Consider the following 72089-nt stretch of genomic DNA (forward strand, 5'->3'; position numbering starts at 1 on the left):
AAAGTCATCTTTTTGGTAGGATCTCCTCTTGCCTTCCTATAGGTATATTTGTCTTCCAGAAGTTTTTGAACTATTACTTCGTAATCTATTTTGTCAAATAATACAATTTCCCCCCCCCCCTTATCCGCTGGCTTTATTATTAAATCATTTTTTGTCTTTAAATTTTTCAATGCTTTTTGCTCTTTATAGGTGAGGTTGCTCTTAATATTCTCTTTTTCTAATTTTTGTAAGTCCTCTAGAACCAAAGCTCCAAAGGATTCTAAAAAACATCCTTTCAAATGTGATGGAAAAAATGTGGATTTAGGTCTAAACGGGGTTATATCCATCTGTCCTTGGATTGTTTCCTCATTCGCCTTCAAGCTGAAAAACTTTTTCAGGGTAAGTTTCCTAAGGAATTTCTGAACATCCACAAAGATTCCAAATTGGTCTATCTTTGTGGAGGGACAGAACTTCAATCCTTTTTCTAATAAGGACCGTTCTTCCTCTAATAGTACATGTGTGCTAAGATTAAAAATTTTTGTTCCTCTTTTCTCATTTTCAGATTCCAAAATAGGTTGTTTTTTACTCTTTCTAATTTTCCTTTTTCTGACTTGTTTATGTTTATGTTTATAACCACCCCTTTTCCCTCTTTTGGAATACCTTATCTCCACTTTAGGTTCCTCCCTCCCTTTTCTAAAAAAGGGGTATATATTGATTCCCTTTCTAATTCTGCATACCTATTTGTAGTTCTAATTGGTGTTCTTTGTCTATCTCTCATATGGTCAATCCTTCCTCTATATGTCCTTTGATTATATTGATTCCAGTCATTAGTGTGGTACCTATCATCTCTAGAATAACCATGATTCCATGAATCTTTTTTGTGATTCATTCTGGATTCAAAGTCATTCTTATAGGTTCGTCTTTTAACAGTATTCCAAGTTTCTGATCTTACGTTTCCCCTATTTTTATTATCCTTCTCACTCAGGGGTTCAGGTCGTTTCAAAGGTGTTTGTCTTGACCCTCCCTCTTTTTCAATCATTAATTTATCTCTTTGAAATTTTTTTACTTTTCTTTCCACTATTATTCTTTCTGCTCTGTCAATCCTATTGACAATAATTTCTTCACGCTCCTTATAATCTGATAACTCACTGAATGGTAGTAGTGAAGTTTTAGATTCATTAATCTCCATATCTAGAACAGATAACTCTTTCCGTCTTTCCTCAACAATGAGAGTCATCAGTTCGAATGAACAATTTGCTAATATGGCTTCCCATCTTTTATCAAAAGACTCAGTGGTGGTTAAAAAACTTACTTTTTTATTAATTTGCAAGCCCTTTGGGATGAGTTTGGAGGCCAAATACCTTTCTAAAGTGGCCACCTCCCACCAAATGCGATTCTCTTTTAACAGGTTCTTTTCTAATTTAGTCATGGATTCCTCTAAAATGATGTCCTGTGTGTGTGTATCTTCACAAGATTTATTAAAGAGGGAATCCAGTTTTTTTATCCTATCTTCCCTTGATTTGAACATATTCCTCTCTGCTGCAACCAATAAATCTCCAAACAGTGAAAAACAAACGACTACTATCAAAAATATGAAGATTTTATGGTGCGCTATAGCTGCCTAATGACTTTTCAGTGAAACCAGGTGTCACCGCACACCCCAATACAAAACGTAAAAAAGAAATATCACCAAAATATCTTCAGGCGCTGATGTAAATCATGTGGGGTACTTCTCAATGATCTATCTGACCATCAGTAAATTGACCCTCAAACAGAAAGAATAAAAAATACAATAGTGTAATACTGATATTAATATATGAATTGTCCTTCTCTATGTAGGTAGAATCCGTACCGTAGGGAAATGTCTAACTGGTAGACAATTTGCATGTGTGGGAGAGAGGATACGATCCTATTGAGATTCCAAGTATATCATCTGTCCGTCACTCCAGTTCCAGTGTATCTCACAAATAGATAAAAGCAAACATAGTGTAATACGGATACCAATAAATAGTATTTCTCTATGTAGGTAGAATCCGTACCTTAAGCTAGTGTCTAACTAATAGACAATATGCGTGTGTGGGGGAGAGGATACAATCCTGATGGAATTCCAAATGTATCGTCAGTCCGTCATTCCATATCCAATATATATCACAAAAAGATAAAAGCAAACATAGTGCAGTAATGCTTTTATTATTAGAACAAAAAGTTTAAAAAAGCCAATCAGAATGACTGGACTCTCACCATATGGAAGAAAATACAAGGCAGATGTAATTATGACCAGGCGTCCCCAGCTCCTCGCCCTTCTTCCCACGGGTAGATTCCAGATTCCAACAGACCACTGGCCAACGCGTTTCAATACTCTTCAGTATCTTTTTCAAGGCATATGTCCTCTGTTCCTCAGGATGTTAAATTTATACCCCTCTTACTGATGACCTCATATCCTATGTGTAATACCTATTCCCAGACATGGATCAGCTAACTTCTATGTTCTATGTGTAACATTCATCATAAAAACCCGTCCGTTTGTCCAGTTCTATTATTCCATGAAACCCCACAGGTGTCGCTTATTCTCTTTAAGACACCTGGAGTTCCGCAGTCACAGTCACGATCACCTTCATTTGCCGGAAGTGACGTTTCTCCATCCGCATCACTTCCGGTTGTGGCGGAACGCACATGCGCTCCACTAGTACTCGCCGGAAGTGACATCGCTCTATCCGCATCACTTCCGGTCGCGACGGTGTTTTGCGTTCCACGTGTTTATCCCAAGGTGTAACATAACTTTGTCCTTTAGAAGTTCTTTATTTTCTCCATATAATCCTCCTTTTTTATAAATTCGTTGTTCAAGGAGATATTTAAGGAGATATTTGAACGGAGTCCGTAATAAGAAACATAAACGTCACTTCCGGTCATGGCAGTATTTTGCGTTCCATATGTTTTTTTCAGGATATATTATGACTGTAGTCCTACACCGATTCTCTATTCTCACCATATTCATTCGTTTGGAGTTTTATATTCATAAAGTCCTCCTTTCTCTTAAATGTTCCTCAAGCAGATATTTTTGTAAGATCCATAACATGAAAAATAAATATATAAGTTATAACCAGTGATAAAAACATATTCACCAAATACCTTAAAAACATTATGAAGAACCTTATAAAAACCATTTCAGTTCAAAATCTTTATTGATGCCGTTTGGGGTTAATGTGTTATAATTATAAATAATGCTCATTTCACATTTAGCTAATTTAGCCGCAATATCGCCCCCTCTGGCATCTGAACAGATCTTTTTAAGAACATAAAAATTTTTCAAATATTTAATGTCAGAATTGTGGGTTTCTTTGAAATGTTTGGAAAGTGCATGTGTGTCTAAACCCTTCCGGATATTCCTAATGTGTTCCCCCATTCTAACCTTAAAAGCCCTACTCGTCCTACCTATATAAAATTTTCCGCATAAGCATTCAATGGCATAAATAACATTAAAAGAATGACATGTTAAAAATTCATTAATTTTAAAATTCTTCTTATTTATCTCTAAACTTGTTAATTTACTAATTTTATGATGAATGTTACACATAGAACATAGAAGTTAGCTGATCCATGTCTGGGAATAGGTATTACACATAGGATATGAGGTCATCAGTAAGAGGGGTATAAATTTAACATCCTGAGGAACAGAGGACATATGCCTTGAAAAAGATACTGAAGAGTATTGAAACGCGTTGGCCAGTGGTCTGTTGGAATCTGGAATCTACCCGTGGGAAGAAGGGCGAGGAGCTGGGGACGCCTGGTCATAATTACATCTGCCTTGTATTTTCTTCCATATGGTGAGAGTCCAGTCATTCTGATTGGCTTTTTTAAACTTTTTGTTCTAATAATAAAAGCATTACTGCACTATGTTTGCTTTTATCTTTTTGTGATATATATTGGATATGGAATGACGGACTGACGATACATTTGGAATCCCATCAGGATTGTATCCTCTCCCCCACACACGCATATTGTCTATTAGTTAGACACTAGCTTAAGGTACGGATTCTACCTACATAGAGAAATACTATTTATTGGTATCAGTATTACACTATGTTTGCTTTTATCTATTTGTGAGATACACTGGAACTGGAGTGACGGACAGATGATATACTTGGAATCTCAATAGGATCGTATCCTCTCTCCCACACATGCAAATTGTCTACCAGTTAGACATTTCCCTACGGTACGGATTCTACCTACATAGAGAAGGACAATTCATATATTAATATCAGTATTACACTATTGTATTTTTTATTCTTTCTGTTTGAGGGTCAATTTACTGATGGTCAGATAGATCATTGAGAAGTACCCCACATGATTTACATCAGCGCCTGAAGATATTTTGGTGATATTTCTTTTTTAAGTAGTAAAAGAGGACTATGAGTCTAATTGTGTTTATAGATGGCTGATGGGGGAGTACCCCCCTGGGGATCATAAACCCTATAACTCCAGAGCCAAGCACAGCTGGCGCAGGAGAGAATACTAACGTAAGACCTCTGCGACGTCGAATAGTGACTGTGAAGGCATACCAGCAGACTCAGACGGTTCATCATCTTCTACAGCAAGTGTCCCTTTAGGGACCCCTACAGCCACCCTGGTGGAGCAAGTAAAAGAAAGAAAATCGACGAGGGCGCCCACCCGCAGGAGCCGGCAGAACTCAAGGATCCAGAGGGACATCCACAAAAAGGAGTCGCTAATCTATAATCTTTCAAGAAGAATATTGACGACTAGTGAAGAAAAGGTTTTGAAAAGGGATTGTTGTTTGTTCCCACAAACAATTTTGATGAGTTTACGTGGAGAGTGGATCTACATAGATTTGCGCATAAATTAAGGTTACAGGAGCATTTCCAGGAACATCCTATTGAACCACCAGCTCCTCACCTAGACACTGTTCACCTGAATTTTTTTTAAAACAGATTAAAGTCCTCTTTTGATCAAGTTTCTACCAACCTGTCTATCAAAGAGTTTGTACAGCTATTAGATGAGTCTATAATCAAATACAGTGAAGCTGACCCAAGAACAAATGCAAATATGTCCTGGGCTGAGAGGTCCGTCCTAAGGGACTTAAGCAAATATGAGGACATAGTCATCCGCCCTGCCGATAAGGGGGCGGGATATTGATCCTGAATTTGGAAGACAATAAGAAAGACATTTACCGTCAACTATCAGATGGTGATATACAGTATATGAGACTTTACATCATGATCCAACAGAGATATATAAAAAAGAGTTGAACGACCTGTTGGAAGATGCGTACCATGCAGGACTTGTTTCATCCAAATTATGCAGGGCTTTGAAACAAGAACATCCTATTGTCCCCGTACTTTTCACAGTTCCTATGATTCATAAAGACCTACAATTTTATCATCATAAAAGTGGGTGTGCAATGGGGAGCAACATCTCCCCATCATTTGCAAACGTTTTTATGTTTAAGGAGCAAAAACAAAGTCTTTTTTAAGGATCAAGCTGTAGCCAAACGCATCCTTTTGTTTTCCAGGTACATACAGATGTAGCCACCTTTATCTTGACTGGCTGAGGTGTTTGTCCCGATCGAGCATACGCAGCGTACCGTGGCGTAGGGAGGCGCGCCTAGTCACAGAAAGGCGTACCTAATCGCACGGAGGCAGACAGAGCGTTTGGCGTTACCTTTACGTGTAATACCTGCTATCATCCACCAGATGTCGCTTTTTACAATCGCCACTATACATGCGTGTGGTCTCCCGTAAAATACAATACTGAAATATATAATAAGGACTACTTTACTAAGGCATCTCATTACGCTGCATACAGTAAATACTCATTACGCTGCATTATTTAATACAGTAAATACTCATTACACTGCATTATTTAATAATATATACGGTACAGATGCAAATAGTACAGCATACAGTATATGATCTATCTACAGTACTTTATGAATATGTGAGCGTCCAAGTCCCGCAGACAAAACAACATAAACCAGTAGTGTACACTGTCGCAAATGGACGTGTTAGAAGTTCACTATTGCCTCTTGAGATTAGGAATTTTGTACAGTATGTTAGCGTCCTAATCCCATAGCCATTACAGCATAATCAAAACCAATGGATTTATTCATTTGTCTGTGGTGAAGTGGTGAAGTATTCCGCTTCCTATACGCAGAGTCCCAGGTTCGATTCCTAAAGTATGAATGCATGTTAGTTTTTTCCAGACACTTTTTTATTTTTTTTATTCACATAAACCAGGGCAAAGCTGCAGGAGCGGTTCTACTGTTAAGGTTCTATGCACCGTACAGTACACATACAATTCTGTAGCAGGGCAGACTCAATAGAAATGGCTACCACCTATGACTCCTTGCCCCACGGAGGCCCTAGGCTACGGAGCAAGTAACAGTCCAGATTTTGCAGGCTATGGGGCAATGCTGACGGAGCATCACAATCCCCTAGCTAAAATACACAGGGGTGATAGGAATAAGCGAGGTCTATGCACATTATGGTACACCGGACTCGATCGCATAGCACACTGTCAAAATGGCCGCCGCCCCTGAACCCCCACCACGTGGCAGGCAGCGCTCGGATATGGAGTTAGAGATGGCATAAGTTTTGCAGGCTACGGGGCAATGCTGAAGGAGCTTCACAATCCCCTAGCCAAAATACACCGGGGCAATAGAGATAAGCGAGATCTATGCACATTACGTTACACTGAGCTCGATCGCATAGCAAACTGACAAAACACAAGTTTTACATAAAGCAGGGCAAAGCTGCAGGAGAGTTTCTACTGTCAAGGTTCTATGCACCGTACGGTACACATACAATTCTATAGCAGGGCAGACTCAATTGAAATGGCTACCACCTGTGACTCCTAGCTCCATGGAGGCACTCGGCTATGGAGCAAGTAACAGCACAGATTTTGCAGGCTACGGGGCAATGCTGAAGGAGCGTCAGAAACCCCTAGCTAAAATACACAGGGGTGATAGGGATAAGCGAGTTCTATGCACATAACGATACACTGGACCCCATCGCATTGCAAAGTGACAAAATGTCCGAGGCACGTGAACCCCTGCCTTGTGGCAGCACTCAGCTATGGAGCGAGCAACGGCATGGGTTTTGCAGGCTACAGGGTAATGCTGAAGGAGCATCAAAATCCCCTAGCTAAAATACACAGGGGTGATAGGGATAAGCGAGGTCTATGCACATAACGATACGCCGCAAAGTTCCCCATGGTTTTGATTATGCCTTTTCTTTGAACACGGTATTTTCCACTGCCTCACCCTACCCCCATCCCACTTTCCCCTTCCCCCCTGGGAGCCTGCAAAGTACATGCAGTAGACAGGGAGGGAGTTCTGATCAGGTTACAAGACATGTGCAACAGTATACTACTGTATGTAGGAAGATCAAACCAGCCACTGTACGTTACAAGCTGCTCGTGCTAATTAGTACACTAGTAGAACATACTGTACAGAGATACTACGGATAGTGATATGGCATACAGGAACTTAGGGTGGAGCTTTTATCTCTCACCATTATACTTAGAAAGATTACAATGGAGAGAAATAAAAGCTCCTCCCTAAGTTCCTGGATGCCAAATCACTGTACTTAGTATCTCTGTACAGTATGTTCTACTAGTGTACTAATTAGCACGAGCAGCTTGTAACGTACAGTGGCAAGTTTACTCTTTCTATGTATAATATAGAGAGATAAAAGCTCCTCCCTAAGTTCCTGGTTGCCAAATCACTGTCCTTAGTATCTCTATATAGTATTTTCTATTAGGGTACTAATTAGCATGAACAGCTAATTAGTACCCTAATAGAACATACTGTACAGAGATACTAAGTATGGTGATTTGGCATCCAGGAACTTACTGAGGAGCTTTTATCTCTCTCCATTATACATAGAAAGATTAAACTTGCTGCTGTACGTTACAAGCTGTTCATGCTAATTAGTACCCTAATAGAACATACTGTACAGAGATACTAAGTACGGTGATTTGGCATCCAGTTAAAAGCTGTTCATGCTAATTAGTACACTAGTAGAACATACTGTACAGAGATACTAAGGATGGTGATTTGGCATCTAGGAACTTAGGGAGGAGCTTTTATCTCTCCATTATACATAGAAAGATTAAACTTGCCACTGTACGTTACAAGCTGTTCGTGCTAATTAGTACACTAGAAGAACATACTGGGGACTCGGACTCATACAGTACTTGCATTTCAAAAGCACGGTATTTTCCACCGCCTCCCGCTAGCCCATCGCCCTTTTCCCCTGGGAGCCTGCACAGGTCATGCAGTAGACAGGGAGGGAGTTATTCACATAAACCAGGGCAAAGCTGCAGGAGCGGTTGTACTGTTAAGGTTCTATGCACCATACTGTACACATACAATTCTGTAGCAGGGCAGAATCAATTGAAATGGCTACTGCCTGTGACTCCTTGCCCCATGGAGGCCCTCGGCTATGGAGCAAGTAACAGCACAGATTTTGTAGGTCACGGGGCAATGCTGAAGGAGCGTAACAGTCCCTTAGCTAAAATGCACAGGTTTGATAGGGATAAGCGAGGTCTATGCACTTAACGATACCCCAGACCCCATCGCATCACAAAGTGACAAAATGTCCAAGGCACATGAACATCCGCCTTGTGTCAGCACTCAGCTATGGAGCGAGTGACTGCATAGGTTTTGCAGGCTACGGTGCAGTGCTGAAGGAGCTTCGGAATCCCATAGCTAAAATACACAGGGGCGATAGTGTTAAGCGAGGTCCATGCACATAATGCTACAAGGCTGGTGTTCATGTGCCTCGGACATTTTGTCACTTTGTGATGCGATGGGGTCTGGTGTATCGTTATGTGCATAGACCTCGCTTATCCCAATCGACCCTGTGTATTTTAGCTATTGGATTCTGACGCTCCTTCAGCATTGGCCCGTTCTTTGAACACGGTATTTTCCACTGCCTCGCCCTACCCCCATCCCACTTTCCCCTTCCCCCCTGGGAGCCTGCACAGTTCATGCAGTAGACAGGTAGGGAGTTCCTATCAGGTTACAAGACAAGATTTATGTGAAACCTGCGTGTACCCTTCCACTGAATGTATAACAAAGAAAAAATTATAATAAAGTGAATGGCACGGGAACTCGGACGCTCATACTGTACATGTATTTCAAAAGCACGGTGTTTATGCATTGTACATACTTCCTTTTACACAATTAGTTGCGTCTCCATACACAATCTTGCGTCTGCATACACAAGTGTTTTAACATGTTCGTTTATGTCTGTATAAACTATTTATTTATATTGAGAACTCTCACCATCTGAACATTGGTCACCATCTATTAACATTACAGTCGTCACTGACCATTTGCCAGAGCTGTAGATCAATCCGCCACTAAACGATCGAAAGTACTGGATTAGTGGAGCCTTAGCCACCCAGTGGTGGAGATGTGTAATGCATGCTGAGCATCTAGAATCGCCTCAACGCGCCTGCCTGTGATTAAACTCAGCAAGCTAAACTATCGCCTTAGCGTGACTAAACGTCCGTCTAGGCGGAGAATCGGTCAAGATAAAGGTGGCTACATCTGTAGATGATCTTTTCATCCTGTGGACGGCACGGAGGACCAGTTTGTTCAGTTAATGCAGGATTCTATCTCTAGGACATCTACCATCAAGTACACTTACCAAGTTAGTTCAGTCTATGTGAATTACTTGGATATAAAAGTTTCAATTGAGGTTGAAGTTATCAGGATAGGTCTATCCTCCAAAACCATTGACAAAAACACATTCTTGAGAGCCAATAGTCAGGTCCTAAAGCCCTCAGTAGAAGTCTTCCCAGATCACAAATGATCAGAGCTAGTAGAGTCATCAGCGATCGGAGCACATTGGAATCTGAGTTGGACAAGATGGTGTCAAAATTTGTGGCGAGGGGATATGATCGTAAGACCTTACTGATTCAGAAAAAAAGAAGTCTTAACAAACCCCAGAGAAAATCTGATGACTCCGAAAGCAAAATTACAGGATTTGATATTCCCATTTGTTAACAAATACAACACCTCTAGCATGGTGTTGCTGTGGGCAACTAGGGCCTTATGGCCAATTATAGCCATGGATAAACAATTACCCAATCTGAAAAATAGACCGATTATGTGTTTCACCCGTGGTAAGAGCATCAGAGATTGAGTAGTCCACTCGGATATCACAGTTTTCCAGCCAAATCAAGATAGACCTAATTGCTTCCTGGGTAGGCCTCCCGGGTACTACAAGTGCCCCAAGTGCACCACCTGCTCCCATAGGATCACTGGAACTCAGCTTAAAGATCCTCACAGTGACCATACATATAAGATTAATTACATATTAATTTGTACTTTGACTTATATAGTATATGTGATAATTTGTCTTTGTAACCTGTATAATGTGGGCAAATCAATTAGGTTCGTGAGGGAGCAAATGGCCCTTCACAGGTCAGCAGTCAAGCAAGCCATCTCAGGTAAAGGCTCTGATCAACCAGCAGCTATGCATTGGGAGAGGACATACTATGGGAGACCTTAAACAACTGGTCATTGATCATATCCCTAAAGATCTAAGAGGGGAAGACAGAGAGAGCAAGTTGAAGCTAAATGGATATATTTGTACTGGATACCATTAACCTTAAGGGGCTAAATGAGATCATGCCATGGAATATTTTCATGTAGTCCAGAACTGACGGGTCGTATCTTGGTGGTGTAGTATTTAATAGTATTATTGCTACCTTTTATTAGTCGAGGAAACACAGGATTAGTGCTGTATAATACACGATATATAGCTACAGCAAAATAAAAGTGATCCTTATTACACACCTATCGAGGGCAGTGTTAACAAATGTAGTAACAGCCATAAACCATTATTTGGCGGACACTATTAAGTCATTTTTTACTATTAGACACAGGCACTGAGGTGGACATTATGTGTTGTTTTTTTAATCAAATATTAGCCAGTTTTTTAATCTAATATTAGTCACCTTTTTCTAAACACTAAATCATCATTAGGAGCGATTGGATATATAATTAAGTTGTTCCTCTTTGAGCAGTCATTTTCCCAGTTGCATAGGGCAATAACAAGGGGTTATTTGTAGGTTGGGACATATTATGTAGGTAGGGGAAATTTTAAGTGTATTAACACTGATTAGGATTAAGGGAATAATCACTGCAATTTACTATTCACAATTTATAATATACTATGTTCCTCCTTGAATGAGTGGTACAGGCTACTAGTTACTGCTATGTACAGTATAACAGCATTTATATTTCAATATTTTAATACATATAGAGAATGAAGTACTGCAGGATCTACTATGGCGTTATTTATTTGTAATGAAATTAAGTTATGTTGACTAATGCTGCCTCCGATGTGGTGATTGTAAACCTTATTAAGTTAATATATGGTCTATTATTTAGTGATTACATGCTGGACCTGAATGGGATAGTGGTTTCTGTAAACAGCCACTCCGTTTCTCATTCCAGCTCGGTTGTAGCCGCACCGGGCATCCTGGTTTCTATGAAGACCCGTCGCTGCATAGTCAGTGACGCGCTTGGAAGGCGCTGGAGTCCAGAACTGAAAGTTCGGATAGAGAGAGACAGCCGGATTGGCACTCTAACAGGATTAGAATAATAGTACCTGCGTGCCTTTGTAGGAATCTGTAGATAACAAGGTAATCTCCCCAGGCGGAGACAGTAACACACAGCACTGCAGGATTTGTGAATAGCAAAAGTTTTGGGATGCTGAGTCCAGTCGTCAGGAAAAGCATACATGATTCATGTATGCTTTTCCTGATGACGGGTCTCAGCATTCCGAAACGTTGAAGTAAAAACTTTTGCTAGTCACAAATCCTGCAGTGCCATGTGTTACTCTCTCCACCTGGGGAGATTACCTTGCTATATTATAATATATATATTGTGACAAGAACACTGGGATAGTGTTTGAGGGCAGGTATGTTTGTCCCAGGTTCTTGTCTTACATGTATTAGAAAAATGAAAACTGCTAGGAATATGTTTTGTTTTGTTAGAACCTTTTCAGTTTGTTGGAAAAGCTGGATAAGGGCCCTGAAAGAGAGATGGGGCAAGTTCCAGACATTGGGCCCAGTTCGGGTCTTTGGCCTCACAGAAGGCTAATCAGGCTTTCAGCTGTGTAAGAGTGTTATAGAGCTGCTGGCCTGATTAGGGTGTGCAGACTGCCTGGGAAGACTGCAGGATCTCTGTGAGAGAAACACACTTCCTGATACAAGTGAGCTATACAGTGTTTACTGGAGAACTCTGTTTTTGTTTAGTGATAGTTAGGAACATCTTGTGTTTAGTTAGTGCCGGACAGGCAAGGTATTTTCTTTTGCTGTTTGTTTTATTTTCTGTATAATAAAACCTGCTGGGGCCAGTTGTACCGGAAACTGGACTTGTGTGGTTCCTCAGCTGCTACAGGCTGCCATTTATCCCAGGAAACGGCACCTTGTACCCTTACAGTGTTTCAACATATATATATATATATATATATATATATATAGTTAAAAAATGTGAAAATGTGTAGACCAGCGTGCTAATCCTAATTTAATAATCCCGTACCACAATTTATGGTCCACAGGGTATCTAAGATAAGATAAAGGGGCCCAAGTGAGTTGTATGTCTTACTACCTGTACCCCACTGTAAAGTCCACAGGATATCACAAGTGCAGGAACGGGCTTTATTGCCCTGTGTTATCACCTTCCGCTTCTTTGGGCGGCTGCTCAGTCCTTCAGGATGCCACCAGGTATACGTAGCCAAAGAAATCTGTAAATGGAGAAGAACAAGCGCCTGTGGTGTAGTATGTCTTTCCAGTATTCGTCAATCACATGCAAATAACAGAATTGCGTACCAGATTGTGACTTGTATCAAAGCATATCACTCCTCTGTTTCATAGGCCCAATACTATCTCAGAATATACAAGTCATGGAGACAAAAACAAACGCCATATGGTGTAGTAGTTTGGTCTGCAAGGTTAGGACCGTTCACACATAAATGGAATGCGTACCAGATATATGATCAAAGTGATCAGATATATGATCATCAAATAAAACCTTTTTCTTTTGCTGTGTCAAAGTGTTTCTTGGAGAAACTGAAGTAATTCTACGGCTAAACAAATATAGCCATACTCCTCAAGGTTTAGCAGCGATAAAGTACATTTATTCACAAAGTAATTTAAAGAAATAAAAAAATGGTAAGCTTAGCTTAATGATATCAGGTATCAAGGCTGGTTGAATAGTAGATCCAGTCAGTCTCAACGCGTTTCACCCTATCAGGGCTTCCTCAGGAGAATACATAGTATTGTGCTTGTGTGTCTCTAATACCCTTAACAATTGTCAATTCATTATGCAAATAACTTCCTGTCCGCGTCAGCGGTGGAACCGGAAGTAGGCTATGTTCATATAATAAAGTCCCTCTGGCTGTCAAAGCCCTCAAGCAGGACTGCGTCACCGGAAGTGACGCTGGGAGTAAGGTGCCCACACTGCATCCGACGGGATCTTTCGGCGTAAGCGTGTCAAAACCGAAAGTGGCGGCCTGGAAGTGACGTCAATACTGAAAGTGACGTCTCCTCCGGAATCACCGATTTGTAGAGTACAAAGTGGCTGTGAAAGCCCTCAAGTGGGACTGTGTCACCTGAAGTGACGCTAGGAGTAAGGTGCCCACACTGCATCCTCCACCGGGAACGTCCGGCGGAAGAGTGTCAAAACCAAAAGTGGCAGCCGGAAGTGACGTGAATACCGGAAGTGACATCTCTTCCAGAACCGCCGTTTTGTTGATTACAAAGTGTCAAGTGCTTAGGGGCAGGACTAACATATTAGTAATAACAATAGCATACAGTGACCCAAATCATAAAGCACGCATCAACAGCACATCATCATAAAATAAATCATTACACAATTACATAAACACACACATAAACAATAGATCAAATATAAAAACAGCAAATATATATAACTTCAGTGATAGCAGCTATTCTTTATCAAACAAATTATCCTGTCCAATAATAAGGTCCATCATAGCAGAATTCTATTTAAGGAACTATTTTAAAAAGCTATTTTTAAAAAATCAGGGGAGAAATTACCAAGGTAATAAGCCCGGCACTTCAAAATGTGATGTTTAACCCAAGCAGCTGTTGACAGAGATAGTTAGTCCCTGAGAATAAATACTATATCTTTTTCCAAGTACTGTATTTTTAAAAAATCAAAGTGATTTTCTGTTAGGAAAATATACCACAGTATGAATATATAAAAACATCCTTCTAAAAGGGAAAAAATTAAATTGCTAATGTAGGTCATAAATTGGGAGGAGGGCAGGGGGAGGGGGGGAAGGGGAATAATAGAATTATAAAAAAGGGTCTATTTTATACCCCTCATTATGACCAAGTGGAAACATAGTGTTCAATGTAATAATTCAGCACATTTCACGTAGTGACAATTTCCTCAGCAGGTCCCCACCCCTTGGGAGATTGGGATAAGATTCTCCATGATTGCTCTATTAACCTAATGAAATTGATTATTAAAGAAAAGAAAACAGAATTATCATCCATAGAAGCAAATTTGCAAAGTAAAGATATTATTTTAAGCAAATATAAAGATAGCAAGGAATATACAATGAATGAAAAGGTCCTAAACAAAAAATTAGAAAGAGTAGAGGAAGAAGTTAATAAAAATAACAAACACAAGTTTCTGAGAGATAAGAAAGATGACAAAAATAATAAGGTGAAAAAATGGTCCAGATCTATAGCACAGGCCAAAGCAAGCGGTAGAGCCCAAAATAGATCTAACAATCAATCCTGGAACCAGATTAAACAAAGAGATAGATCTTCATCATACCATAAGCAAAGATTTCATTCAAGACCAGAACCGCTCAAGAGGGAAAATCGCTATACAGCCCTAGATCATCCTACAACCAGTTCACCACAGAATAATGAAAATGGGGATGTTACTTTTTCAGATCGCAGACTAACAAGACCCTACAGCGACAGGGACCAACAGGGAAGAATAAAGGAAAGCACCAATACTGCATCACCTTTAAAACAAAAAGCTACAAGAAGGGGATAACGCGGAGGAAGAAGGAAACCCCAGAAAAAGAAATTACAGATAGGAAACCCCAAGGACAAAAGGATTTTTAATCTGTCAGCGGTTCTGGGGGGCGGTATAGCGGGCGGTCGTCCACAGGATAGCTCTGTGTGTATAGCCACCCGGTATGTCAGCCCTTGGAAAAACACATCGCATCGGTGGGCGCACATCGTGCAGTGTGTACCCACCATAAGATTTCATTTTAACAAAAATATAGCCACAGGCGCTACAATGACAGTGCGGGCCGCTCCTGAGTATCACCCTCAGAATGGGTGTCACCAAATTGCCAGCTTCTCCACAGTGACAGGAGCAAGGTGCTGCAGTGTGACATTATCCTGCAGCAACCTGCTCCTGTCACTGAGAAGCAGTGCAGGCACAAGCCTTTAGGAGAAGCCCAACCCCCTCCGTAATGCCCCTTTATCAGAAACCACATAACTTTTTGCTGTGAGTGCCTTTAGCGCACAAGGGGGTATTATTGGCTGCATCAGCTGTCACCAGCCCCAGTGCCGCCACTGAATATAGCAGTTACATCAAAATCTAACATGATCACCTTACAAACACTACAATCCCTAGGTATTCAGGACACAGCCCTTTCTTGGTTCTCATCCTACCTATCTAATCGCTCCTTCCAGAGGCGGAACTCCCAGAGACAAAGGAGTCGACTGCCGCCGGGCTACTGTCCTGCAGGGGGCACCTCTCCTCTGTTGTCTCCCTCTCCTGTCATTTATGAGATTTTTTTTTCATTTTATTTTTTTCTTTCTGTAGCAGCACACGCCCATCCATCTGCCCGCCCCCCATCCCAGGAATGGCTGCTGGCCGCTGTCAGTCAGCTTGCCTGTCCTCCTCTGCGATGCTATACATGCAGCCAAGCTCCGCCCCCTCTACTCTCCTGAGCATCATTGGCTTCCTGCTGTACGTACGTGACGCTGTGCGGTGCAGAGGAGCCCAGCAGCAGCCGCCAAGCGGACGCCGAGAACCCCCTTCTTCCTCACACTCACCAGTGCCAGACCGGGAGGCAGACACCCTGCGCTGATGAGGTACCACACAGAGCAGAGTGACGCAGAGCCCAGCAGCCGCCGGTCAGAGGTAACTGCAGTCTCTGGACTCCCCTTGCCAGGCCATCCACCACCATGAGGACACCAGTGTCGCAGCGACCCAAATGCCCAGTAGGCCACGCCACCGGGAGGATGCTGCACCCGTAAGGTGAGTATTCACTGTGAGTCCGAGTTTAGCAGTAGCTGCATTCAGAGGGCACCTCCACAGACTCCCCTCCGCGTAAAAATTGCCTGTTACATTGCTGAGAGGGACAGGACTGGTGAGGGGAGTGGGGTGGGTGATTGGCTGCTTCTGCTGAGGGGATGGAAGAGGGTGACTGGTCTGCTGGCTTGCAGCTGAGGGTGGCAGTGGCTGAATGACTGGACTGAAAGGAGGACAGGAGGAAAACTTTGTCATGAGGGGGAAGAGGGGGAGGATGCTGGCTTAAGCATAGAGGGTGAGACTGATATGAGGGGTGCATGAAAGGAGGAAGCAGGCTGGCATGAAGGGAGAGGATGCTGATGGCATGAGGGAAATATGAGGGGAGACTGAATGCTGAGAAATGAGGGGAGTGGGTGAGGTGGCTCAGGCTGGCTTAAGAGGAGTGGGTGAGGAGGCTGATAAGGGGTGCATGAAGGGAAAGTAGGCTGACGGGAGTATGCTGAATGCTGCTGGCATCAAGAGTATGAAAGGAGGCTGGCATGAGGGCAGAGTAGGCGGTGTGCTGTTAGAATTGGGGAGTGGGTGAAGAGAAGAGATGATGGTATGGCTGAGAGATGCAGGACGGAGATGATGGTGTGGCTGAAATATGTGGGGGGGGGGGGAGATGGTGGTGTGGCTGAAAGACGTGGAGGGGAGATGATGGTGTTGCTGACAGATGTTGGTGGGAGATTATGGTGTGGCTTAGAGACACAGGACCGGAGGTGACACAAGTCTGGTTGAAGCTCTTGTATGATAATAACGTTGGTTATATTCCTACACTAACAGGCATCTTCCGGATCATGTGATCTTCTACATGAATAATGACTACTGACTGAAGACGCTGTCTGTCCAGGGAGAATACATTTCTTCAGAGGTTCCCCATTGTGAGGAACCACCATATAGGTAAGGTACATATGGAATGCCAATATGTGGTGCTAGATGCCAAATAGGTGATACACCCCTTTGACAGTGCAGTGCACCCTCTAATAAAATGTGTTGCACACACCTATGGTGATGCATTGTCCATCCGCGACCATGAAGAGCCGAATCACAGTGCGGGCAGGTTTGGGGTTGCTTGCTTTTTTGAGACGGAGGAGCTGTGTCAGTGGCACGACAGCTACCTCTCGGTATCCACAGAGACAGCTTGCAAGAAGCTGAATCTAGGGGAAGCTGCAGCGCGCAGGCTCTTCCCAGGCTTTTTTGAGAGCTGGCCGGGTGAAGCACTCTCCTCAGCTCCAATAGCTACAGGTAGGGAGTACCTGCTTCAAGCTGTACTGTGTGAGGGGGGCCAGGGGGCATCTTTACTAAATGTTGGCAGCAGCCTGTGTTTGTGTTTTAAGTGAAAGAGGTGTGTGTGTGCGTTTGTAAGTAAAAGGCATGTGTGTGTGCATTTGTAAAAAAAAAGGTGTGTGTGTGCTTTTAAATAATAGAGGGGTGGGGTGGACGTTTCTAAATAAAAGAGGTGTGTGTGCATTTGTAAATAAAAGGGATGTGTGTGGGTGGGTGGGTGTGTGTGTGTGTGTGTGTGTGTGCGCATTTGTAAATAAAAGAGGGGTACGTGTGTGTTTTTAAATAAGTGTGTGTGCATTTGTAAATAATAGAGGGGTGTGTGTTTGTAAATAAAAGAGGGGTGTATGCATTTGTAAATAAGAGGTGTGTGTCCTTTGTAAAAAAAAGAGGGGTGTGTGTGCGTTTTTAAATAAGAAGTGTGTGTGTTTAAATTAAAGAGGTGTGTGTTTGCGCGTTTGTAAATAAAAGTGGTTTGTTTAACTGTTTTTCAAATAGGAGAAACACTGTTTAAAAATGTGTCAGCTACTAGTGTGGTTATTGTAGGGCAGGGTTAAGGTTGCCTGTGGCCTTACAGCTGTACAGGGGTCTATATACACTTTAAAAAAATATATAATACAGTATATACTGTATGCATATAAATGGTGTGTGTGTGGGGGGGGCACCAACATTTATCTTGCCTCCGGGCAACTGGGGCAAACTTACGCCACTGGCTCCTTCAGTGTTTGTTTCTCCGTTTTCACCTCCTCTTCGCTACCTCTCTCAGTTGGAGTACCGCAAGGCTCAGTCTTAGGTCCTCTGCTTATCTCTATCTATACCACATCTCTTGGTAAACTAATCAACTGTTTCGGATTTCAGTGCCATCTGTATGCGGATGATACTCAAATCTACCTATCCTCCCCAGATTTGTCACCATCTGTATTGGGCCGTGTCACTGAATGCCTTTCTGCCATTTCATCTTGGATGACATCTCGCCACCTCAAACTTAATATTTCCAAAACAGAATTAATTATATTTCCACCGGCCAATATTAGTTACTAACCTGATATCTCTATCACTGTTGAGAACTCAGCAATCATCCCTACCCCACAAGCTCGCTGCCTAGGTGTCATTCTTGACTCTGAACTGTCCTTTGCTCCCCACATTCAATCTGTCTTAAGATCATGTTACATACATCTAAGAAACATATCCAAAATACACCATTATCTTACACAAGACACAGCAAAAACTCTAATCCATGCTCTCACTATCTCCCGCATTGATTATTGTAATAGTCTCCTGACCGGTCTTTCCAAACAGGGCTGCCATCAGAAATTATGGGGCCTGGGACTGACCCTCACAAGGCACGCCCCCCCCCCCCCCCCCCCCCACTTAACAGTACTGGCTGGCAATAAAGCAGAACCGCACACTATGTAACACCTTTGATCCCTGCCATATGGAGCTCTTTCATTGATTACCACATTTCTAAAAAAAAAATCTGTCTCTCAATAAGGGCTGTTATAAATGGAAGAAAAAGCACATCCCCGATGTGATAAAAATTTCACTTCAACTAGCAGCTTCATTTATTTTGTTGACATTTGGCTCTAATTAAGGACAATAAAAAAAATCATGCCCTGAATATTATATGCAAACAGTACTGTGACTGCTTGGCATACACTCTGTTTTTTTCTTTTTTTTTTTTAAAGTGACAAGAGTCTCTTCAGGGGTTCTATGTGAAAACAACCATCAATATCGCTGGGGCTTTCTAAACAGCCAAGCTGATTTCTTTTATTGTAGACGGAAAGATAACTTACCCTAACACAAAAACCCGCGCCCATATTCTTAATGCAGAGCCGGCCGTGAGCCAATCAGAGCTCACGGACCAGCAGCCAATCAGGATCTGCCATTAGGCAGCTCCTGATTGGCTCACGGCCGGCTCTGTATTGAGAATATGGCCGCAGACTGCGGCTCTGCCTCTCCCTCAGTGGCTGCCTGCCGATGCGCAGGCAGGCAGCTGACCTGCGTCCCTGAACCTGACTACAAGCACCCGGGCCCCATCTCAGTCCGGGCCCGGGCCTGGAGTACCCACCGCCCCCCCTTGATGGTGGGCCTGTTCCCAAACATAGGCTCTCACCACTACAATCCATTTTGAATGCAGCAGCGAGGCTAATCTTCCTCGCTAGACGTTCATCGTCTGCAGATCTGCTTTGTCAGTCCCCCCATTGGTTACCAGTATTCTACCGTATTAAATATAAAATACTTTTACTGACATACAAGGCTATTAACCAAACTGCACCAACATACATCTCTTCACTCATCTAAAAATATCTCACCACCCGACCTCTTCACTCTGCACAAGATCTACGTCTCTCATCTACACGTATTACTTGTTCACACTCAAAATTACAGGACTTTATCCAGGCTTCACCCACTCTGTGGAATGCCTTCCCATGCACAAAAAGATTCGCCTCTAGTCTCCAAACCTTTAAACGTTCCCTGAAGACTCACCTCTTCAGACAAGCCTATCAAATTCCAGACCCACCCACATAACCGTCAGTGCTTCCCTATCTAATTACATCCTATCTTTACAGTACACATAACATCACATATCTTGTCTTTCTTTACTCTTACATCCTCTTGACACTTGGCCAACATTGCTGGGTGATCATATTATTCAACCCATTAAGAACCTAGCAATCTGGTGGACCATTATGCAATAGGTAGCATCTATCCTTGTGTATCAATGCCTATTTCCCCATAGATTGTAAGCTTGCGAGCAGGACCTTCCTACCTCTATGTCTGTCTGTTTTTACCCAGTTTTGTTCTATTACTATTGTTCTAATTGTAAAGCGCAACGGAATATACTGCACTTTATAAGAAACGGTTAATAAATAATAAATAAATTAGTTTCTTGAGTCACATTTCTTTTATTTCTTTTCTTTTTTTGTATTTAGGTAAAGTGTGTATGGATAGTGCCAAATGCATCCCACTGAAATTTATGGTGGTGTCTAAAGTGTTAGAACAACTACAGTACTGTGTAAATATCAATTCAATTTGTTAGCGTAAGAAGTCTTTGCAGATGCCCACTGAGCAACAAATGCCTTTCTAAGTGCACAGGTGGTATTCAGTATGCCGGCTGTTGGGATCCCAGCGCTCAGTATACTGGCGCCGTAATCCGGATACCCAGCATACCGACAACTATTCTCCCTCTTGGGGGTCCATGACCCCCCTGGAGGGAGAATATTGTGGCGCATGTGGAGTGTGTGGCGTGCGTAGCATTGCACGCATATCATGAAGTGCAATATGCCCGCAAGGGGCTCACTTGTGCTCGCCCAGCTGTTGGTATGCCTGCGGTCGGGATCCCGGCGCCGGTATACTGGCCGCCGGGATCCCGGCCACCGGCATACCATACTACACCCAAGTGCACAGTGTCCCGCTTTTGTATCTCAAAGCGAGGAATCTGAGTTTAGTGCTTGGGTGCAGTTCTGGGTGTATTGCTTTCATTAGCCAGCATTCAACAGGAAACACCCCAATGTGATCTGCTCCTTCCATCAGGAGAAAATATTTTTTTTATTAAAACCTACACATAAGTGCAAAGGATTCCAGTGTATACAGTAATGTACAATAAGTGCTGTATATTCATGACACAGCAGGCTAAAGAGTTCTCTCCTGAATAACTTAATTTAAAAATTGCAATTTGAAAGTTAAGCACAAAACCTATTGCTTCAGGCACGATTCTTTTTTACATTTTATAAGTACAGTATAAGAAACTTTAAAGCAGAGAAATGTGTTTATTAAGTGTTATCTTTTAAAAATGTAGTATATTTATTAAACTGTACAAGGGTCAATGTCCAGCTAATATGATTTTCCCAGGAAGCAGTAATGACTAATGTCTGACTGTCTCCACTCGAAGTATGATTGCCAACAGTTACTGTAGCAAGAACATGTCTTTTTTCAGTTAAATAAAAATCTAACATCCCACCAGGTTTTGGTACTTTTGGAAGTGTGGGCAGGTGCCAAGTCCTGCTGGAAAATGAAGTCAGCATCACCATAAAGTTTGTCTGCTGAAGGAAGCATGAAGTGCTCTAAAAAGTCCTGGTAGACAGCTGCATTGACTCTGGACTAAATAAAGCCCAGTGGACCAACACCAGCAGATGACATGGCTCCCCAAATCAACACAGACTGTGGAAACTTCACACTGGACTTCAAGCATCTTGGATTGTGTGCCTCTCCATTCTTCCTCCATACTCTGGGACCTTGGTTTCCAAATGAGGTGCAAAATTTGCTCTCATCAGAAAAGAGGACTTTGGACCACTGAGCAACAGACCAGTTATTATTATTTTTTTAGCCCAGGTAAGACACTTCTGACGTTCTTTGTTGATCAGGAGCGGTTTCACAAGAGGAATACGACATTGGAGATGCTGACTTCATTTTCCAGCAGGACTTGGCACCTGCCCACACTACCAAAAGTAACAAAACCTGGTTCAATGACTGTGGGATTACTGTGTTGGATTTGCCAGCAAACTCGCCTGACCGGAACCCCATAGAGAATCTATGGGGCATTGCCAAGAGAAAGATGAGAGACATGAGACTGAACAATGGTGAAGAGCTGAAGGCTGTTATTGAAGCATCCTGGTCTTCCATAACACCTCAGTAGTGCCACAGGCTGATAGAATCCATGCCACGCCACACTGAGGCAGTAATTCATGCAAAAGGGGCCCAGACCAAGTACTGAGTACATATGCATGATTATACTTTTCAGAGGGCCGACATTTATGTATTTAAAATCCTTTTTTTAATTGATTTTATGTAATATTCAAATTTTCTGCTATTTTGGAGTTTTCTTAAGGTGTAAGCCACAATCATCAAAATTATAACAAATAAAGGCTTGTAATATCTCACTTTGCATGTAATGAGTCTATATAATATATTAGTTTCACCATTTAAGTTGAATTACTGAAATAAATGAACTTTTGTACGATTTATTCTAATTTTCTGACTTTCATCTGTAGACTCACATTACAGTCCCTGGCAACGTGGAATGTTAAAAGAGCTGCACCTGTAGCAGATGCCATTCTCTCTTAAGATGGGAACACACTAAGCAATATATTGGCTGTTCGAGCGAAAGGCCAATATAGCACAAGCATGTAAGTTGGTATGTACACCCATTATGTCTGTGAATGACGTTGTTCATTAGTATATCATGTCGGCTGCGCAGCACAACCAATGTGCAATGTATCAAAAGATATATCAGCTCATCTGGTTGCGTTTAAGTGCAGCCTGCCACCCATCGGTACACCTGCTGCAGGAGCTGAAGTCACAGCTGGAAAGGCAATTGCCCATCCAGCTGTACCAGAGGAACGACACATTGAGTTGACGATCGGTGTGTATACTAACCTGGATCGATCGCTCGTAGGTCCACTGACGTATCTGCTGGTATGTACTTAGGAAGACCTTGTGGTTCTAAATGGTCTTCTCTCTGAAGGCTCTGCATTACAGGGGAGGATGTGGTTTTCAATGCAGAGGACACTTCTTACAAGAGTGTTTCTGCTCTGTTGGTAGAAAGTACGGGCAGATCTCTGGAAGGAATCTGGAGAATAAACATTAGTCTTGTGAAGGGCGACTGATGTTTTACAGGTGCTAGATAGCACAGTGGTAGCACTTGACAGGATAATGGCAAAACTGGGATCATTCATGGTCTTACTTTGTTGGTGTGCAAAGTACAGAAAAACAGAGAATGCTTTTTTTTATTGGGATCATGGGTGACTCATTGTTCCTGCAGGTTGTAAGGTAAATTTCGCACTATAGAGTTAAAGTCTGTGTCCAGGGCTGTCTGGAATAGCACCCAGCAGCCAGTAGAGCTACTGCAGAGCTGCCCAGAGCATCCAAAGGATGCGTCGAGAATGCACCCTGTAGCCTGTAGGGCTGTAGACTGATGGAGTTGCTGCAGAGCCACACAAGCTCTAAAACACAGGGTATTGCCTCAATGTGTGTGTGTGTGTGTGTGTGTGTGTGTGTGTGTGTGTGTGTGTGTGTACCTGCTGTCAGTGTGACTCTGCATGAGAGAGCCTTCTTTGTGTGTGACTCTTCATGTGTGTTAGTCCACCGAGTGTGAATCTGCAACTAAGAACTTGCTGTGAGTGTGACTCTGCAAGTGACAGCCTACTGTGATTGTAACTCTACATGTGTGAGAGTTTGCTAAGTGTGACTCTCCAAGTGAGAACTTGCTATGAGTGCGAATCTGTATTTGAGAGCCTGCTGAGAGTGTGACTCTGCATATGAGAGCCTGCTGTGATTGTGACTCCGCATGTGTGGGATCCTGCTGTAAGTTTGATTTTGCATGTGAGAGAACCTGCTATGAGTGTTGTGTGCCTGCTTTAACCAGATTAAGGGGGAGAAGTACTGTAGGTCCAGCAGAAGGTATATCAGCTCACGTCATACTGTTTGCCATGCAATGATTTTTTAGCTTCCCCTCACTTTAAAACCTAGCTAAGCCACTGCTCTGGTCATGCCAAGGATCATAAGTTCCCCAAATTGGCATCTTACAGTTCCATTAATAAATCACTAATGCTGGGTACACACTTCGGAATGCGCACCCAATATATCGTACGATATGGTGGATCGGACGATATATCATCCACATCGTCCAATGTGTATTCACTACATCGTTAATGATGTGCCTTCCCGCGGGTCATTAACGGTGTACAATATATTTAGTTTTCAACTTGAAATCGAAAGCTATTGTACAAGTCTGCATGCACCTGGATGTGGGTGCATGCTGTCACTGATGAGAAGCAAACAATATCGTTCAGTGTGTATGAATTAGTGATGTGCACCGGACATTTTTCAGGTTTTGTGTTTTGGTTTTGGATTCGGTTCCGCGGCCGTGTTTTGGATTCGGACGCATTTTGGCAAAACCTACCTGAAAATGTTTTGTCGGATTCAAATGTGTTTTGGATTCGGGTGTTTTTTACAAAAACCCCTCAAAAACAGCTTAAATCAGAATTTGGGGGTCATTTTGATCCCATAGTATTATTAACCTCAATAACCATAATTTACACTCATTTTCAGTCTATTCTGAACACCTCACACCTCACAATATTATTTTTAATCCTAAAATTTGCACCGAGGTCGCTGGATGACTAAGCTAAGTGACCCAAGTGGCCGACACAAACACCTGGCCCATCTAGGAGTGGCACTGCAGTGTCAGGCAGGATGGCACTTCAAAAAAATAGTCCCCAAACAGCACATGATGCAAAGAAAAAAAGAGGCGCACCAAGGTCGCTGTGTGACTAAGCTAAGCGACACAAGTGGCCGACACAAACACCTGGCCCATCTAGGAGTGGCACTGCAGTGTCAGGCAGGATGGCACTTCAAAAAAATAGTCCCCAAACAGCACATGATGCAAAGAAAAATGAAAGAAAAAAGAGGTGCAAGATGGAATTGTCCTTGGGCCCTCCCACCCACCCTTATGTTGTATAAACAGGACATGCACACTTTAACAAACCCATCATTTCAGCAACAGGGTCTGCCACACAACTGTGACTGAAATGACTGGTTGGTTTGGGCCCCCACCAAAAAAGAAGCAATCAATCTCTCCTTGCACAAACTGGCTCTACAGAGGCAAGATGTCCACCTCCTCCTCATCGTCCGATTCCTCACCCCTTTCACTGTGTACATCCCCCTCCTCACAGATTATTAATTCGTCCCCACTGGAATCCACCATCTCAGGTCCCTGTGTACTTTCTGGAGGCAATTGCTGGTGAATGTCTCCACGGAGGAATTGATTATAATTCATTTTGATGAACATCATCTTCTCCACATTTTCTGGAAGTAACCTCGTACGCCGATTGCTGACAAGGTGAGTGGCTGCACTAAACACTCTTTCGGAGTACACACTGGAGGCTGGGCAACTTAGGTAAAACAAAGCCAGTTTCTGCAAGGGCCTCCAAATTGCCTCTTTTTCCTGCCAGTATACGTACGGACTGTCTGACGTGCCTACTTGGATGCGGTCACTCATATAATCCTCCACCATTCTTTCAATGGTGACAGAATCATATGCAGTGACAGTAGACGACATGTCAGTAATCGTTGGCAGGTCCTTCAGTCCGGACCAGATGTCAGCACTCGCTCCAGACTGCCCTGCATCACCGCCAGCGGGTGGGCTCGGAATTCTTACCCTTTTCCTCGCACCCCCAGTTGCGGGAGAATGTGAAGGAGGAGCTGTTGACGGGTCACGTTCCGCTTGACTTGACAATTTTCTCACCAGCAGGTCTTTGAACCTCTGCAGACTTTTGTCTGCCGGAAAGAGAGATACAACGTAGGTTTTAAATCTAGGATCGAGCACGGTGGCCAAAATGTAGTGCTCTGATTTCAACAGATTGACCACCCGTGAATCCTGGCTAAGCGAATTAAGGGCTCCATCCACAAGTCCCACATGCCTAGCGGAATCGCTCTGTTTTAGCTTCTCCTTCAAGGTCTCCAGATTCTTCTGCAAAAGCCTGATGAGGGGAATGACCTGACTCAGGCTGGCAGTGTCTGAACTGACTTCACGTGTGGCAAGTTCAAAGGGTTGCAGAACCTTGCACAACGTTGAAATCATTCTCCACTGCGCTTGAGTCAGGTGCATTCCCCCTCCTTTGCCTATATCGTAGGCAGATGTATAGGCTTGAATGGTCTTTTGCTGCTCCTCCATCCTCAGAAGCATATAGAGGGTTGAATTCCACCTCGTTACCACCTCTTGCTTCAGATGATGGCAGGGCAGGTTCAGGAGTGTTTGCTGGTGCTCCAGTCTTCGGCACGCGGTGGCTGAATGCCGAAAGTGGCCCGCAATTCTTCGGGCCACCGACAGCATCTCTTGCACGCCCCTGTCGTTTTTAAATAATTCTGCACCACCACATTCAATGTATGTGCAAAACATGGGACGTGCTGGAATTTGCCCAGATGTAATGCACGCACAATATTGCTGGCATTGTCCGATGTCACAAATCCCCAGGAGAGTCCATTTGGGGTAAGCCATTCTGCGATGATGTTCCTCAGTTTCCGTAAGAGGTTGTCAGCTGTGTGCCTCTTCTGGAAAGCGGTGATACAAAGCGTAGCCTGCCTAGGAACGAGTTGGCGTTTGCGAGATGCTGCTACTGGTGCCGCCACTGCTGTTCTTGCTGCGGGAGGCAATACATCTACCCAGTGGGCTGTCACAGTCATATAGTCCTGAGTCTGCCCTGCTCCACTTGTCCACATGTCCGTGGTTAAGTGGACATTGGGTACAACTGCATTTTTTAGGACACTGGTGACACTTTTTCTGAGGTCTGTGTACATTTTCGGTATCGCCTGCCTAGAGAAATGGAACCTAGATGGTATTTGGTACCGGGGACACAGTATCTCAATCAAGTCTGTAGTTGCCTGTAAATTAACGGTGGATACCGGAAACACGTTTCTCACCGCCCAGGCTGCCAAGGCCTGAGTTATCCGCTTTGCAGCAGGATGTCACAACTGAGGGCCTGAGCTGACGGAAGGCAGCCTCAGTTGTAGGGGCTGAGATGTACCGGAACCTGGGAGGTTGTATCAGACCCCTGGACATGTAAGTAACATGAAGAGAAACCGCCCGAAGGCGTGACCACGACAACTTGAGTAAAAGTCAATGATATTTATTTATGACAAACTCCATGCATCACAGTAGCAGTAAAAAGTAACATAAAAATCAGCAGAGAAATAATAATACAGTTCCTGGGTACTACAGGGTGGCAGGGGCCACAGAGCTCTGGTGGTATGAGACAGTTCTTATTATCTGCAAGTTGGAAAGTCCTTACCAGGCTCAACTGTAGCAATGAGGAAAGCCCAGGGTCGTACCAGCTGGTGTTCCAGGGAACACCAGCAAGGAAGGCATTGGCTAGGCAATTATGCAAATTAATAATACTGACAACGGATTGGTAGGAATGATCAGCTGACAGAATCCAAGATGGCTGCGCCCATGCAGACACTTGGAGGGAAGTTTGGATTGTAATCCATGTGGTCTGGAAAACAGTAATGGCGGCGCCGGCCACCGGAGACAGGAGACGCCAGGCTGACAGATGCACATCCGACCACGCGGACACAGCGGAGGCCGCGGCTGACGTAATCGCCACTCTGAATGCAGAAGCTCAGGGACGGCGGCGGAGGCCGCGGGAGACGCCATGCCAGATGTATAAGGCGTTACTGTGACTGCGTCCAGAGAGACAGGAGAGGATGCGGGAATGTGCCCATCAGGATAACAGATGGGATCCGGTCCTGGAGCGCTGAGCCAGCCTTAGGAGGCATCTGATAGGTAAGAAATGGCGTCCAGATACCCGGATCGTGACACAGGATGACTGCTGAGATATTTCATCTTCCTCGCAAAGGACTGTTGGACAGTCAATTGCTTACTGGAAGTAGTACAAGTGGTCTTCCGACTTCCCCTCTGGGATGACGATCGACTCCCAGCAGCAACAACAGCAGCGCCAGCAGCAGTAGGCGTTACACTCAAGGATGCATCGGAGGAATCCCAGGCAGGAGAGGACTCGTCAGACTTGCCAGTGACATGGCCTGCAGGACTAATGGCTTTCCTGTGTAAGTAGGAAATTGACACTGAGGGAGTTGGTGGTGTGGTTTGCAGGAGCTTGGTTACAAGAGGAAGGGATTTAGTGGTCAGTGGACTGCTTCCTCTGTCATCCAAAGTTTTTGAACTTGTCACTGACTTATAATGAATGCGTTGCAGGTGACGTATAAGGGAGGATGTTCCGAGGTGGTTAACGTCCTTAACCCTACTTATTACAGCTTGACAAAGGCAACACACGGCTTGACACCTGTTGTCTGCATTTGTGTTAAAATAATTCCACACCGAAGAGGTGATTTTTTTTTGGTAATTTGACCAGGCATGTCAATGGCCATATTCGTCCCATGGACAACAGGTGTCTCCCCGGGTGCCTGACTTAAACAAACCACCTCACCATCAGAATCCTCCTTGTCAATTTCCTCCTCAGCGCCAGCAACACCCATATCCTCATCCTGGTGTACTTCAACAGTGACATCTTCAATTTGACTATCAGGAACTGGACTGCGGGTGCTCCTTCCAGCACTTTCAGGGGGCGTGCAAATGGTGGAAGGCGCAAGCTCTTCCCGTCCAGTGTTGGGAAGGTCAGGCATCGCAACCGACACAATTGGACTCTCCTTGGGGATTTGTGATTTTGAAGAACGCACAGTTCTTTGCTGTGCTTTTGCCATTTTAAGTCTTTTCTTTTTTCAAGTGAGAGGATGAGTGCTTCCATCCTCATTTGAAGCTGAACCACTAGCCATGAACATAGGCCAGGGCATCAGCCGTTCCTTGCCACTCCGTGTCGTAAATGGCATATTGGCAAGTTTACGCTTCTCCTCAGACGCTTTTAATTTAGATTTTTGGGTAATTTTACTGAACTTTTGTGTTTTGGATTTTACATTCTCTCTACTATGACATTGGGCATCGGCCTTGGCAGACGACGTTGATGGCATTTCATCGTCTCGGCCATGACTAGTGGCAGCAGCTTCAGCACGAGGTGAAAGTGGATCTTGATCTTTCCCTATTTTACCCTCCACATTTTTGTTCTCCATTTTTTAATGCGTGGAATTATATGCCAGTATCAATAGCAATGGCCTACTACTATATATACTGTGCAAAACTTAAATGCACCACAGGTATGGATGGATAGTATACTTGATGACACAGAGGTAGGTAGAGCAGTGGCCTACTGTACCGTACTGCTATATATTATATACTGGTGGTCAGCAAACTGTGCAAAACTGAAATGCACCACAGGTATGGATGGATAGTATACTTGACGACACAGAGGTAGGTAGAGCAGTGGCCTACTGTACCGTACTGCTATATATTATATACTGGTGGTCAGCAAACTGTGCAAAACTGAAATGCACCACAGGTATGGATGGATAGTATACTTGACGACACATAGGTAGGTAGAGCAGTGGCCTACTGTACCGTACTGCTATATATTATATACTGGTGGTCAGCAAACTGTGCAAAACTGAAATGCACCACAGGTATGGATGGATAGTATACTTGACGACACAGAGGTAGGTAGAGCAGTGGCCTTCTGTACCGTACTCCTATATATTATATACTGGTGGTCAGCAAAATTATGCACTGTACTCCTACTATATACTACAATGCAGCACAGATATGGAGCGTTTTTCAGGCAGAGAACGTATAATACTGGTGGTCACTGGTCAGCAAAACTCTGCACTGTACTCCTCCTATATAATACTGCTGGTCCCCAGTCCCCACAATAAAGCAGTGTGAGCACAGATATATGCAGCACACTGAGCACAGATATGGAGCGTTTTTCAGGCAGACAATGTATAATACTGGTGGTCACTGGTCAGCAAAACTCTGCACTGTACTCCTCCTATATAATACTGCTGGTCCCCAGTCCCCACAATAAAGCAGTGTGAGCACAGATATATGCAGCACACTGAGCACAGATATGGAGCGTTTTTCAGGCAGACAACGTATACTGGTGGTCACTGGTCAGCAAAACTCTGCACTGTACTCCTCCTATATAATACTGCTGGTCCCCAGTCCCCACAATAAAGCAGTGTGAGCACAGATATATGCAGCACACTGAGCACAGATATGGAGCGTTTTTCAGGCAGACAACGTATAATACTGGTGGTCACTGGTCAGCAAAACTCTGCACTGTACTCCTCCTATAATACTGCTGGTCCCCAGAATAAAGATATTTGCAGCCCCCTGAAACAAAGTGAGAGGATGCCAGCCACGTCCTCTCACTATCATTTCCAATGCACGAGTGAAAAATGGCGGCGACGCGCGGCTCCTTATATAGAATCCGAATCTCGAGCGAATCCGACAGCGGGATGATGTTCGGGCGCGCTCGGGTTAGCCGAGCCATACGGGAGAATCCGAGTATGCTTCGGACCCGTGTAAAATGGGTGAAGTTCGGGGGGGTTCGGATTCTGAGGAACCGAACCCGCTCATCTCTAGTATGAATGGTGTATGAATGATATCGTTTGCGCGGGGTGGGGGGGTCTTCCACGATGTAACATCTAATGTGCCAACAGCAAGTGTGTACACAGCCAAAGATCTCAAAGGGAGTACAGCCATACCTACTAGAAATGCCTGACTGTAGGCAGCCTGCATCATTGTGTGCAGGAGGTGTTATCTTTGTCGTAGTTTGCAGACTTAAGCATCTGGCATGTAGGAGAGTTGTCTCTGATGTGCATTGCAATGAATCTTTGGGTTCAAGCTCCAAGCCAAGTACATTGTTGCTTTGTTTGATCTCAGGGTATTCTACTTTCTCCAGAAACTCTGCCTCCAGCTATGGAGTCTGCAGCTTCCTTCTCTATGGTAAGATTCTCCATGGTTACTTTTACACGCACTGCTGTTTCTCTATGTCTTTTTATGCCAACGAACGTGTTTTTTTTTACTTTTTTTTCTGATTTTATATATGATTCCTCTATTATCAATTGCATTACTAATCTGGGAATATACTATACAATTTTCTGGCAGACCATCTGACCAATTTGGTTAGTTAGAGTGAAAATCTGGCAATGTATGGGAGCAAAAGTCAATCAACCATTTGCTCATTTTTGTGCTTTTTCCAGTGTTTGGGAGCAAATGGTTGTCATTTGCTCCCATACATTACTAGATTTTCATTCCAACCAGCCAGATTCAACAGATGATCTACTAGATAAATGTATAGTGTATGCACAGATTTACTCAGTGAAGTTTACTCGTACTTTCATGTCTTGTGCAGGTGAAGACCAATTACTGACCAATGAGGATTTTGTAGAACCAGAGTTTCAATATCTTGTCTTGTATAATGATGTCATTTTCTGTGATGTTGCAGATGTGCAGATGTTTGACTGTTTAAAGACTGCGATAGTGCAGTATGCAGCTGGCTGTGCTGATTATGGAGCAGCTCTCTGTGAAGGCAGATACTTGGTATCGTTATGAAGGTGTTTGACAGTATAGAGACTGCTCTAAAGCAGGATGTAGGTGACTGCACTGGCGGTATTGCTGGTCTTTGTGGGGTCAAATGACTGCACACCTTTTTGCTTAATAGCCAGCATTTACATACTGTTTAGAGCACAGGTTCTCAAACTCGGTCCTCAGGACCCCACACAGTGCATGTTTTGCAGGTCTCCTCACAAAATCACAAGTGAAATAAATAATTAGCTCCACCTGTGGACATTTTAAAAAGTGTCAGTGAGTAATTAATACACATGTGCACCTGCTGGGTTACCTGCAAAACATGCACTGTGTGGGGTCCTGAGGACCGAGTTTGAGAACCCCTGGTTTAGACTACTGTGCTGCCTATGCTGATTCCTTAGCTGCCAATTTAGCAGATCTATGTGAGTCAGAATAAATATATATATATATATATACATACATATATATACACATACACACACACAGTACAGTATATCCTACTTGCTGGCAGCCATTGCTTGATTGATCTGTTCTCTCTATAGACTTCCCTATGGCCGTAGTGTAGTTTACAAGGCAGATTAAAATCACTCCTATCTTCCAAAATTCCAAACTAGATATGAAAATCTGTAGCAGGTCAATTTATTGTAGTGATAAGGTTTAAATGACTTGAATTAGTAAAACAACACTACTACCAAGAAGAGAATGCTGTTCCTTTATGACACACTATATGGGGTCTATTCAGGAAGCAATGAAAACAATGGAGAACAGACCAGTGGAGGAGTTGCCCATGACAACCAATCAGCATCTCCCTTACATTTTATAGAATGTACTTAATAAAAGCTTCCTTGAACTCTTATTGGTTGCTATGGACAACTTCTCCACTGGTCTGTTTCTCCACTCTTATCACTGTTTCATGAATAGACCACTGTAGCTCTTTTATGCCCCAAGAATCCACTGTGTGCTTTAGTGGAAGCTTAGCAGTGACAAACCACTAGGGATCTCTAGTGATATGAGTAAAATGGTGCTCAGGTATGACACTCACTGTTACCTTTTTCTGACAGGTCTCCATCTTCAGGGGACTGACTGTAGCAGTCTTCTATACAAAGTGCATGTCGACCCTAATCACCAGATCATCGGTCCAATGAACAGTTTCAGCTGAGAAGTGCAAAAAGCTGCTCCAAATTAATGTGGGTGTCTTGTATGCAGTTTGATGAAATCAGCTGAGTACCTGATTCATATTTGTATGCAAATTCAATGGTTTCCCTACAAAGCTGATATTTGGGGATCTGCACATGAGCAGAAAGAGTCCTGTGTGACCACTCGCAGTCTCTCCTTGGCCACAGCATGACCGACATGCTGATCGCAGATGCCAGCCAGAAGTATTTATTTCCCACAGACACCTCCTGCTGCATAAAAATATTGGTTGTAGTCTTGCGACTGTGGAATACCAACCACATCAGAATCAGGCCCTCTAAATCAACTGAATGTCTAATAATCATTCTCTAAAGCTAATGTGCATTTGGAGTATAAAGTGTCTGTATTACATTTCCAGAGAAGACACTTGCCCATTTACCTTCTGGTTTGGCAGCTGTTCGCTCTGGGAGTTCTTGATGATGTGTTGACTGCCTTGTGTGCTCAGCCTAAAGATGACTGCTGTGTGATCTGTGAAATGCAATGCGATGGCAGCATCAGTCAGAAGCAAGAAGGGGCCTGCAGTGTATTATTTGTAGCTTAGTCTCACACAAGCAAAAGAATCACATGTGTGTGAGTTTGGTTCCGCTTACTTGATGCGCTCACTGCTCAGTAAAATGTTGAAGAGAAAAAAAAATGCATACGTTTATAAAACTGAAAAAAAAAAACAAGTTCTAGATAATGATGATTAATTACAATAATTATTAATGGCAAAGTGATAGACAGGTGCCACCTATTATATTCCATTAGGTGTGCCTGATAGTAGACCAAATAGCTCTTAAAATAGTTTTCCCTGGTTCTGTCTCTTATTGCAGCACTCAGCTTGTTCTTGTACTCAGACAATGCTTATATTAGGTGGTTCAGTTTCTGTGGTGCTGAGAACAAATAGAATATAGTGCTTCCCTGTCACTGCCAAACATGGGAAGGAATAACAGTAGTGTCCTGGGAAAGGAGGAGCTATTGAAATAATAATAATAATAATAATAATAATAATATTATTATTATTAGATAGTTTCTATTTTAAACAAAAGACTGTTGTACTATTTTCTGCCCATATTAATATAAAGGCCATTGCAGAATTGGCTGCAATTTAGCTCCAATTGCAGGCCTAAAATAAGTTCCCTTTAAAACGTTGCAAATTTTGTGTTTATGCAAAACTACAGCTGTAGCAAGATACACGTCAGAACCAGCAACATATGCATTTTACAGTAGGCATGCACAGGGCTAGACTGTCCCACAGGGGCACAGGGGGAAACACCAGTGGACCCCACTACCTGGGGCCTCACCCAGGCTCCAGACTGTGCACTTTAATTATACATATGTTACCTTATACTGCACAGGACTATGGTGTATTTTCTACACTGCATTGTTGTAATTAATCTGGTACATTATCATGCATAGCACAAACAATCAGTATTTATGAGTCCAAGCTTCTGTGGGGACTGGCCACACCTGCTCTGGTAACTGGCCACACCCATACAAATGGGCCCCTGAAACTGCATCCCCCCCCCCCCCCCACACAGTCTGTCTCTCCCCAATGACTCTTTTCTGCATTCCCAGCTCCCCCACCCCATCCCAAAGCCCTGTATCTCCTCACCAAGCCACTCTTACCCCAGGTAGAGACTAATTTGTACTGCACTCGGTATCCGGTCAAAAGGTCAACACCAATAAGGTCGACACAAATTGGTCGACACACCTTAGGTCGACACCTGAAATAGGATGACATGAACAAGGTCGACATAGAAAAAGGTCGACATGAGTTTTCACATTTTTCTTATTTTATTTTTACTTTTTCATACTTTACGATCCACGTGGACTACAATTGGGTACGGTAACCTGTGCGGAGCGCAGTGGTAGTGGAACGAGGCACCTTGCCCGAAGCATGGCGAGCCATGGGAGGGGACACGGTACACTAATTGGGGTTTTCGGTCACTTTATGGACAAAACGACACCAAAAAAACATAAAAAAACTCATGTCAACCTTTTTCCATGTCGACCTTGTTCATGTCAACCTTTTGTCCACGTTGACCTATTTCAGGTGTCGACCAATTGGTGTTGACCTAAGTGGTGTCGACCTAATTGCTGTCGCTCTTGAGTCCCAGATCCACTGCACTTCCCAGTATCCAGACCCAAACACCACACAGTAGGTACCATGCAGCCACCACACCCAACCAGAAGAGGTCAGGGCAGGGCATGGGAATCCAGGACAGTGGAGCTGCTGCCATGTCCCATAACTGCCTGTAACAGAGAAGTACCTGGAAGAGCAGGTTCCGCACAGTCAGTGTGTGTGAGATGCTCCTGTCACTCTGAGGCTGCGCCCACACTGCCTACAGCTCGCCACCCTATTTGGACAAGATGTCTCACATCCCTGCCGTGCACTAAGCTGCATATTCTTAGGGCCCCGCTGACCCTTGGGGCCTGGTACAGTTGTCCCCTTTGAGCCCCCCCCCCGTCGCCGACCCTGGGTATATCACATATGCTGAAGCAGATATTTTGTACCATTTGATTTTTATGTGAAATAAACATTAACTATTAGACTTCAGTTAGACTTCAGTTTACTTCTCTACAGAAAGTACAACTCTGCATCTCATAAACAAAAAGAAAAAGAATTTGGAAACATGCAGACAAAATATATGTGCAAGAGCAAACAAGAATGCACCTACAGTTTTACACAAGAGAGCTTAAGAGTCAGATACACTTAAATATATATATGCGTTTAAAATAATTTAGGATTTATGTCATTATCCTGTTCTTACTTGAAAAGCTCTCGCTCACAAGCATATTATAAGTGATCATCAGTTATTTTCTTTTCAGAGTTTGATATTGACATATTAATGTAACATAAATTCTACTTCAAGATAGTTGCAATGAAAATCAAAATAGTGAAGCTGAGCGGAGGCCGCCACACTGTAAGTCTATTTCCTGGGTGGCACTAATAAAGGGTGGCTATAAAATGATTGGGGATTTCACAGCGTTAATGTGTAACTAATCAAAATGCTATGGGCGGCCGCGGCGGTGATTATGGCAGACCGCAGTGATGATCAGTGTGACGCGGAAACTACAGGGAGCGTTGGGGAGTGCAGGGCAGCAGGAGGAAAACAACTAATGAGGAGTAAACACCGGGAGCGCAGAGATAACCCTAATACCGCAGTGGGAGAGGTTAGTACACCCCGCCCTTAATTACTTATTTTTAATCATAGAAAAAAATTCTAATTAAATGAAATTAAATAATAATATACTTTTATATTACCTATATTTTATTAAATAGTGTTTATATTTAAGTTACAGGTTGAGTATCCCATATCCAAATATTCCGAAATACGGAATATTCCGAAATACGGACTTTTTGAGTGAGAGTTTGTTTTCTGATGGCTCAATCTACACACACTTTGTTTAATACACAGTTATTAAAACTATTGTATTGTATTGTATATGAAATATAAATGAATTGTGTGAATGTAGACACACTATTTAATGCACAAAGTTATTAAAAATATTGGCTAAAATGACCTTCAGGCTGTGTGTATAAGGTGTATATGAAACATAAATGCATTATGTGCTTAGATTTAGGTCCCATCGCCATGATATGTCATTATGGTAAGCAATTATTCCAAAATACAGAAAAATCTGATATCCAAAATACTTCTGGTCCCAAGCATTTTGGATAAGGAATACTCAACCTGTATAATAATGTGCAGCCATCAAAAAATGTTTTAGATCATTTACTATTAACATTTTGATAGCTGAAATTCTGCGTAGCTTACTCATGTATTTATTAAATATGCCAGTATATCTAGGAAATGCAATTATTTGTATAATGTTACTGCTTTCTGTAATCAACATTTTTATGTGTCAAGTACAGTAAGCATCCGTGACAAGATTTGTCAAGCAGTAAGTAAACTCTGCAGTCAGAAAATGTTCAGACTTATGTGGTGTAAGATGAAATTTGTATAGACTGAGGCAATGGTTCTCGACATTCTTTTGAATCACGGTGCCCTAGAGTATCAGAATTTTTTTCATGACACCCCAAGGCCAAAGTTTCGTATTGAGAAATTTAGAAAAAAACAAGGACAGGATTTGCTTCTGTTTGTCCACATATTTTATGGTTGGCAGATTGGTACGGAACTCCAGTGCTATTGGTGTGAGAACCCAAGAGCCCTCAAGAGGGTGTTCTACCAATAGTAACCTCTCACTGTTCCCTTAGTGCTTGTTTTATGCACACTGGTACTTAGGTGACCCCTGTACTTAAAACCTCTAGCAGTAGAGGCTCACCCAATAGACCGGAGACCACTGGACCATGGTCTGGCAAATAACTGGGGATGAGGACACACAGGAGCTAGGAGGATGAGGTCCAAGCAGGCTTGAGAATACAGGGCTAGGGCTGATGAGACACTGCGCAGATGGTTTGCAGACACTGCGTGGATGGAATGGCTGTTATACACTAGAACAGACTTGTATAAAACTCCAGCAAATGATAGTAGGCCAGAAATACAAATAAGGGCTAGGAAGTTACAGCTCCAGCTGTACGAGGTTCAGGCAAAATGACAACAGGCCAGGTATACAGGTTAAAGCTGAAGGTTGCGGCTCCAACCATGTAGGACTCTGGCAGATGATAGCAGACCAGGTTTGCAGGATTAGCTGAAGGTTGTGGCTACAGACGTACAAGACTTTTGCAGATGACAGCATGCCAGGTATAGGGGATAAGCTGAAGGTTGCGTCTCTAGCTGTACAGTACTCTGGAAGATGGCTGTAAAGTATATGGCAGATATGCAGGATTGGTAGAAGGTACCTGCTCTAGTTGCACAAGACTCTGGCAGATGACAGCAGGTCCGGTATGCAAGATAGGCTGAAGTATGCGGCTCCAGCTGTACAGGACCCTGGTAGACGATTGAAGGCAAGGTATGCAGGATAGACTTAAGGTTGCGGCTCCAGCCGTACTGGACTCTGGCAGATGACAGCAGGCCAGGTATGCAAGATAGGCTGAAGGTTGCGGCTCCAGCTGTACAGGACCCTGGCAAATGACAGTAGGCAATGTATGCAGGATAGACTTAAGTTTGCGGCTCCAGCCGTACAGAACTTTGGCAGATGACAGCAAGCCAGGTATGCAGGATAACTTCCAGAAACCAACAGGAGTTGGACCAGAATTTAGCTTCCAGATCCAGGAACAGAGGACCAGGAGCTCATGCTGATGGACATGAACTATAACCGGTAGGTAAATGCTGGACTTACTGCAAGATAAAGGGGCAGCAATCAATCAGGGAGCCCCACCAGCCAAGCCTCCTTTGAGTAAATAATATTTTGCTTCTGAAGCGCTGCACATCTCTCCCAGCCTCCTGACAGCCCAGAGTTTACAGTGGCCGCCCAGCGTCTTGGTCGCCTAACGACCACAGTGAAGCCACTGAGCGGAACTGCCCCAATGTTCCGGCGGCTTAGCAGTGACCAGGACTTGCAGGAAGTTCAGCCGCCGCGGGGAGTGCGAGCCCCCATGGTTTGTAACACAGATACTAGGTTTTGCCTATTATATTGACCATAAATCATTTGAATTGGTCCTCTATCACCAATTTAAAGCACCGCTGCAAGTGTCCTGAAGCACCCCAGGTTGCCACAACACACAGTTTGAGAACCACTGGGCTAAGGGGTATATCTATTAATGTTCAATTTTGTTTTTTTTAAAGATTTTGCATTCGATTTCTATTGTTTTGCAATGTGGAGATTTATTAAAAGGCAAAATCAAATACAGAACCAAATCTCAAAGACAAATAAAGATTTCCTAACATTCAATTTGAAAATCAAACACAAAATCAACATACAAATATCGAAAATAATAGACTAATAACAGACAGACGATTTTAGCTTCTAAACAACATTGTATTCCCAAAACCTCCATTATGGGTGGTCATTCCGAGTTGTTCGCTCGCTAGCAGTTATCAGCAGCCGAGCAAACGCTAAGCCGCCGCCCTCTGGGAGTGTATCTTAGCTTAGCAGAAGAACGAACGAATGCATCGCAGAGCGGCTACAAAAAATATTGTGCAGTTTTAGAGTAGCTTCAGACCTACTCAGCGCTTGCGATCACTTCAGACCATTCAGTTCCGGATTTGATGTCACAAACACGCCCTGCGTTCGCCCAGCCACACCTGCGTTTTTCCTGGCACGCCTGCGTTTTTTCGATCACTCCCTGAAAACGGTCAGTTGACACCCAGAAATGCCCACTTCATGTCAATCACTCTGCGGCCAGCAGTGCGACTGAAAAGCTTTGCTAGACCTTATATAAAAGTACATCACCCATTGTGAAAGTACATCGCACATGCACACTGCGCCGCATATGCATGTGCATAAGTGCTGCTTTTTTACTTAATCGCTGCGCAACAAACATTTTCTGCTAGCGATCAACTCGGAATGACCCCCATGATGTCTATAAAAGTAGAGATGATGAACGCTGTGCCAATGTTTTTGCAACTGAGCGATTATTGTCAAATTGTGCATACATATGCTTCACAGTATGCATGCCCAAAGTTTCATAGCAATGAGGAAGTGATGGCAAAAATAATTTTGCACATCCTCAATATGTACAATCGCAGGTGCAATCACCATAACCTTCATCAATGAATCAGGCCAGATATACTGTAAAGGCTCTATGTGACAGGTCTAAATTTTGTGATTTTTAGATGTTTTTATCAATGTTTTTATAAATTTTAAATAGAGATGTGCGGCGGGTACTTTTCGTATTTTGGTTTTTGATCTGGATCCCTGCTCGTGTTTTGGATCTGGATTGGTTTTGCCAAAACTACCCTTTCGGGTTTTGGATTTGGATCTGGATGATTTTTAAAAAAACACACAACAACAGCTAAAGCCACAGAATTTGGAGGTAATTTTGATCCTACGGTATTACTAACCTCAATAACATTAATTTCCACTAATTTCCAGTCTATTCTGAAAACCTCACAACTCACAATATTGTTTTTAGGCCAAAAGGTTGCACCGAGGTCGCTGGATGACTAAGCTAAGCGACACAAGTGGGCAGCACAAACACCTGGCCCATCTAGGAGTGGCACTGCAGTGGCAGACAGGATGGCACTTTTAAAGACTAGGCCCCAAAGAGCACATAATGCACAGAAAAAAAGAGGTGCAATGAGGTAGCTGGATTTCTAAGATAAGCCACACAAGTGTGTGGCACAAACACCTGGCCCATCTAGGAGTGGCACTGCAGTGGCAGACAGGATTGCAGTTTTAAAAACTAGGCCCCAAAGAGCACATAATGTAAAGAAAAATAAGTGGTGCAATGAGGTAGCTGGATGACTAAGCTAAGTGACACAAGTGGGTGGAACAACATTTGGCCCATCTAGGAGTGGCACTGCAGTGTCAGACAGGATGGCACTTTTAAAAACTAGGCCGCAAAGGGCACAAAATGCAAAGAAGAAAAAGAGGTGCAATGAGGTCGTTGGATAACTAAGGTAAGTCACACAAGTGGGTGGCACAAACACCTGGCCCATCTAGGAGTGGCACTGCAGTGCCAGACAGGCCCTAAAGAGCACATAATGCAAAGAAAAAAATAAGATGTGCAAGATGGAATTGTCCTTTGGCCCTCCCACCCACCCTTATGTTGTATAAACAAGACATGCACACTTTAACAAACCAATCATTTCAGAGACAGTGTCTGCCACACGACTGTGGCTGAAATGATTGGTCTGTTTGGGCCCCCACCAAAAAAGAAGCAATTAATCTCTCCTTGCACAAACTGGGTCTACAGAGACATGATGTCGTCCTCATCCTCTGATTCCTCACTCCTTTCACTGTGTTTATCCTCCTTCTCACAGAGTATTAATTCGTCCCCACTGGAATCCACCATCACAGGTCCCTGTGTACTTTCTGGAGGCAATTTCTGGTAAATGTTTTCCTGGAGGAATTTATAATTCATTTTGATGAACATCATCTTCTCCACATTTTGTAGAAGTAGCCTCCTACACCGATTGCTGACAAGGTTACCGGGTGCACTAAACACTCTTTTGGAGTAGACACTGAAGGGGGGGTAACTTAGGTAAAATAAAGCCAGTTTGTGCAAGAGCATCCAAATAGCTTTTTTATCCTGCTAGTAAAGATATGGACTGTCTGACATGCTTACTTGGATGCTGTCACCAATATAATCCTCCACCATTCTTTCAATGGTGACAGCATCATATGCAGTGACAGTACGCAAGTCAGTAATCGTTGGCAGGTCCTTCAGTCCGGACCAGATGTCAGCTTTCGCTCCAGACTGCCCTGCATCACCGCCAGCGGGTGGGCTAGGAAATTTTATCCTTTTCCTCGCAGACCCAGTTGCGAGAGAAAATGAAGGAGGAACTGCTGATGGGTCACATTCCACTGGAGTTGACAATTTTCTCACAAGCAGATCGTTGCACCTCTGCACACTTGTGTCTGCCGTAAAGAAATATACAACATAGGCTATAAACCTAGTATCGAGCATGGTGACAAAAATGTAGTGCTCTGATTTCAACAGATTGACCACCCGTGAATCCTGGCAAAGTGAATGAAGGGCTTTATCCACAAGTCCCACATAGTTTGCGGAATTGCTCCATCTTAGCTCCTCCTTCAATTTCTCCAGCTCCTTTGGCAAACGCCTGATGAGGGGAATGACCGGACTCAAGCTGGCAGTGTCTGAACTGACTTCATGTGTGGCAAGTTCGAAGGGTTGGAGAACCTTGCACAACACAGAAATCATTCTCCACTGTGCTTGAGTCAGGTGCAATCCCCCTCCTTTGCCTATATCGTAGGTTGATGTATAGGCTTCAATACCCTTTTGCTGCTTCTCCATCCTTTAAAGCATATACAGTGTTGAATTCCACCTCGTTGCCACCTCTTGCTTCAGGTGATGGCAGGGCAGGTTCAGGAGTGTTTGCTGGCGCTCCAGTCTTCGGCACACGGTGGCTGAATGTTGAAAGTAGCCCGCAATTTTTTTGGCCACCGACAGCATCTCCCGCAAGCCCCTGTAATTTTTAAAAAAAATCTTCATCACCAAATTATTTGTATGTGCTAAACATGGGATGTGCTTGAATTTGCACAGATGTAATGCACGCACAAAATTGGTGGCGTTGTCCGATATCACAAATCCCCAAGAGAATCTAAGTGGGGTAAGCCATTCTGCAATGATGTTTCTGTAAGAGGTTTTCAGTGCTGTGCCTCTTACGGAACCAGTTATACAAAGCGTAGCCTGCCTAGGAATGAGCTTGCATTTGTGAGATGCTGCTACTGGTGCTGCTGCTGTTTTTACTGTGGGAGGCAATACATCTACCCAGTGGGCTGTCACAGTCATGTAGTCCTTAGTTTGCCCTGCTCCACTTGTCCATGGTTAAGTGGACTGGGTACAACTGCATTTTTCAGGACACTCAGGACACTTTTCCTAATGTCCCTGTACAGTCCGGGTATAGCTTTCCTAGTGAAGTGGAATCTAGATGGGATTTGATAACGGGGACACACTACCTCCATCAATTGTCAAAATCCCACTGCACTAATGGCGGATACCGGACGCATGTCTAACACCAACATAGCTGTCATGGCCTCAGTTATCCGCTTTGCAACAGGATGACTGCTGTTATATTTCATCTTCCTCACAAAGGACTGTTGGATAGTCAATTGCTTAGTTGAAGTAGTACAAGTGGTCTTTCGACTTCCCCTCTGGGATGACGATTGACTCCCAGCAGCAACAACAGCAATGGCAGCAGCAGCAGTAGGCGTACCACTCAAGGATCCTCCGGAGGAATCCCGGTTAGGAGAGGACTCCTCAGTCATGTCAGTGACATGTCCTGCAGGACTACTGACGTTCCAGACTGAGGAGGAAATTGACGTTGAGGGAGTTGGTGGTGTGGCTTGCAGGAGCTTGGGTACAAAAGGACGAAGGGATTTAGGTGTCAGTGGACTGCTTATGCTCTTACCCAAAGTTTCTAAACTTGACAATGACTTCTGATGAATGCGCTGAAGGTGACGTATAAGGGAGGATGTTCCTAGGTGGTTAACGTCCTTACCCCTACTTATTACAAAGGCAACACATGGCTTCACACCTGTTGTCCAGATTTGTGGAGAAATAATTCCACACTGAAGAGGTGGCTTTTTTGGTATTTTGCCCAGGCATGAAAATGGGCTTCTTCATCCCACAGACAACAATTGTCTCCCCCCCGTGCCTGATTTAAACAAACCACATCACCATCAGAATCCTCCTCGTCAACTTCCTCCTCAGTGCCAGTAACACCTGTATCCTCATCCTGGTGTACTTCAACAGTGACATCTTCAATTTGAATATCAGAAACTGGACTGTGGGTGCTCCTTCCAGCACTTGCAGAGGGCGTGCAAATGGTGGAAGGAGCCAGCTTTTTTCGTCCAGTTTTGGGAAGGTCAGGCATCGCAACCGGTGACACACTTGGACTCTCCTTGAGGATTTGTTATACCATCTTAGAACGCACAGTTCTTTGCTGTGCTTTTGCCAGCTTAACTCTTCATTTTTCTAGCAGGAGGATGAGGGCTTCCATCGTCATGTGATGCTGAACCACTAGTCATGATGCAGTACAAGACGACAGCACCACTGGACTGGATTTATACAGCAGCACTGGACTTATAGTAGAACAGGACACCCCCACTGGACTTATGGCAGCTAAGGACACCACCATTGGAGTGACTAGACTGATGCAGCACAAGACACCACCACTGGACTGATGCAGCATAAGAGAGCACCACTGGATTGGACTTATACAGCAGTAACCCTCGACTTACACGACAGTACCCCTGTACTTATACGGCAATACTCCTGGACTTAGATGGCTGTACCGCTGGACTTATACGGCAGTACCGCTGGACTTATACGGCAATACAGCTGGAATTATACTGCACTACCACTGGACTTATATGGCAACACCACTGAACTGGACTTATACGGCAGCGCCACTAGACTGGACTTATATGGCAGCACCACTGGAATGGACTTATAAAGCAGCACCACTGGACTTATGGCAGCATATGACACCACCACTGGACTTATGCAGCACAAGACAGCACCACTGGACTGGACTTATACAGCAGCACCCCTGGACTTATATGGCAGTATCGCTGGAGTTATACGGCAGTACCGCTGGACTTATACGGTATACCCTTGGACTTATACGGCAGTGCCACTAGACTTATATGGCAGTACCACTGGACTTATTCGGTTGTACCTGTGGACTTATACGGTAGTACCGCTGGACTTATACGGCAGTAATGCTGGATTTATACGGCAGTACCACTGGACTTCTATGGCAGCACCACTGGATTGGTCTTATATAGCTGCACCACTGCACTAGACTTATACAGCAGCACCACTGGACTTATGGCAGCACAGGACACCACCACTGGACTTATCGCAGCACAAGACACCATCACTGGACTGATTCAGCACAAGACAGCACCACTGGACTGGACTTATACAGCAGCACTGGACTTATGGCACCACTGTGACTGGACTGATGCTGCACAAGACACCACCACTGGACTGATACAGCACAAGACACCACCACTGGAATGATACTAAAGAGCAGGTCACCATACCACGTGCCACGCCACTTTCCCGCACAGACACTGAGGAGACACATCCTCTCACTACACTCTCCAGGACTGGAGTAAAAATGGCGGCGACGCACGGCTCCTTATATGGAATCCAAAACCCACGAGAATCCGAAAGCAGGATAATGACGTTTTGCCTCGTTCTGGTTTCAGATTCTGGTGGGAAAACCCGTGCCGGACTCAGATCCGGACTCAGAGCATGAAGTTTGGGAGAAGGGGGCGTTTCTCAGGGAACTGAACCCGCTCATCTCTAATTTTAAAATAATTTAAGAATTATTTGAGAATTTGTGCCACAACGTGCTTCACTTTTGTCAGGATTCTGATTTTTTTCTGTCCCCGGCGGGGGCGCTAGTGGGTCAGTGTTGGTGTGACGTAATACACGAGGAGACCGAAGGCAGTCCTGCGCATAGGCGCTGATATTTATTATGTCACAGGGATCAGAAAGCAATTGAATAACAGGTGCAGTGGAATGCAAAACCAGAAATAACAGGAAATAAATATTCAAAAGTCACTGGTAACTATGATTGAAACAAACAGAACTCCGGTAATTGTAAAAAGCACACAGTCTCGGTATAACTCAGGATGAAATAACTTTGGAAAAACAGAACTCTGATAACTGTACAGTCTCTATGAAGCACAAGTCCAGATAGCCTAACAGGCTTAAGCAGGAGACAGTCTCTAAGCAAATAGATGTTAACTGCTGAGATGCACAGATGGTAACTGATAATGAGTGCACAGGTAGATAATGATAAAACACCTGAGGAGAGTCTCTTACTGCTGGTGGATTGTGGCTGGAGTTTGTAGTTCCACAGGAACACTGGAACAGGGAGATGACTTGGAGATGCCAGAAATAGAAGACTGCTGGAAACAAAGGATTGAAGACTGGAACCTGGAACTGGAACGGAACTGGAACTGATGGGACCTGTAGTTCCACAGGTCCAATACACAGGGGTATCTCTGCAGACAGATGACTGCAAACAGGAGACGCCTGTTCACAGAATGTGACGTGTTGTCCAAGGCGATGAGACTGAGCCAGGAACTGGAGTTTATACCCCTTGGTCTGTGATGATTGGAAGTTGCATCTCTGTGAGAACACACCCCGCTGGATTAGGAGTTCAGATCAGCTGTGAGTTAGCTGAAGCACTGTGTACTCCAGGCTGCAGTAGACTGAAAACTGGAACTGGAACAGAACTGAACTGCTGGAACCTGTAGTTCCACAGTAGTGATGCGACGGAGAATACAGATTCCTGACAGTACCCCCCCTTTTATGGATGGGCACCGAACACCCACGCTGAAACTTGGAAGGCTGAATGTCAATTGAAGTCTCAGAAGACAATGTAGGGCACTTGAGAGTAGAGGACTGGAATAAGCATTCATAAGCAGGAGTAGAATCAACTTGAAATACTCTAGGGTGGAGAGAGGACGTCATCTCCAAAACTGACAGGAGTTCATTACTTGACACACTGGAGAGAACCACACCGGGTTCGGAGGAACTGGAATCGGTAGGAACAGACGACGACTTTGGACAGACGGATGGAACCGGGATTTGTCCCGGACTACTTAAATTGACTTGAACTGAAGGAGGCTGATCTGTACAGACGGATGGGACCGGATTGGGTCCAGAAAAGCTTGAACCGGCTGGAACCGGAGGAGTCTTCGGACTGACGGATAGGACCGGATTTGATCCGAAGATGCTGGAGTCGTCTGGAACCGAAGGAGGTAGCCCATCATTGGAGCCACACAGGCTGGCTGGAACCAGTGGAGTCTTACTGGAATCGGCTGGAACCGAAGGAGGTTTACTGGAATTGGCTGGAACCGAAGGAGGCTGATCCGGACAGACGGATGGGACCGGATTGGGTCCGGAAAAGCTTGAACCGGCTGGAACCGGTGGAGTCTTACTGGAATCGGCTGGAACCGAAGGAGGCTTACTGGAATCAGCTGGAACCGAAGGAGGCTTACTGGAATCGGCTGGAACCGAAGGAGGCTTACTGGAATCGGCTGGAACCGAAGGAGGCTGATCCGGACAGACGGATGGGACCGGATTGGGTCCGGAGACAGTTGAATCAGCTGGAGTCAGAATCCGGTTAGAACCGGATTGAGTGGTATCCGAGTGTTCAGTTAGACCATCCTGAATCTGGTCCATGCTGGATGCCAACAGGGTGGTGCTCTCTGAAGACGGCAAACAGGAGTTCATAACTGCATCTGTAGCACAAAAATTTCCATCTGGGAACTTGGCTCTGGATACTTCCCTTGGGGCTGAAATTTCGGTGACCCTTCCTGGGGTTGACGACTCAGACAGCTCTCTCAGGGTTGTTTTCTCCAGCACCCCTCCTGGGGTTGACAGATCAGAAACTCCTTTTTGAGAAGACTCATATGCCCCTACTAGAGCTTGAACATTGGATACCCCTCCTTGGGCTGTAGACACCAAACTTTGGAGTGACCCTGAGCCCACACTCTGACCACCGTCCGGGTCCATGGGCCTTGGACAAACTGTCAGGATTCTGATTTTGTTTGTCCCCGGTGGGGGCGCTAGTGGGTCAGTGTTGGTGTGACGTAATACACGAGGAGACCGAAGACAGTCCTGCGCATAGGCGCTGATATTTATTATGTCACAGGGATCAGAAAGCAATTGAATAACAGGTGCAGTGGTATGCAAAACCAGAAATAACAGGAAATAAATATTCAAAAGTCACTGGTAACTGTGATTGAAACAAACAGAACTCCGGTAATTGTAAAAAGCACACAGTCTCAGTATAACTCAGGATGAAATAACTTTGGAAAAACAGAACTCTGATAACTGTACAGTCTCTATGAAGCACAAGTCCAGATAGCCTAACGGGCTTAAGCAGGAGACAGTCTCTAAGCAAATAGATGTTAACTGCTGAGATGCACAGATGGTAACTGATAATGATTGCACAGGTAGATAATGATAAAACACCTTAGGAGAGTCTGTTACTGCTGGTGGATTGTGGCTGGAGTTTGTAGTTCCACAGGAACACTGTAACAGGGAGATGACTTGGAGATGCCAGAAATAGAAGACTGCTGGAAACAAAGGATTGAAGACTGGAACCTGGAACTGGAAACTGGAACGGAACTGCTGGGACCTGTAGTTCCACAGGTCCAATACACAGGGGTATCTCTGCAGACAGATGACTGCAAACAGGAGACGCCTGTTCACAGAATGTGACGTGTTGTCCAAGGCGATGAGACTGAGCCAGGAGCTGGAGTTTATACCCCTTGGTCTGTGATGATTGGATGTTGCATCTCTGTGAGAACACACCCCGCTGGATTAGGTGTTCAGATCAGCTGTGAGTTAGCTGAAGCACTGTGTACTCCAGGCTGCAGTAGACTGAAAACTGGAACAGAACTGAACTGCTGGAACCTGTAGTTCCACAGTAGTGATGCGACGGAGAATGCAGATTCCTGACAACTTTGACTGTAGGAATTTTGGCCCTCATTCCTTGATGGGCAAAGTGCACAATACTCCTGGGTCTTTGGTGACAGGTGACAGGCAAATGGTGACAGGCTGCGGCTTAAGGAGCACTGTATGCGACGAAGCAGGACCCGTTCAGCAAATGCATAGACACACGGCCTGTGCATGTACCCCACCACCACAGATGTGAGCAAACTAACGCAGATGCCCCACCATTAAAGATGTATGATAACCAGAATTAGAGGAACAACAGCAGCTTCTTGCATGTGATATGTTTTGTCCAACTGAAATACATAAGGAAGTGTTTGTTCTATTTCATTCGGTTTTATATTTGATTTTATAGATGATTTTATGTTCGATTTTGAAATGGATATCAAACACTAAACACAAGAAGCCGCTAGTCAAAATCAACACACATCGAATTTGATTGTGAAAACATTTTCAAAATCGAATGTTAGTAGTGATGAGCGGGTTCGGTTTCTCGGAAACCGAACCCCCCCGAACGTCACCCTTTTTACACGGGTCCGAGCCATACTCGGATTCTCCCATATGGCTCGGTTAACCCAAGCGCGCCCGAACGTCATCATCCCGCTTTCGGATTCTCGCGAGATTCGGATTCTATATAAGCAGCCGCGCATCGCCGCCATTTTCACACGTGCATTGAGATTGATAGGGAGAGGACGTGGCTGGCGTCCTCTCCGTTATAGTAGAAAAGACACAGAGTGACTTAGTTATAATTGTGGGGAGGATTAGGGACGGGGAGCAGCTGTTAGGGAGTACAGTGCAGGGTTTTGATTATAATAGTAGTGACCACCAGTTTAATTTGTTGGTTCTCTGCCTGAAAAAAACGCTCCACCATATCTGTGCTCAGTGTGCTGCACTGCTGCATGATATATCTGTGCTGAGTGCACTGCTCACACTGCCTAATTGTGGGGACTGGGCAGCAGTTATAGCAGGAGTACAGTGCACAGTTTTGCTGACAGTGACCACCAGTCCAGTATACGTTTGTCTGCCTGAAAAACACTCCTGTGGTGGCTTTTTTTTTCTTCATACTAGTTTAGCAGTCTGCTGACAGTGTCCACCAGGTCCGTTGTTATTATTATACAGTATATATATATATAGCAGTACGGTAGGCCACGGCTGTACCTACCACTGTGTCGTCAGTGCACTCGTCATCCATAAGTAATATAATACTATACTATCCATCCATCTACATTGTATACCTGTGGTGGCTTTTTTTTTCTTCATACTAGTTTAGCAGTCTGCTGACAGTGTCCACCAGGTCCGTTATTATTATACAGTATATTATATATAGCAGTACAGTAGGCCACGGCTGTACCTACCTCTGTGTCGTCACTCATCCTCCATAAGTAATATAATACTATACTATCCATCCATCTACATTGTATACCTGTGGTGGCTTTTAGTTGTGCGCATTAAAATATGGAGAACAAAAATGTGGAGGTTAAAAAAATAGGAAAAAATCAAGATCCACTTCCACCTCGTGCTGAAGCTGCTGCCACTAGTCATGGCCGAGACGATGAAATGCCAGCAACGTCGTCTGCCAAGGCCGATGCCCAATGTCATAGTACAGAGCATGTCAAATCCAAAACACCAAATATCAGTAAAAAAAGGACTCCAAAACCTAAAATAAAATTGTCGGAGGAGAAGCGTAAACTTGCCAATATGCCATTTACCACACGGAGTGGCAAGGAACGGCTGAGGCCCTGGCCTATGTTCATGGCTAGTGGTTCAGCTTCACATGAGGATGGAAGCACTCAGCCTCTCGCTAGAAAACTGAAAAGACTCAAGCTGGCAAAAGCACCGCAAAGAACTGTGCGTTCTTCGAAATCCCAAATCCACAAGGAGAGTCCAATTGTGTCGGTTGCGATGCCTGACCTTCCCAACACTGGACGTGAAGAGCATGCGCCTTCCACCATTTGCACGCCCCCTGCAAGTGCTGGAAGGAGCACCCGCAGTCCAGTTCCTGATAGTCAGATTGAAGATGTCAGTGTTGAAGTACACCAGGATGAGGAGGATATGGGTGTTGCTGGCGCTGGGGAGGAAATTGACCAGGAGGATTCTGATGGTGAAGTAGTTTGTTTAAGTCAGGCACCCGGGGAGACACCTGTTGTCCGTGGGAGGAATAGGGCCATTGACATGCCTGGTCAAAATACAAAAACAATCAGCTCTTCGGTGTGGAAGTATTTCACCAGAAATGCGGACAACATTTGTCAAGCCGTGTGTTGCCTTTGTCAAGCTGTAATAAGTAGGGGTAAGGACGTTAACCACCTCGGAACATCCTCCCTTATACGTCACCTGCAGCGCATTCATAATAAGTCAGTGACAAGTTCAAAAACTTTGGGTGACAGCGGAAGCAGTCCACTGACCAGTAAATCCCTTCCTCTTGTAACCAAGCTCACGCAAACCACCCCACCAACTCCCTCAGTGTCAATTTCCTCCTTACCCAGGAATGCCAATAGTCCTGCAGGCCATGTCACTGGCAATTCTGACAAGTCCTCTCCTGCCTGGGATTCCTCCGATGCATCCTTGAGTGTAATGCCTACTGCTGCTGGCGCTGCTGTTGTTGCTGCTGGGAGTCGATGGTCATCCCAGAGGGGAAGTCGTAAGCCCACTTGTACTACTTCCAGTAAGCAATTGACTGTCCAACAGTCCTTTGCGAGGAAGATGAAATATCACAGCAGTCATCCTGCTGCAAAGCGGATAACTGAGGCCTTGACAACTATGTTGGTGTTAGACGTGCGTCCGGTATCCGCCGTTAGTTCACAGGGAACTAGACAATTTATTGAGGCAGTGTGCCCCCGTTACCAAATACCATCTAGGTTCCACTTCTCTAGGCAGGCGATACCGAGAATGTACACGGACGTCAGAAAAAGACTCACCAGTGTCCTAAAAAATGCAGTTGTACCCAATGTCCACTTAACCACGGACATGTGGACAAGTGGAGCAGGGCAGGGTCAGGACTATATGACTGTGACAGCCCACTGGGTAGATGTTTGGACTCCCGCCGCAAGAACAGCAGCGGCGGCACCAGTAGCAGCATCTCGCAAACGCCAACTCTTTCCTAGGCAGGCTACGCTTTGTATCACCGCTTTCCAGAATACGCACACAGCTGAAAACCTCTTACGGCAACTGAGGAAGATCATCGCGGAATGGCTTACCCCAATTGGACTCTCCTGTGGATTTGTGGCATCGGACAACGCCAGCAATATTGTGTGTGCTCTAAATATGGGCAAATTCCAGCACGTCCCATGTTTTGCACATACCTTGAATTTGGTGGTGCAGAATTTTTTAAAAAACGACAGGGGCATGCAAGAGATGCTGTCGGTGGCCAGAAGAATTGTGGGACACTTTCGGCGTACAGGCACCACGTACAGAAGACTGGAGCACCACCAAAAACTACTTAACCTGCCCTGCCATCATCTGAAGCAAGAAGTGGTAACGAGGTGGAATTCAACCCTCTATATGCTTCAGAGGTTGGAGGAGCAGCAAAAGGCCATTCAAGCCTATACAATTGAGCACGATATAGGAGGTGGAATGCACCTGTCTCAAGCGCAGTGGAGAATGATTTCAATGTTGTGCAAGGTTCTGATGCCCTTTGAACTTGCCACACGTGAAGTCAGTTCAGACACTGCCAGCCTGAGTCAGGTCATTCCCCTCATCAGGCTTTTGCAGAAGAAGCTGGAGACATTGAAGGAGGAGCTAACACGGAGCGATTCCGCTAGGCATGTGGGACTTGTGGATGGAGCCCTTAATTCGCTTAACAAGGATTCACGGGTGGTCAATCTGTTGAAATCAGAGCACTACATTTTGGCCACCGTGCTCGATCCTAGATTTAAAGCCTACCTTGGATCTCTCTTTCCGGCAGACACAAGTCTGCTGGGGTTCAAAGACCTGCTGGTGACAAAATTGTCAAGTCAAGCGGAACGCGACCTGTCAACATCTCCTCCTTCACATTCTCCCGCAACTGGGGGTGCGAGGAAAAGGCTCAGAATTCCGAGCCCACCCGCTGGCGGTGATGCAGGGCAGTCTGGAGCGACTGCTGATGCTGACATCTGGTCCGGACTGAAGGACCTGACAACGATTACGGACATGTCGTCTACTGTCACTGCATATGATTCTCTCACCATTGAAAGAATGGTGGAGGATTATATGAGTGACCGCATCCAAGTAGGCACGTCACACAGTCCGTACTTATACTGGCAGGAAAAAGAGGCAATTTGGAGGCCCTTGCACAAACTGGCTTTATTCTACCTAAGTTGCCCTCCCACAAGTGTGTACTCCGAAAGAGTGTTTAGTGCCGCCGCTCACCTTGTCAGCAATCGGCGTACGAGGTTACATCCAGAAAATGTGGAGAAGATGATGTTCATTAAAATGAATTATAATCAATTCCTCCGTGGAGACATTGACCAGCAGCAATTGCCTCCACAAAGTACACAGGGAGCTGAGATGGTAGATTCCAGTGGGGACGAATTGATAATCTGTGAGGAGGGGGATGTACACGGTGATATATCGGAGGATGATGATGAGGTGGACATCTTGCCTCTGTAGAGCCAGTTTGTGCAAGGAGAGATTAATTGCTTCTTTTTTGGTGGGGGTCCAAACCAACCAGTCATTTCAGTCACAGTCGTGTGGCAGACCCTGTCACTGAAATGATGGGTTGGTTAAAGTGTGCATGTCCTGTTTATACAACATAAGGGTGGGTGGGAGGGCCCAAGGACAATTCCATCTTGCACCTCTTTTTTCTTTCATTTTTCTTTGCGTCATGTGCTGTTTGTGGAATGTTTTTTGGAAGGGCCATCCTGCGTGACACTGCAGTGCCACTCCTAGATGGGCCCGGTGTTTGTGTCGGCCACTAGGGTCGCTTATCTTACTCACACAGCTACCTCATTGCGCCTCTTTTTTTCTTTGCGTCATGTGCTGTTTGGGGAGGGTTTTTTGGAAGGGCCATCCAGCGTGACACTGCAGTGCCACTCCTAGATGGGCCCGGTGTTTGTGTCGGCCACTAGGGTCGCTTATCTTACTCACACAGCTACCTCATTGCGCCTCTTTTTTTCTTTGCGTCATGTGCTGTTTGGGGAGGGTTTTTTGGAAGGGCCATCCTGCGTGACACTGCAGTGACACTCCTAGATGGGCCCGGTGTTTGTGTCGGCCACTAGGGTCGCTTATCTTACTCACACAGCTACCTCATTGCGCCTCTTTTTTTCTTTGCGTCATGTGCTGTTTGGGGAGTGTTTTTTGGAAGGGCCATCCTGCGTGACACTGCAGTGCCACTCCTAGATGGGCCCGGTGTTTGTGTCGGCCACTAGGGTCGCTTATCTTACTCACACAGCTACCTCATTGCGCCTCTTTTTTTCTTTGCGTCATGTGCTGTTTGGGGAGGGTTTTTTGGAAGGGCCATCCTGCGTGACACTGCAGTGCCACTCCTAGATGGGCACGGTGTTTGTGTCGGCCACTAGGGTCGCTTATCTTACTCACACAGCTACCTCATTGCGCCTCTTTTTTTCTTTGCGTCATGTGCTGTTTGGGGAGTGTTTTTTGGAAGGGCCATCCTGCGTGACACTGCAGTGCCACTCCTAGATGGGCACGGTGTTTGTGTCGGCCACTAGGGTCGCTTAGCTTAGTCATCCAGCGACCTAGGTGCAAATTTTAGGACTAAAAATAATATTGTGAGGTGTGAGGTATTCAGAATAGACTGAAAATGAGTGGAAATTATGGTTTTTGAGGTTAATAATACTTTGGGATCAAAATGACCCCCAAATTCTATGATTTAAGCTGTTTTTTAGTGTTTTTAAAAAAAACACCCGAATCCAAAACACACCCGAATCCGACAAAAAAAATTCGGTGAGGTTTTGCCAAAACGCGGTCGAACCCAAAACACGGCCGCGGAACCGAACCCAAAACCAAAACCCGAAAAATTTCAAGTGCACATCTCTAGATTTAAGCTGTTTTTTAGGGTTTTTTGAAAAAAACACCCGAATCCAAAACACACCCGAATCCGACAAAAAAAATTCGGTGAGGTTTTGCCAAAACACGTTCGAACCCAAAACACGGCCGCGGAACCGAACCCAAAACCAAAACACAAAACCCGAAAAATTTCCGGTGCACATCACTAAATGTTAGTAAATTAACAATTTAGGCAGTGAAAAAGAATGTCAATTTGATTAAATTTCAGCCAGTTAAGTTAAATAAACCTTAAAAACAAATGCAAAATCGGACATTACTAAATATACTCTAAGTATTAACAAATAGGCCCAAATGTATCAAGCCTTGAAGAGTGATAAATTGCACAGTGCTAAAGTACCAAGCAATCAGCTCCTAAATGTAATTTTTTTTTAGACACAGTCTGAGTGTAACATAATAGTTAGGAGCTGGTTGGTTGGTACTTTACCACCGTGCACTTTATCAATCTCCAAGTCTTGATAAATCTAGGCCATAAAAGATAATGCTTCCCTTACAGATGTGTTAACACTAATACTATTCTCAAAGCGTGGTCTTCTGTTTGCCGGCAGCCGGGCTCCCGACGACCAGCATACCGGCGCCGGAATCCCGACCGCCGGCATACTGACTGCCGGCATACCGACATCTTTTCTCCCTCTTGTGGGTCCACGACCCCCCTGGAGGGAGAATAGATAGCATTGTGCGCGTAGCGCGCCACCGTGCCCGCAAGGGGCTCATTTGCGCTTTCCCAGCTGTTGGAATGCCGGCGGTTGGGATTCCGGCGCCGGTATGCTGGTCGCCGGGAGCCCGGCCGCCGGCATACCTACTACACCCATTCTCAAATGGTACCAAATAGCCACTAGTACTGCACTGCTCTTTTAAATATGCCTATGCCCTCACAATATATTATCTTTTCTTTTTAGAAGTCTGCACTAAGCCTTTGTATCGCCTATATTAAAAATATTATCTGAAAGGAATCATACGTGTGTCCTCTTATATCCTTGCTGGATCGCGGCAGAGCGGGTCACGTGTGTATGTATGCTCCTGCTATCCATAAGCTGGACACACCTGTACCTGGAATTTGACTACAAGTGGGAAATATGTATTAACATTTGCTCTCTTTCAATTTGAAAACCACCTTCTTACCCATAAACCAATATTGTTGAATGAATGGACCATATAGCCCCACTAAGCACTTTTTCCCATTGCAATCTGTCTTGTCCAATATACAGTATGCAACATGTGTCACTTAACGTCATGTATGGTGTATTCCTCAGTTCTATTCTCTCTAAGTGCTGTCACCTCCACCTTACAAATATTGCTGTAAGCTCTTCCCAGTGTTTCATCATCTCCTGTATTGATTACTGCAACCTCCCCTCACTTGGCATTCCCCTCACACATCTGTCCCAGGTTCAATGCATGTTAAATGCCACAGGAAGACTGATATCTCTCGCTGCTTTGCATGTGCACACCGCTGCCTGCAACTCACATGCTACTATATTTATGCCTTTGTATGTTTGTTATACAGTCTTGTTATTATTGCTCATACAGTTACTGAGGGTTCTTGCGCTCTTGTATTAAAGTTGTGGTTACTATACAGGTGCTGCTGCAACAAGAAGTGTCCAACCTCTTGGGTATTGGCATACAATTGTAGTTGGAGTTCTGTCGCTACACCTTTTGTACCTAGCTAGGTGTTGAAGTGTTGGTATGTGGGGGGAAAAAACAATAGAGTCTGACATTATAAGATGTTATTTGCTTCCCAAATACACAGACAACAAAATATGTGCTCTGAATCATAATGTATACAAAGTATTGCAAAAAATATCCTTGAACGCTTCAGTCATGTGTTATGTGATAAACTGAAAATCCACAGTCATAACAAAATTATTTCTTTAGATTGAATTCAGCTATTAAAATATTAATGTGTAAGCACAATACAGGTTGAGTATCCCATATCCAAATATTCCGAAATACGGAATATTCCGAAATACGGACTTTTTTGAGTGAGAGTGAGATAGTGAAACCTTTGTTTTTTGATGGCTCAATGTACACAAACTTTGTTTAATACACAAAGTTATTAAAAATATTGTATTAAATGACCTTCAGGCTGTGTGTATAAGGTGTATATGTAACATAAATGCATTCTGTGCTTAGACTTAGGTCCCATCACCATGATATCTCATTATGGTATGCAATTATTCCAAAATACGGAAAAATCCCATATCCAAAATACCTCTGGTCCCGAGCATTTTGGATAAGGGAGACTCAACCTGTAATATCATAACAAAGGGGTAATTCAGACTGATCACTCCTCTGCGAATTTGCGGAGGTCTGCGATCAGATAGCCGGCGCCTAGACATAGTGAAAACCCGTCCCATGCAACTCTGCAGTTGACTTGCAAAAATATCTGAGAACAACGTTCAGTTGCAAATCCATTCGCAACTCACTCACCATCAAAGGATTTTTCCAGTCTGTGCATAGCCCAGGACCTACTCCTGCAGTGCGATAGAATCAGGCTGATCGGGGGCCGGAGCTGACGTCACACACCCTTCCTGAAAACGCTTATGCATGTCCTCGTTTTTCCTGCCACTCCCAAATAACGGCCAGTTACCGCCCCCAAGCTCCGGGACCCACTATGATCCATATGCATTCGGGCAGACGATCGATAATCGTCTGCCTTGCTAATTCACACAACAGCAATCTGGTCTGAATCGGGCCCAAACTCCCACATTTTAGGAAAAGTGGATGTGAATATGCTCAGTAATATACTGCAAGAAATCCTTGAGACAGTTGTTGTATACTCGAGGTGGCCAAAAGATAGATCGCGATCTACCAGTAGCTTGCGGAACATCCGCCGGTAGATCGCGTCAGACTTAACAGAAATTAACTGTAAGGAGCCGGCTGCTGCTTCTCTTCACAGTTCCCAGGGATGCAGAGTACGGGTGCGCATGTGACATAATGATGACACCCGTGATGTGAGGATCCTGGGTGCTAATTGGATCCAGTTTGATCCAGGCGGTGGCAATGATAGGAGAAGCAACCAGCGGGAGGCCATGCGGCGTGAAAGCTGGAGCCATGACTGCGGGTAGAGGGAGGACTGAATCTAGGCAGCAGGACAACTTGTCAGGTTATGCAAAGGTTTTTTTTTCACAAGTTGGAGACATGATCTGCGAAGGGGGGGGGGGGGGTCTGCACAGAGCGTGGTATCTTCACAAAGGGTTTTTTTTACACAAAGGGTGGAGGATCTGCACAGAGAGGATTATTGTACAGGAGGCTATTATGCAGGGGACTGACAGAGGGGTATCTACAAAGTGGGGGATTTGTGCAGGGGGTTATTATGCAGGGGAGTGGAAGGGGGGATTTGTACAGAGGGGGGTTATTTGATGTTGTCATTGTTAATGCTGTTTTTAAATGTGTGCATTATTATTGATGCTGTTAGTTAATGGTATCATTATTAATGCCTTTTTTAAATGTGAGCATTATAATTGGTATTATTTGACGTCGGTAGATCACCGGTAAGTAAGTGAACAAGAAGTAGATCCCAGGTCCCAAAAGTCCGGCCACCCCTGTTGTATACTGTTCTATACTGGTCACTGCTATCTTCAGTGCACATTGTAGAAGCATCCTGCCTTTTGTGGTGGTGTCTCACATAGCAAACAATCAGATTCTGCATATCATTTTGTAGGATGCAATAAAGTGATGATAGCTTTGGAGGTGATAGTTTGCTATGGGCAACATCAACACTTTTCATTTTTACCAACTTTAGTAAATCTACCTCTAAGTTTTGCTGAATAGTGAGGCGATCCACTTACTCAGGGTTTTCTATGGATAGTGTTGGATTCCGTCAATGTCACTAATATTGTTTTGCTGTTGGATACACCTAAAAATTGGAGGCTTGCATAATGGTGGTTCAGATTAGTGATGAGCGGGTTCGGTTCCTCGGAATCCGAACCCCCCCGAACTTCACCCATTTTACACGGGTCCGAGGCATACTCGGATACTCCAGTATTGCTCGGTTAACCCGAGCGCGCCCGAACGTCATCATCCCGCTGTCAGATTCTCGCGAGATACGGATTCTATATAAGGAGCCGTGCGTCGCCGCCATTTTTCACTCGTGCATTGTAAATGATAGTGAGAGGACGTGGCTGGCGTCCTCTCACTTTGTATCAGAACTTTCAGGGGGCTGCAAATATCTTTATTCTGGGGACCAGCAGTATTATATAGGAGGAGTACAGTGCAGAGTTTTGCTGACCAGTGACCACCAGTATTATACGTTCTCTGCCTGAAAAACGCTCCATATCTGTGCTCAGTGTGCTGCATATATCTGTGCTCACACTGCTTTATTGTGGGGACTGGGGACCAGCAGTATTATATAGGAGGAGTACAGTGCAGAGTTTTGCTGACCAGTGACCACCAGTATTATACGTTCTCTGCCTGAAAAACGCTCCATATCTGTGCTGCATTGTAGTATATAGTAGGAGTACAGTGCATAATTTTGCTGACCACCAGTATATAATGTAAAGGAGTCTGGTACAGAAGGCCACTGCTCTACCTACCTCTGTGTCGTCAAGTATACTATCCATCCATACCTGTGGTGCATTTCAGTTTTGCACAGTTTGCTGACCATCAGTATATAATATATAGCAGTACGGTACAGTAGGCCACTGCTCTACCTACCTCTGTGTCATCAAGTATACTATCCATCCATATCTGTGGTGCATTTCAGTTTTGCACAGTTTGCTGACCACCAGTATATAATATATAGCAGTACGGTACAGTAGGCCACTGCGCTCCCTACCTCTGTGTCGTCAAGTATACTATCCATCCATACCTGTGGTGCATTTCAGTTGTGTGCAGTATATATAGTAGTAGGCCATTGCTATTGAAACTGGCATATAATTCCACACATTAAAAAATGGAGAACAAAAATGTGGAGGGTAAAACAGGGAAAGATCAAGATCCACTTCCACCTCGTGCTGAAGCTGCTGCCACTAGTCATGGCCGAGACGATGAAATGCCATCAACGTCGTCTGTCAAGGCCGATGCCCAATGCCATAATAGAGAGCATGTAAAATCCAAAACACAAAAGTTCAGTAAAATGACCCAAAAATCAAAATTAAAAGCGTCTGAGGAGAAGCGTAAACTTGCCAATATGCCATTTACGACACGGAGTGGCAAGGAACGGCTGAGGCCCTGGCCTATGTTCATGGCTAGTGGTTCAGCTTCACATGAGGATGGAAGCACTCATCCTCTCGCTAGAAAAATGAAAAGACTTAAGCTGGCAAAAGCACAGCAAAGAACTGTGCGTTCTTCTAAATCACAAATCCCCAAGGAGAGTCCAATTGTGTCGGCTGCGATGCCTGACCTTCCCAACACTGGACGGGCAGAGGTGGCGCCTTCCACCATTTGCACGCCCCCTGCAAGTGCTGGAAAGAGCACCCGCAGTCCAGTTCCTAATAGTCAAATTGAAGATGTCACTGTTGAAGTACACCAGGATGAGGATATGGGTGTTGCTGGCGCTGAGGAGGAAATTGACAAGGAGGATTCTGATGGTGAGGTGGTTTGTTTAAGTCAGGCACCCGGGGAGACACCTGTTGTCCGTGGCACGAATATGGCCATTGACATGCCTGGTCAAATTACAAAAAAAATCACCTCTTCGGTGTGGAATTATTTTAACACAAATGCGGACAACAGGTGTCAAGCCGTGTGTTGCCTTTGTCAAGCTGTAATAAGTAGGGCTAAGGACATTAACCACCTCGGAACATCCTCCCTTATACGTCACCTGCAGCGCATTCATCATAAGTCAGTGACAAGTTCAAAAACTTTGGATGACAGCGGAAGCAGTCCACTGACCACTAAATCCTTCCTCTTGTAACCAAGCTCCTGCAAACCACACCACCAACTCCCTCAGTGTCAATTTCCTCCTTACACAGGAAAGCCAATAGTCCTGAAGGCCATGTCACTGTCAAGTCTGACGAGTCCTCTCCTGCCTGGGATTCCTCCGATGCATCCTTGAGTGTAACGCCTACTGCTGCTTGTGCTTCTGTTGTTGCTGCTGGGAGTCGATCGTCATCCCAGAGGGGAAGTCGGAAGACCACTTTGTCACACGCCATAGGCGGCGTTCACGGCGCTTACCCCTGCGTGCCTGCTGCTCTGTGTTGCGGCCTCGGCCTTCGGTGGTCCACGGGCTCCGGCGTCTGGCTGGCGTGGCTCCCGGCGGTTCCCCGGGGCAGGGGCGCCGCCATGACACCCGGCATCACGTGGGCGGGGAGCAGGTGACGTCATCAGACTGTTCCGCCAATCCAGCGGAGGCGGGAGATTCAAAGGCAGACGCCAGGCAGAGCCTCGGCGCCTGAGTATCGTCTTTTCCCCTGAAGTGGATGCCAGTGCTCTCGGTCCCGGCGAATCTCTCTGCAGTCGTACCCCAGTGTCTCCGGCGCTTCCAGGTGCCAGTTGCTGCACAGTTCCAGCGTATACAGCGGCTGGTGTGTTCCTCTGCAATCCAGTCACCAGTGCTTCTTGGAGTCAGCGTGTGCTGCGGGCTAAACGCCGCTCTCAAGTTCTACAAGTCATCAGTGTCTTTAAACACCGCTCTTAAGTTCTACAAGTCATCAGTGTCTTTAAACACCGCTCTCAAATTCTACAAGTCATCAGTGTCTTTAACCACCGTTCCCAAGTTTTTGCAAGTTAACAGTGTCTTTAACCACCGCTCACAAGTTCTACAAATCATCAGTGTCTTTAATCACCGCTCTCAAGTCATTCAAATCATCAGTGTCTTTAACCACCGTTCTCAAGTTCTACAAATCATCAGTGTCTTTAATCACCGCTCTCAAGTCATACAAATCATCAGTGTCTTTGGCCACCGCTCTCAAGTTCCACAAATCATCAGTGTCTTTAATCACCGTTCTCAAGTCATACAAATCATTAGTGTCTTTAACCACAGCTCTCAAGTTCTATAAATCATCAGTATCTTTAGTCACCGCTCTCAAGTCATACAAATCATCAGTGTCTTTAACCACCGCTCACAAGTGTTCCAAATCACCAGAGTCTTTAACCACCGTTCACCAGTTCTTCAAATCATCAGTATCTTTAAAAACATCACTCACAAGTTCTTCAGTCATTATTATCTTGTACCAACACTCACAAGTACTTCTTTTCCTGAAATCTTTAACATTGCTTACAAGTTCTCCTATAGGCCTGGACATTCCCCCCATACATTCCTTCTCTGCTATGTGACATTGTGTTGCTCCCTTCCTGCAATAAAGTTCTATAATATTTTCACCAAGCTTTACTGTCAGAGTCCTGTATGAGGAAGACCTATATCAAGCCATCCCTGTTCCGACCCAACTGTGGTTCCTCTCCCCTACCATCGGGAGAACCCCCGAGTTCACAACACCCCCAACCTAGGTCAGTGACAGTATACTCAGGCCTCATGGACCCGGGGGATCGGAGCCCAGAGGCAAGTACCATCCAGGACTTGATTTCTCGAGTACAAAGTCAGGAAGCAGCACAGGGCCAGGTGATGCATTATCTCCAGGAATTATCTGGCCGGCTGGATCAAATTCAGACTTCTCTGGCTTCAGTAGTACCGGCCCCTGCTCCAGTACCCGCTCCAGTGGTTGTCTCTAGTAATGTTCCATCCTCCTCTGGAACCAGGTCACGCCTTCAGCTCCCTACTCCTTCTCGCTATAATGGGAATCCAAAGAATTGCCGTGGTTTTCTCAATCAGTGCGAGGTACATTTTGAAATTCTTTCACATAACTTCCCTACTGATCGGTCCAAGGTGGCATACATTATTTCTTTGCTCGAGGGTTCAGCGTTGGATTGGGTGTCTCCATTATGGGAGCGATCTGATCCATGGGTTTCTAGTTACACCAATTTCATTACGTCATTCCGGAGGATCTTTGATGAGCCAGGCAGGACGACTGCTGCCTCTGCAGACTTGCTTCGTGTCCGACAAGGCTCTCGTTCAGTGGGACAGTATGTGATTAATTTTCAGACCATAGCCTCAGAATTGCGCTGGAATAATGATGTCCTTCGGGCTGCCTTTTGGAACGGGCTCTCCGATCGTCTAAAGGACGAGTTGGTCACTAGAGATTTGCCGGATTCTTTAGAACAGTTGATCTCGCTCTGTGTAAATGTGGATCTTCGCATGCAGGAACGAGGTGGCGAACGTAGTCGGTCAGATCGATCAAGGGTCCGATCTCTTCCGTCTAAGCAAACGGTTATTCCAAGTCCTGATGAACCCATGCAGATTAATCGATCTCGGCTGTCCCCAGAAGGACGTCAGCGTTGTCGTGAGGGTAGACTCTGCCTAAACTGTGGAGCCGCAGATCATTTTCTCAAGTTTTGCAAGTCTCGTCCGGGGAACGGGCAGTCCTAGCTTGTTCCGGAGGAGTCGAGCTAGGGGTTTCTTCTAAACCTTCTCCGCCAGTGGACTGTTTACTCTCCGTGTCTCTGTTCTCCGAGTCAATAGCCAAACCCGTTAAGGCTCTGCTGGACTCAGGGGCTGCAGGGAATTTTATTTCCCTTTCCTGTTCCCAGAATCTGGGTTTTCAGCTACGGTCGGTCGAACGACCTATTACGTTGACTGCTATCAATGGTACCCAAATTTCTAACGGTCTGATTTCAAGTTGTACAGTACCAATCAAACTGCAAGTGGGAGCTCTGCATCAAGAACACCTGGAGTTCCTAGTGATTCGGGAGATGCCCCACGATCTGGTTCTTGGCCTTCCTTGGCTTAAACTTCACAACCCTCACGTCGACTGGAGTTCGACACAAATAACATCTTGGAGTCCTTTTTGTCATTCAAATTGTCTCACCCCTGTCTATCCGCTCCGTGTATCTTCCAAGTCAGATGAAGGGCTCATTCCGGAGGCCTATCGGGAGTTATCTGACGTGATCTCGGAGCAAGCGGCCGATCAGCTACCACCGCATAGACCCTGGGACTGCCCCATTGAGCTCATTCCGGGGAAAATGCCACCTCAGGGTCGCACTTATCCCTTATCATTACCTGAGACCCAAGCTATGTTGGACTATATCAAGTCTAATCTGCAGAAAGGATTCATCCGCCCCTCTACCTCCCCGGCGAGGGCGGGTTTCTTTTTTGTGAAGAAGAAGGACGGAGGGCTGAGACCATGATATAGTCCGACATAGCTTTGGTCTAAATCAGGCATGTCCAAACTGCGGCCCTCCAGCTGTTGTGAAACTACAAATCCCAGCATGCCCTGACACAGTTTTGCTGTCAGAGAATGCTAAAACTGTGTCAGGGTATGCTGGGATGTGTAGTTTCTCAACAGCTGGAGGGCCGAAGTTTGGACATGCCTGGTCTAAATGATGTCACCATTAAGAATAAGTATCCTTTGCCGCTCATTACGGAGCTTTTTGATAGAGTTCGCGGAGCCCGAGTTTTCACCAAGCTTGATTTAAGGGGAGCTTATAATTTGATACGTATCCGACAGGGGGATGAATGGAAGATGGCCTTCAATACCAGGGATGGGCATTACGAGTACCTGGTAATGCTGTTTGGCCTCAGCAACGCCCCTGCTGTCTTCCAGGGATTCATTAACGAAGTCTTTCGGGATATGCTATACCTAAGTGTAGTGGTATATTTGGATGACATTCTGATATTTTCTAAAAATCTCACAGAGCACAGAATACAGGTCAAAGAGGTACTTCTTCGATTGCGAGAGAATCATCTTTATGGCAAGATTTCCAAATGTACCTTTGAGGTTCCTTCTATTCCTTTTCTTGGTTACATCATTTCGGGCACGGAGCTTCGTATGGATCCAGAGAAACTCACTGCCATCCGGGACTGGACTCAGCCTCTTTCTTTGAAAGCGGTACAACGATTTCTGGGTTTTGCAAATTACTACCGGAAATTCATAAAGGGATTCTCTACCATCGTGGCACCTATTACTGCCCTAACCAAGAAGGGTTCTGACCCAAGTCATTGGTCCTCCGAAGCTATAGCAGCATTCGCTCAGTTAAAGGCAGCCTTTATGTCCGCTCCAATATTTTAACAACCAAATTTTTCAAAACCATTCTTTTTGGAGGTTGATGCTTCCACGGTAGGCATAGGTGCCGTGCTTTCGCAGTACGCTCCAGATGGAAAGTTACATCCATGTGGTTTCCATTCTCGCAAATTCTCTCCTGCGGAACAGAATTACACCATTGGAGACAAAGAGCTTTTGGCAATAAAATCTGCCTTGGAGGAATGGAGATATCTTTTGGAAGGTGCTAAACACCTGATTACAATTTTCACTGATCATAAGAATTTGCTGTACCTCAAGAAGGCCCAGTGCTTAAATCACCGTCAAGCTAGATGGGCGCTCTTCTTTACTCGGTTTTTGTTTGTTATTAAGTACCGGGCAGGGACTTTTAACACCAAGGCTGATGCTTTATCCCGTTCCTTAACAGCTTCGGATGAGGAGAATTCCATTGAGAAGGCTTTGATTCTCAGTCCAGTTTCTATGTCAGCGGCTCCCACCGCTCTGGGTCCTCCTCCTGGGAGAAAGTCTGTGCCAGCTAAATTTCGACCAAGGTTGTTGCAGTGGGCTCATATTTCCAAGTTATCCGGTCATCCTGGAGTTCAAAAGATGTGGGAGTTTCTACGAAGGTCTTACTGGTGGGACACTATGAAGAAGGATATTCAAGATTATGTCAACTCATGTCCTCAGTGTGCTCAGAACAAAATTCTTAGTTTGCCTCCTGCGGGGTTGTTGCATCCACTGTCCATTCCTCAGAGGCCTTGGACCCATATCTCTATGGACTTTGTCACCGAATTGCCCCTTTCCAAGGGTCACAATACTGTCTGGGTAATTATCGACCGTTTCTCTAAGATGGCACATTTTGTACCTTTGACCGGGTTACCATCAGCTCCAAGTTGGCTTTGTTATTTTTCCGAGAACATTTCCGCCTGCACGGCTTACCTCAGGAAATCGTCTCTGACCGAGGGTACAATTCACTGCAAGATTCTGGAGAGCTCTCTGTACGGCCTTACAAATAAAACTCAAGTTTTCATCCGCTTACCATCCACAAACCAACGGGCAAACTGAATGCGTCAATCAAGATTTAGAGACTTTTCTCCGTATTTATCTCTCTTCCTAGCAAGATGATTGGGTGGAACTGTTGCCATGGGCCGAGTTTGCCCATAATCATCTGTACCACTCTTCGACTGGTGAGTCCCCATTTTTCATTAATTATGGGTTCCATCCTCAAGTTCCTGAATTACCCATTTGTCCTTTCGGAGGATGTTCCTGCTGCAGCCTCTACTCTTCGGCACTTCAGTCAAATTTGGAGTCAAGTTCATGCTAATCTCAAGAGAGTCTCCGGCCGCTATAAGTTCTTTGCGGATAGGAAGCGACAAGCAGCTCCCCAATACAAGGTTGATGACAGGGTATGGCCCCAAAGTTCGCCCCACAGTTTATTGGTCCTTACCCCGTGTTACAAGTCCTGAATCCGGTTGTCTGCAAATTGGGATTGCCTTCCCACCTCCGGATACCAAACTCCTTTCATGTCTCTCTCCTTTGCCCCCTTATTTTAAACCGGTTCCATTTAAAGTCCCCGAGGCCAACCTCTGCAGAGTCTGAAGCTGGAACGGACTTTGAAATCAAAGCTATTCTTGACTCTCGTTATCTTCACAAGAATCTACAGTATTTAGTAGAGTGGAAAGGTTTTGGCCCTGAGGAGAGGAGCTGGGTCAAGGCTACTGAAGTTATGGCTCCCCGACTGGTGTGGATTTTCCATTCCAGACATCCAACAAAACCTGGAAAGTGTCCAGGTGGCCACTCCTGGAGGAGGGGGTACTGTCACACGCCATAGGCAGCGTTCACCGCGCTTACCCCTGCGTGCCTGCTGGTTTGTGTTGCGGCCTCCGCCTTTGGTGGTCCACGGGCTCCGGCGTCTGGCTGGTGTGGCTCCCGGCGGTTCCCCGGGGCAGGGGCACCACCATGACACCCGGCATCACGTGGGCGGGGAGCAGGTGACGTCATCAGACTGTTCCGCCAATCCAGCAGAGGCAGGAGAGTCAAAGGTAGACGCCGGGCAGAGCCTCGGCGCCTGAGTATCGTCTTTTCCCCTGAAGTAAATGCCAGTGCTCTCGTTCCCGGCGAATCTCTCTGCAGTCGTACCCCAGTGACTCCAGCGCTTCCAGGTGCCAGTTGCTGCACAATTCCAGCGTATACAGCGGCTGGTGTGTTCCTCTGCAATCCAGTCACCAGTGCTTCTTGGAGTCAGCGTGTGCTGCGGGCTAAACGCCGCTCTCAAGTTCTACAAGTCATCAGTGTCTTTAAACACCGCTGTTAAGTTCTACAAGTCATCAGTGTCTTTAAACACCGCTCTCAAATTCTACAAGTCATCAGTGTCTTTAACCACCGCTCCCAAGTTTTGCAAGTTACCAGTGTCTTTAACCACCGCTCTCAAGTTCTACAAATCATCAGTGTCTTTAATCACCGCTCTCAAGTCCTACAAATCATCAGTGTCTTTAACCACCGTTCTCAAGTTCCACAAATCATCAGTGTATTTAATCACCGTTCTCAAGTCATACAAATCATTAGTGTCTTTAACCACCGCTCACAAGTGTTCCAAATCATCAGAGTCTTTAACCACCGTTCACCAGTTCTTCAAATCATCAGTATCTTTAAAATTATCACTCGCAAGTTCTTCAGTCATTATTATCTTGTACCAACACTCACAAGTACTTCTTTTCCTGGAATCTTTAACATTGCTTACAAGTTCTCCTATAGGCCTGGACATTCCTCCCATATGTTCCTTCTCTGCTATGTGACATTGTGTTGCTCCCTTCCTGCAATAAAGTTCTTTAATATTTTCACCAAGCTTTACTGTCAGAGTCCTGTATGAGGAAGACCTATATCAAGCCATCCCTGTTCTGACCCAACTGTGGTTCCTCTCCCCTACCATCGGGAGAACCCCCGAGTTCACAACATCCCCAACCTAGGTCAGTGATACACTTGTACTACTTACAGTTAGCAATTGACTGTCCAACAGTCCTTTGCGAGGAAGATGAAATATCACAGCAGTCATCCTGCTGCAAAGCGGATAACTCAGGCCTTGGCAGCCTGGGCGGTGAGAAACGTGTTTCCGTTATCCACCGTTAATTCACAGGCAACTACAGACTTGATTGAGGTACTGTGTCCCCGGTACCAAATACCATCTAGGTCCATTTCTCTGGGCAGGCGATACCGAAAATGTACACAGACCTCAGAAAAAGAGTCACCAGTGTCCTAAAAAATGCAGTTGTACCCAATGTACACTTAACCACGGACATGTGGACAAGTGGAGCAGGGCAGACTCAGGACTATATGACTGTGACAGCCCACTGGGTAGATGTATGGCCTCCAGCAGCAAGAACAGCAGCGGCGGCACCAGTAGCAGCATCTTGCAAATGCCAACTCGTTCCTAGGCAGGTTACGCTTTGTATCACCGCTTTCCAGAAGAGGCACACAGCTGAAAACCTCTTACGGAAACTGAGGAACATAATCGCAGAATGGCTTACCCCAAATGGACTCTCCTGGGGATTTGTGACATCGGACAATGCCAACAATATTGTGCGTGCATTACATCTGTGCAAATTCCAGCACGTCCCATGTTTTGCACATACATTGAATTTGGTGGTGCAGAATTATTTAAAAAATGACAGGGGCGTGCAAGAGATGCTGTCGGTGGCCCGAAGAATTGCAGGCCACTTTCGGCATTCAGCCACCGCGTGCCGAAGACTGGAGCACCAGCAAACAGTCCTGAACCTGCCCTGCCATCATCTAAAGCAAGAGGTGGTAACGAGGTGGAATTCAACCCTCTATATGCTTCAGAGGATGGAGGAGCAGCAAAAGGCCATTCAAGCCTATACATGTGCCTACAATATAGGCAAAGGAGGGGGAATGCACCTGACTCAAGCGCAGTGGAGAATGATTTCAACGTTGTGCAAGGTTCTGCAACCCTTTGAACTTGCCACACGTGAAATCAGTTCAGACACTGCCAGTCTGAGTCAGGTCATTCCCCTCATCAGGCTTTTGCAGAAGAAGCTGGAGACATTGAAGGAGGAGCTAAAACAGAGCGATTTCGCTAGGCATGTGGGACTTGTGGATGGAGCCCTTAATTCGCTTAACCAGGATTCACGGGTGGTCAATCTGTTGAAATCAGAGCACTACATTTTGGCCACCGTGCTCGATCCTAGATTTAAAACCTACGTTGGATCTCTCTTTCCGGCAGACACAAGTCTGCAGAGGTTCAAAGACCTGCTGGTGAGAAGATTGTCAAGTCAAGCGGAACGTGACCCGTCAACAGCTCCTCCTTCACATTCTCCCGCAACTGGGGGTGCGAGGAAAAGGCTAAGAATTCCGAGCCCACCCGCTGGCGGTGATGCAGGGCAGTCTGGAGCGAGTGCTGACATCTGGTCCGGACTGAAGGACCTGCCAACGATTACTGACATGTCGTCTACTGTCACTGCATATGATTCTCTCACCATTGAAAGAATGGTGGAGGATTATATGAGTGACCGCATCCAAGTAGGCATGTCAGACAGTCCGTACGTATACTGGCAGGAAAAAGAGGCAATTTGGAGGCCCTTGCAGAAACTGGCTTTATTTTACCTAAGTTGCCCACCCTCCAGTGTGTACTCCGAAAGAGTGTTTAGTGCAGCAGCTCACCTTGTCACCAATCGGCGTATAAGGTTACTTCCAGAAAATGTGGAGAAGACGATGTTCATCAAAATGAATTATAATCAATTCCTCCGTGGAGACATTCATCAGCAATTGCCTCCAGAAAGTACACAGGGACCTGAGATGGTGGATTCCAGTGGGGACGAGTTAATAATCTGTGAGGAGGGGGATGTACACAGTGAAAGGGGTGAGGAATCGGATGATGAGGAGGAGGTGGACATCTTGCCTCTGTAGAGCCAGTTTGTGCAAGGAGAGATTGATTGCTTCTTTTTTGGTGGGGGCCCAAACCAACCAGTCATTTCAGTCACAGTTGTGTGGCAGACCCTGTAGCTGAAATGATGGGTTTGTTAAAGTGTGCATGTCCTGTTTATACAACATAAGGGTGGGTGGGAGGGCCCAAGCACAATTCCATCTTGCACCTCTTTTTTCTTTCATATTTCTTTGCATCATGTGCTGTTTGGGGACTATTTTATTGAAGTGCCATCCTGCCTGACACTGCAGTGCCACTCCTAGATGGGCCAGGTGTTTGTGTCGGCCACTTGTATCGCTTATCTTAGTCACACAGCGACCTTGGTGCGCCTCTTTTTTTCTTTGCATTGTGTGCTGTTTGGGGACTATTTTTTTGAAGTGCCATCCTGCCTGACACTGCAGTGCCACTCCTAGATGGGCCAGGTGTTCGTGTCGGCCACTTGTGTCGCTTAGCTTAGTCACACAGCGATCTTGGTGCGCCTCTTTTTTTCTTTGCATCATGTGCTGTTTGGGGACTATTTTTTTGAAGTGCCATCCTGCCTGACACTGCAGTGCCACTCCTAGATGGGCCAGGTGTTTGTGTCGGCCACTTGTGTCGCTTAGCTTAGCCATCCAGCGACCTCGGTGCAAATTTTAGGACTAAAAATAATATTGTGAGGTGTGAGGTGTTCAGAATAGACTGGAAATGAGTGGAAATTATGGTTATTGTGGTTAATAATACTATGGGATCAAAATGACCCCCAAATTCTATGATTTAAGCTGTTTTTTAGGGTTTTTTGAAAAAAACACTTGAATCCAAAACACACCCGAATCCGACAAAAAAAATTCGGTGAGGTTTTGCCAAAACGCGTCCGAATCCAAACACGGCCGCGGAACCGAATCCAAAACCAAAACACAAAACCCGAAAAATGTCCGGTGCACATCACTACCAGGAATGCTATGCTACAGATTGTCTAATGTTCCAATTACCATTACAGATCACATAATTGCACAAGCACTATTAACCTTTAAGCCATATGTATTTCCAAATTAACTATTCTATGCCAAACGTATCACAACTACCACAAACATATATTTAGCTATTCCATGCCATTTATCTATGAGATATAGAGAGAATGATACTTAGCCATCCAGGGGAAAAGGCCTCCAAGCATCCCAGGCGTATCAAGGCCCATGGTTCTGAGAGCTCTGTAGCTGTGTGTGTGCAAGGGTGAGGGTCTGGAGAGAGAGAGCTATTTTCTCAGCTGTTCATGTAATACATTCAACTTGTGGGTGTGTCTTCTACAGGAAGTGTGTGAAAGCTGTATCAGTGAGCTGAGCTTGGTTATTCAAATGCTGTCTAGGCCAAGGCCACTTGTATAGATATGTTAATATACCTGGCTGAATAAACCAGTGTTACCAATTTAATTCTTTGTATAATCTAAAATGGATATAAGGAAATTACTCTGTAACAGGTACGATAATTTCCCAGGCGGCATTATCGGCTCACATTACATCCCGGCCTTACTCTTTTATTATTGTGTTTGTTCCTGATTGTATTATGGTAGTAGTAAAACAGTAATAATGATAATACAATAAATACTAAATAAAATAAAAAAAGTATTTACAAGTGTATGTAATTATGTAACAGAATATCTCTAGCTATAGGGTAGTGAATGACACTTCATTACATTGACACAGTGTACAAAATGTAAAAATTAGAGTAAGAGTAACGTAAAAATTAGTAGTCAAATATTACTATTAAAATATCACAAAGTTTGACTTGAAAATTTAATATATACATTTTAAATATAGTATTTTAAATCTCAAACTTTGTTAATTGCCAATTTAATATTTCTAAAAATTAATTAAAATTAAAAGCACTGTAGGATATCAGAAAGAGCTAGGCTCTCTGAAAAACTATAGATATTGGCAATTAAAAGCATTTCTTAACTACATTTATTTGGCCAATGAGAAATCATTTATTACCAGACTAACAACTGTATAATGTGTAAATTAAATAAGGTGTCTTAGATGAAGCAGTATTGGCACAAAGTTTTATACCAGCTAATGATGGTATACTAGAGGACATTTTATTTATTTTCTCATTGTAAATTGTTATTCCTTTTTCTTTTTTTCTTGTAGTCGAAACATAACACGACTAGACCGCTGAAACAGCGCATATTTTGGATTTTGGTTTTGCTTCCAAGAACATTGTGGTGATTTGGTTTTGGTCTCTGCATAACCAGGTTGATGTTTAATTTTGGGTATTGCTTTCAGTATTACATTTTATCAAAATGCATTTTTACATTTGTTATAGCATTTTACAAAACATGTTAATTTGATGAAAAATGCAAAAAATGCATAGCAATCAGGGTGCAGGGCCTGGATGCTCATGGTGGTAGATGTATCTCTGAGCTCAAGGGCCTGAGCTAATTCTGCTCACCTGTGAGAAATTCTGCCCATCCATAAAATCTACCCTTTGCTGTGGCGACTGCACTGATCCCAGGTGCTCTGATGAGATTCTCCGGCAGGCCCTGACAGACAGAATGCAGCGTTAAGACCTTGAGGACTACCACTTTCGAGAAGACCACGGCCTCTGAAGACAGGTCTCCACTGTCTGTGAGAGGTGTCCACGTGCATATTCGTGGGGTTGCTGTTCCTAGGATTTCCTGCACTTGATCTGGTGCCCAGTGAGAGGATATTTGTTTCCAAGAATCTTGATACTGTGCTATGCTCTGTAGTAGACTGCCATAGAGTATCTCTACACAGTAAGTACTTACATGGGTCCCAACTTTCACCACCTTACTGTCTAATTGACATTTCCCATTACTGCAATAATGCCATAGTGTGCTGCTGCGTTATTGCTTCCTAGTCTTATCATTTGATTTTCTCTATGTAAAGTTTCCTGACTGATCTGATTTGACTTCTCCCATCACTCATTAATGGCCTGATAACTTACAGTATAAGCCAGTTGGACCCGTTATTTATTGAACTTGCCTGGTTCTCCAAGTACCTACTTGCGGGGGAGGCTTGCTGGGACTTGTAGTACTGCTACTAAAAACAATATTCTCATTTTTTACTCTTGGCTATCAGCCCCCCATCCCCCGCCCTTGGATGGGGGGGACAGCCTCAGGCTTCACCCCTGGCCCTTGGGTGGCTGGAGGGGGGGGACCCCTTGATTTAAGGGGTTCCCATTCCTCCAGGGTACCCCGGCCAGGGGTGACTACTTGGGTATGTAATGCCAGGGCCGCCGGGACCACAATAAAAGTGTCCCCCGGCTGTGGCATTATGTACCTGGCTAGTGGAGCCCGGTGCTGGTTTAAGAAATACGGGGGACCCCTACGCTTTTTGTCCCCCGTATTTTTTGAACCAGGCGCAGAGCCCGGTGCAGGTTGAAGAAATATGGTGGAACCCCTGTCATTTTTTTTCCCATATTTTGTCAACCAGAACCGGCTCAAAGAGCCCGAGGCTGGTTGTGCT

This window comes from Pseudophryne corroboree, chromosome 5, assembly GCF_028390025.1.
Source record: "Pseudophryne corroboree isolate aPseCor3 chromosome 5, aPseCor3.hap2, whole genome shotgun sequence".
NCBI lineage: Eukaryota > Metazoa > Chordata > Amphibia > Anura > Myobatrachidae > Pseudophryne > Pseudophryne corroboree.